The 70,783-nt window shown below is 31.2% G+C and overlaps 9 protein-coding genes across 12 annotated transcripts; 2 read left to right on the forward strand and 7 right to left on the reverse strand.

The window, feature by feature from the left end:
* Nucleotides 1-51: 51 nt before the first annotated feature.
* Nucleotides 52-8,479, forward strand: LOC119605997 (dual specificity protein kinase splA). 3 transcript variants are annotated; one of them, XM_037959355.1, is made up of 8 exons: nt 52-201; nt 625-1,021; nt 1,170-1,327; nt 1,440-1,966; nt 2,632-3,958; nt 4,030-4,691; nt 7,445-8,110; nt 8,272-8,479. In XM_037959355.1, the coding sequence occupies exons 2-8, from the start codon at nt 708-710 to the stop codon at nt 8,449-8,451; spliced, it is 3,834 nt and encodes a 1,277-aa protein (XP_037815283.1). In that variant the 5' UTR covers nt 52-201; nt 625-707; the 3' UTR covers nt 8,452-8,479. The 3 variants fall into 3 exon arrangements, with proteins under 3 accessions (XP_037815283.1, XP_037815284.1, XP_037815285.1); XM_037959356.1 differs by lacking the exon at nt 52-201 and adding an exon at nt 359-508; XM_037959357.1 differs by lacking the exon at nt 52-201 and adding an exon at nt 525-543.
* Nucleotides 8,480-14,191: 5,712 nt separating this feature from the next.
* On the reverse strand, nt 14,192-15,312 carry LOC119605992 (chorion protein S38). The gene is made up of 2 exons (XM_037959351.1): nt 15,176-15,312; nt 14,192-15,100 (listed from the first exon to the last, which is right to left on the reverse strand). The coding sequence occupies exons 1-2, from the start codon at nt 15,212-15,214 to the stop codon at nt 14,192-14,194; spliced, it is 948 nt and encodes a 315-aa protein (XP_037815279.1). The 5' UTR covers nt 15,215-15,312.
* A 2,020-nt stretch (nt 15,313-17,332) lies between these two features.
* LOC119605993 (chorion protein S36) lies at nt 17,333-18,266 on the reverse strand. Its single transcript, XM_037959352.1, has 2 exons — nt 18,153-18,266; nt 17,333-18,094 (listed from the first exon to the last, which is right to left on the reverse strand). Exons 1-2 carry the CDS (start codon nt 18,195-18,197, stop codon nt 17,333-17,335), a joined length of 807 nt encoding a protein of 268 aa, XP_037815280.1. The 5' UTR covers nt 18,198-18,266.
* A 6,962-nt stretch (nt 18,267-25,228) lies between these two features.
* LOC119605995 lies at nt 25,229-27,129 on the reverse strand. The gene is made up of 3 exons (XM_037959353.1): nt 27,077-27,129; nt 26,729-27,011; nt 25,229-26,583 (listed from the first exon to the last, which is right to left on the reverse strand). The coding sequence occupies exons 1-3, from the start codon at nt 27,125-27,127 to the stop codon at nt 25,229-25,231; spliced, it is 1,689 nt and encodes a 562-aa protein (XP_037815281.1). The 5' UTR covers nt 27,128-27,129.
* A 3,649-nt stretch (nt 27,130-30,778) lies between these two features.
* On the reverse strand, nt 30,779-33,531 carry LOC119605991 (titin). 2 transcript variants are annotated; one of them, XM_037959350.1, is made up of 4 exons: nt 33,471-33,510; nt 33,262-33,401; nt 31,810-31,995; nt 30,779-31,607 (listed from the first exon to the last, which is right to left on the reverse strand). In XM_037959350.1, exons 2-4 carry the CDS (start codon nt 33,316-33,318, stop codon nt 31,032-31,034), a joined length of 819 nt encoding a protein of 272 aa, XP_037815278.1. In that variant the 5' UTR covers nt 33,319-33,401; nt 33,471-33,510; the 3' UTR covers nt 30,779-31,031. The 2 variants fall into 2 exon arrangements, with proteins under 2 accessions (XP_037815278.1, XP_037815277.1); XM_037959349.1 differs by having other exon boundaries at nt 33,262-33,531.
* A 3,995-nt stretch (nt 33,532-37,526) lies between these two features.
* LOC119605996 (sepiapterin reductase) lies at nt 37,527-38,775 on the reverse strand. Its single transcript, XM_037959354.1, has one exon. It carries the CDS (start codon nt 38,573-38,575, stop codon nt 37,757-37,759), a length of 819 nt encoding a protein of 272 aa, XP_037815282.1. The 5' UTR covers nt 38,576-38,775; the 3' UTR covers nt 37,527-37,756.
* Nucleotides 38,776-43,724: 4,949 nt separating this feature from the next.
* Nucleotides 43,725-44,852, forward strand: LOC119605985 (sepiapterin reductase). Its single transcript, XM_037959344.1, has one exon. The coding sequence runs from the start codon at nt 43,853-43,855 to the stop codon at nt 44,645-44,647; it is 795 nt and encodes a 264-aa protein (XP_037815272.1). The 5' UTR covers nt 43,725-43,852; the 3' UTR covers nt 44,648-44,852.
* Nucleotides 44,853-44,881: 29 nt separating this feature from the next.
* LOC119605984 (splicing factor ESS-2 homolog) lies at nt 44,882-46,799 on the reverse strand. The gene is made up of 2 exons (XM_037959343.1): nt 46,354-46,799; nt 44,882-46,299 (listed from the first exon to the last, which is right to left on the reverse strand). The coding sequence occupies exons 1-2, from the start codon at nt 46,676-46,678 to the stop codon at nt 45,098-45,100; spliced, it is 1,527 nt and encodes a 508-aa protein (XP_037815271.1). The 5' UTR covers nt 46,679-46,799; the 3' UTR covers nt 44,882-45,097.
* Nucleotides 46,800-54,779: 7,980 nt separating this feature from the next.
* LOC119606005 (T-box transcription factor TBX1) lies at nt 54,780-65,233 on the reverse strand. Its single transcript, XM_037959366.1, has 6 exons — nt 64,000-65,233; nt 58,766-59,234; nt 58,526-58,682; nt 58,249-58,410; nt 57,440-57,507; nt 54,780-55,869 (listed from the first exon to the last, which is right to left on the reverse strand). Exons 1-6 carry the CDS (start codon nt 64,193-64,195, stop codon nt 55,002-55,004), a joined length of 1,920 nt encoding a protein of 639 aa, XP_037815294.1. The 5' UTR covers nt 64,196-65,233; the 3' UTR covers nt 54,780-55,001.
* Between the last annotated feature and the right edge of the window lie 5,550 nt (nt 65,234-70,783).

Below are 70,783 nucleotides of genomic sequence, written 5' to 3' on the forward strand. Positions count from 1 at the left end.
GCAATATAAAGTTAACAACACTTACTCTAACGGTATTTTTTTCACAATTTGTCTTTTTCCTTTTTGATTTTTCTGTATAAATATCAATGTTAACGCAGAATGATATTCCTTCATTCAGTGCTAAAATTTTGTAATTTGAAGACGCGAACTTAAACAATTTATAATAAAGTGTATTTTTTAAGTGTTTTAATTTAATTTAATGTAAGTAAAGAAAATAAAGAAATACTATAATTTTAACTTAAAATTTTTAAGTAATTCAAAAAAAATAATTTTTGTTAAATTAGAAAATTTGCTGAAAAAAATGAACATTATTTACATTTTTTGCACTTCATTTTAAATAACGGCTATTTTTTGTGTTCTCTTTTACTATCGTGAGCTAATTGAAAAATCCATTAAAAAGAAAGAGAAAGCTGTATGTAAAAATTAAGACCTTGAAAAAAATGCAATTTTTTTGGTTAAGCTTCCAGTTTGGGATATTTTTTTCTGCTGTGATGAAATATAATAAAGTGTAAATATTTTGATGGCCAAAGTTTAGTTTTGAATGTACAGTTGTGTTTGTTTTTTTATTATATAAACTATAAAATATCTTAATTAAATGTATCTTTTAAATTGTTTTTTCTATAGATCTTATTGTTCTGTGTAACCTCCCTTTTAAAAACGGCCAAAGATTTGTGACAGACGAAAAAAAGTGTGTCTTCGCTTGAAAAATGCAACGTCAATTTACCTCGGGCAGCCGACAGGCACCTGATCCTTTCGATCAGTTTCTCGAAGAACATAATTTCTATCGTAAACATACGGCCAGAGATGCATCCTGTTTGTTTCGTGTCATTTCGGAACAAATGTATGACACGCAATTGCATCATTTGGCCATTCGGGAGAAATGTGTGACATACATGCGCAAACATCGTAAACACTTCGATTATCATGTAGACCGAGATTTCGATGAGTATTTGGATGACATGTCAAAACCGAAAACCTATGGAACATTATTAGAGCTGCAGGCAGCCAGTTATATGTTTGAGTAAGTGTACAATATGATTTTTTTGTAGATCTATAAATTAATTGCCCTCTCTATGACAGTTTATTGTCTATGCTATTGAAAATTCTATGGTCTTTTGATCAATTTTTGGACTCGTTTGTGTATTTAACTATTTTTTCTTCCTTTTCAGGCGAAATGTGTTTTTATTTCAACCTTTTAATTTGGGTAATTATTTTAATGAATATCGTTCGAATTTCGTCGAAGTATTTCGTGTTTTTTATACGCCTGAAAGACATTTTGATTCCGTATTTACATCAGATTATATACAAGAGGCTGCTATATGTCAATGTAAGTAATAAAAAAAACAGTGGAAACGTTTATTTAAAGATTAAATCAGGATTCTGATTCTGAAATAAGAATACTTATTCTAAAGAGTCTTATCTTTATCATTTTTCTTCAGCCATTTGTTATGAGATTCTTTATAAAGATCTCTTCAAACTGCCCGATGTTTCATTTGCCGTCGAACAAATGCTGCACGGTCCCACCTTTGAAAATATGGACTACCGTACCGAAACTAATGAAGAAGGCTACTCTACGCGTTTGCATTTAAGTGATGGTCGTTCCTTTGAATTGGATTTACCACACAATACTAATTGTATATTGGAAAATTATAAATTATGTCATTTTCATTATATCAATTTCCCACGCTATTCGGATGATCTTCAGCGTGAGCTTAAAAATGCCAATAATTGTGAGGAATATGATAAAAATTCGTTGATTATACAACGTACCGCCGAATCTTTTCTACCGAATAAGTATGTCTCCTGTGTTCGGCAACTGCTGCAAGAGGGCATAACACCATTTCCCTATAAAGTGGCTAAGGCTTTAGATCCAAATATGTACCGTAATATTGAGTTTGATTCATGGAATGAAATGCGCAAGGAGTTGAAACTACAGAATTGGTATAATGGTGATGCAAATTTTAAGGTAGGCAATAGTTTCAGTTATCTTTAACTTTTGTTTTTAAAGTGTAGTTAAAGTTAGTAAAAGTTAGGCATTATAAATTGACTAATATATTGACTAGACTTTTTTAGTCTATGGAACAGTCTATGGACTTGGCTACGGACTATACTACTGATTAATCTATTGACTAAACTATTGATTGACTATTGATTAGTCTATGGATTAGACTATTGACTGACTAATTTATTGACTAGTCTGTGTACTTTTCCCTTGACTTGTTTAAGGACATTTTTTCTAAGGGCTAGTCTATAATCTGGTCTTTTATCTAGTTTAGTTTATAGTCTTGTCTATAATCTAGACTTTAGTCTAGTTTCATTATCTGTAACGGAAACATAATCTTAAAAAGACAAAAAAAAAAACATTCAGTTTACTCGATCACGAATTCGTCATGTAATATTTTTTATATGTATGTATGTATATCCAATTAATATTATTCATTGCTTACATTTTTGCTATTTAATATAATGATTTGTTCAGTTACCTTTTGTTTAAACTTAACATTTGTTGAATGTGTTTGTTCTGTTTTAATGTATTTTTGTCCTTTCGTCATTTATGTCTGTGTGTGTGTTTTATGTCTCATTATTCAGTTAATACGTTATAGCACAAGACGAGTTCGCAAAATATTTCAGGTTGGCGCCAAGTGTCATGTAAAATTGCGCAAGTCAGAGCAGGATCTCTATACTTGTCATATACAGGAAATAGCCGTCGATAAGGGACAGTGTATTGTATTCGTTGAACAATTGGGTGAAAAACGTTTAGTGCCTTATGAGAATCTAACACCCCTACCACCGGATCAATTTAAACCCTGGACGGTGCCTTATCGTTTGCAACGTCATATGCAAAAATATAGTTCAGTACGTTTTACACGTCAATACAATTATCGTTTTAAATTCAATACAACTACTGAGCATCATCATCATCATGAGTTTGCATGTGGTTCGGCTATGGATAATGATAGTTGTTCAAATGATTATATCGATGATGATCTCAAGAAGTCAGCACGTCAGCAACATAATCAACATTGTACTACAGCTGCCTCGTATTTCAAATTGAAGCAGTACACTCATTTGGAGGATTTTCGTACACATGTCGAGTATTGTACCATGCCCTTGACGGTGGCACATGCAAGTCGGGAAGTTGATGCAGCCAAGTCTGGTAATCAGCAAAGAGGAATTGGTGATTCTAATGAGAATTCTCGTACTCCCTCAAGATCTTCAACGACTGTGGGAACTCAACGTAATAACATGGAGGGTGTACAAAATAAAGCCCTACCAAATAGTGGCAATACTAATGTTGAGGATCATTTAGGAACACCGCAGGCATTTGTACCCCATTTAATGGAGGCTTATGATGTTGATCATTATAATCCTAATGCTGCTTTATACATGCCCGAAATGCAAAGTTTTTATCCCATGTATCCCTACTCAACTGCTGCCGGTATACCAGAAGATTATTATGGTTATTGTGGTTTTGATGGTGGTTTGCCACCCGGGGCAGCATTTATGCCTGCAGTAAATAATGGTTTTTATTATTTATGTAACAATACTTTAGCACCACCTGGTAATTATATCAACTCCACTAATCCATATTTTCCACCGCCACCACCACCTCAATCATTAGGTATTGGTCCTATGGTGGCATCAGCTAATACTCCGAATGCTTCGTATTATACACAAACACCCTTGACCAGTGCAGCTACTAACACACAATCTGCACAAAGTTTAGCTCCACCAAGCAATACACATCCGTCCAGTAATAATACACCTTCACGTTTACCTCACCGCAGTGTAACAAATACTCCCACAAATACTCCTTTAAGTGGACGCATAAACTATGATGCTAAAAAATCCTTAAAAGCCAATGGTGTCGATTTGCCCAATGATGTGGCCACTTTAAGGTTCTTTTACAATATGGGTTTGGATTATTATCATAAACAGAAAAATAATGAAAATGAGAGTAAGTAAAGAAACTGTTAAAAAAAAATACGTTTAAAAATAAAAATAATAAATTATTATCTTATACTTTAGCTCCTTCAAATGAAGATACTACAACAAATAAAATTTCAAATGATTTGCAAAATATTAAACTCGATGAAAATGCTAATCAGGTGTCAAGTACTAAATCGGATGCTAATAACAATGATCCGCTTAATGTTAACCAAAATGAAGCGGCAGCTAGCAATGAGACAAATTCGAACACAACTCAATCAAATAAGCACAGTAATACAGTTGTAAACTCTTCTACTGGTGGAGGTGGTGGTAATAAAGCCAACAACAATAACAATAATAACAATCAACGTCGTTATAGTTCTCGTTATTTTAGTGGCAAAGAACGTCAAATGTCACAACGTAATAATAATACAAATCAAAATACACAAAATTCTAACCATCATCAGCAGCAGCAACATCATAATCAAAATCATTCTTCACAGCGTAATCAGGGAAATTATAACAATAATGCTAATAAGTATTCACAAAATAATTATAATTCTTCTTCAAATACCACGAATACTGGTCGTAATACACAACAACATCATATGCAAACAATGCAGCAACATCAACAACAACAGCAGCAACATCTTAATCCACATCATTCTGCTGCCACAGAACAATCTCGACAAATTTCACCTACTTGTGGTTTTGATGAAGCTTCGATTCGTGTTAATTCGGTTGATTCTCGTAGTTGTCAGGTGAGTACAATGTTTTTTATTATTTGTTTATTGTTGTTTTTCTGTGACGGTAGTGAACAGTTTTAAATTGAAATACAATTTCATTGATTTCATAATGATAGAGGATGGATATATTTTTCAGTATCAAACTAGTTGGTAAATAATTTTAGGAAATTGAAAATTTATGCGATAAATCGATATACAAAATACATAGTTATAAAATGAACATTTTAAAATTAAAGAAACGAAAAATGTATGTTAAAAAAAAGAATATAATATCAAGAAGTCATAAAGAAACATTAAAAATTTATAAATAAAAGCGATCAACATTGAGATAGCGATGAGCCAATTCAATCAAATTCATATAGATTTGAAAGGAGACGATAATAATGCATCCTAGCAAACACTTCTCTTTCATTCATGTATGAAGTAACATTCTTTCATGTACTGAAGATCAAATATGATGGAAAATTAACGTGATCCCACATTTTTCACAGGAAAAAATACTATAATGATTATTTCTCTAAACATTTATTTTCATTCATAATATGTAAAGTTCATAAATAGATTTTGAAGGATGACGGTATTTTTAAGTTTTTTAATTATTTTCCTTAAAAATTTATAAAAATTGCATTTAATTTTTTTTACAATATTCACATATTAGCGAATTTTTTAAGATGTATACCTCAATATTTGAATTTTAAGAAACAAGCTATTATTTTCATAATTTAAAAAATTTTTCAAAATTATAAAAGTATAATTCAAATTTGAAATTAGAGTAAGTTTGAAAAACAAAATATGAAACATTTCATACTATTAAAGAAAATACTCTTAGATCAATGTAAACAGTTATTAGTATTTATGTTAAAACGTTTTTATGCGTTCCTTGTTTTAAGAAATTGAAGTGGAAACTATTTGTTTTTGGTACATTTACCAGACCAGTCAAATATTGCGATGTTATTATTTTGATTGATTTTGTTTTAGCCTATTAAGATTTCCATTAACTGCCCGTTCCTCTAGCTGCCCGTTCCTCTAATCAAATAGCATTTGCAAAAGAAATTTTCTTTAAAATTTTTATGTTGAAAGCAAAAATTTCGAAATTTTCCTAAATAACTACATATATGTATATTTAACATAAAGTGGTCAAAGCCAATCGAGATAACTTTGTAAAGAACTGGAAAAGAGGGGAATGGTAAAAAAATGATAAATACATGAACTAATGTATTTGGATATAACAAGATCAGCGCTGAAAGTTCAGAATCTTTTTTGAATGTTGACAGCTGATCAGGCTTGTATTTCTTCTGTAAAACAAAAACCTAAAAAAATATTAAAAAATAATGATAGCAATATATTTTTTGTTGGGCGTAGACAACAAATGCAAATGTCGAAGCAAATCTTTAGATACTGAATTGAGATACCATCCATAACAAATCTCTCAAAATGTCCGAAATAAAATAGACAGTTTTGAGGTACATATTTTAAACAAAATTTTGAATCAAATCCCTAGAACGAGTGGGCTTAAACATGGTTGGTATTCATTAAATTGAATTCGAAATCATGTTCGTAAAGAATTAAAGCTCTAAAACATGGAAATCTTAACAAAATTTGAACTCTTTTAGATTTAAAAATGTAAATTTAGTTTTATTTATGGCCAGTTTCTTAGAATTTTTAAGTATGAACTTACATATTTTCAAGATTAGAAATCAAATAGTTGACATTTAAAAAAAACCGGTTGATATTTTTCAAATTCAGAAAAAACGGTTAACCGGTTTTTCATTATAAATAAAAAAATATATTTTAATTTGAAAAACTTAATGTTTATGTTTAAATTTGATTCATAAAACATGGCCCGAAATGATTTTTAACAGTTTAAAAGATTATAACTTTAGATCTAGTCGTCTGATTTACATTATTTCTTTAATATAAAAAATTAGGAAAAAAGTGGGACACTTCTGTTAAACATAAGGTTCTATGTAATCCTAGCTTATTTTAAAAGCCCGGTTTAGGAAATTTGCATAGGCATTCCAACACTTCCATAAAATTTCAGCAGTAAATTAATTATTGTAATTGGAATATAATCTTAAGATTGATAAAATTTTATCAAACAGTTATCAATTTTACAAATAATTTTTTTTAATTAGTTAGGAAAATCAAAAAGTTTTAACCAAAGGACGGGCTGTATTATTATTTCCTTAAAATTTTCATTTAAATAATCTTTGAATACAAAGCAAATAAAAGTATTCGAAACCGGTTTTTAAAAAGTGAAAAACCGGGTTGTTCGATATTCGAAAAATCAACATTAAGAAAAAACCGACACTGGTAAAGCAGAAAAAACCGGTTGAAAAATCGAGTCGATCACCCTAATATGTACATATATGTTCGAAACTATTAAAATAATCTCTAAATTATGAGGATAAATAAAAAATGAAATTATAGTTTTATTTGAGGATAATTTCTTAAATGTTTCTATTTAAACTGAAAGATTTTGAAAACACATAATTTTAAAGTTTTTAATGTAATAAACGCTTTTTTAAAAATAAGTTACTTATAGAATTTTTGTAATGTTTTTTAAAGTTTTATTTCGGTTTAAGTCGTTTTCGTAGTGGTGATAAAACATATAAAAAATATCAAATTTATATTGAGAAAATAAAGTTGTGTTGTACGTAGTAATTTAGAGTGTGAAATGTTATTTTGTGTAAATGAAAATAGTGATGAATATAGTTCGAAATTAATTTTATTTTTGAAAACTTACAACTCTACTCCCAAATTCACAGACTCCAACGACAAATAATTCAAATACAAATACTATGATAACATATGCTAATAGCGAACAAATGCATGAAGGCTTAACGGCTGGTGGAGTAGGAAATGCAGGTCAAATGTCTATTGCTATGCAATCTACAGCAGGTGGTGTTTATATACCTATACCAATGACGGGAGGACCTCCTCCACCACCGCCCTATGGAATCTTTGCTCCACATCCAACAGCTACTGCTGGCGCTCACCCTGCTACCGGTGTGGGAATGCATCCTAATTATATGGCTGGACCACCGCCTCAAATAATAACACACTGTGGTTTACCACCACCTCCGGGTGCACAACAACATGCCGCCTTAACTGGTGGAATAAATTCTGCCAATGGAACGGATAATATGGAAAATGTTTGTAATAACGAAATGGCAACTAATAATGCAGGTCTTATTGGAATGCCACCACCAGGCATGCAAATTCAATGTCCCAATTATCCACCACCCATGCCGTTTTATTATTCAGCAAATAGTGTCAATTCTATGGGAGGTAATGGCGCTGCTGGAGGACCCTTGCCTAATGCAGCAAATGGTGTACATTTAGTATCTCCCTTCTCCCATCAAGTACCACCTTCAACACCTTCTAATCAAACAGCATTTGCTTCACCACATCCTTCTATGGCTACTGGACAGGTAACAATAAATGTGTTCCTTTAGTAAATGTCCGCTTTTTAAAGATCTTTTTAAGAAAAAGAAAATTGTTTAAAATAATTGTTTAATAGTTACTGCTACTTCATTAAATTTCTGTCAGTTTTATTCATTCAAATTATTTTATCTTTCTCTATCTCACAAAGGGTTACTATTGTTTACAACCACCGCCAACACTACCTCCTCAGCAGCAAGTAACACCCCAATTGATGCAGCCACAGCCATCACCAATGTCCGCTAACACTAGGACACCAAATTCCAACTCCTTATCACACGATATCAATAACGGTCCACGTAACGATTTAATACAACAAAATAATGATTAAAAATTAATTGATTTTTTTACAATTTTAATTCTATTGATTTTCATTTAATGATTGATGCTCATTCTCTACATTCTACTTTCAAATTATAATGTATTTTTCATACATTTCAAAACACAATTTTACCAGTTCTTGTTTTAAGCCATAAAAGCACATTCTTCTTTTATATTTATTTTAATATAAACTAAAAGTCTTTTTTCTAGTTTTCTTCACTCACAACATTAAAATTTTACTAGTAGATTTTAAATTATTACGTTTTGCTTAAAAAAAAAGTTTCCAAGACTCTTTTTTTAATATCTTAATATTAAAAAAAAAAACAATATTTATAACAATAAAGAGTTTTCTTTGTAGACAAAGAAATCTTTTAAAACCATTATCTATTAACTTAGTTTTTAAAGTGTGTTTATAAAATGTTTGAAAATTTTTGGCAGATTTAGATATATCGAGTAAAAATTTTATTTAAAATTTTGCAAGAAAAATTTCTTACAAGATTTTAAATATATTTTTGTTCTTATTACTAAATCTGCTGTTTTAACTTTTTCTAAAATTTTCATAGTTTAAACAAAAACATAAAACTTTTTAAATGTTGATTAGTATATTTTTTAAAATTAGCTTTTCTTCTACTTTATAGCTTCTTCTTTTCTATAAATTTTTTTGTTATTTGCCATAGTTATATTTATTTCAAATTTTTTGCTAAAAAACTTTCCTCCTAAAAATAGTGTAAAAAAATATTCGTTGATAAAATTGCCTACAATTCGATTTTAAACTAAATATTGTAAAAATCACCTTCGTTTAACAATTTCTTTTATTTGTTGATAGAAAATTTTAAATTTTCATTATACATTTTTTTAAAATTTAAATAAAATGTTGCCTTAACGAAATAATTAACAACAATACACTATTTGCTAATTTTTATTCAATTTAATTCGTAAATCTGTTTAAACATTTCGTTCTCTTATTTTATATAAATTTCATTATTATTTATTTTAAATAAACTTCATATTTTTCGTTATTTGTTAAAAAAATATCTGTATAAAATACTTGTAACTATGGCCTTATTTATTTCAAAGCAAATTTCTTTTCCCCTTCGATTAATCTTCAGTTTAATTTATATAATTAAATAAACTATTATTCCACAAATAAGTCTTACATATAATCTTGTAAAACTTTGTTTTTCAAGTCGTTTTATTATACTTTTTATAACATTTTCAAATTACTATTTATGATTCCTTTATAAAAATAAACAGTTTATCATATCTCTATCATCACACACATCTACTTTGTATATAAATTATATAAATATTGTTAAGTAAGTTATACTCTTTTATAAATTATCCTTAAAAAATATAAAAAAAAAAATTAAAAAAAAATTGTAAAACTAAAAAAAACACAAAAAAAAAGTTAAATAAAATAGCAAGTAAGCTTAAACTAAAAACAATTACAGTATGGTTTTATTTATTATAAATTAAGGGGGGTTAGACATGTCTTCGATTTGGATTGTAATCAATTTTGAGAAACTGTTGAAGTAGATAGTTTTCTCCTGTTGGTTTCAAGAAGTTGTTTGGGAATTTAAATGCATGAGCATTTTTACGAATTTTATTTAAAATTTTCGAAAATAGTTAATAATTTTTTGAAAACAACTTCGAATTCTCGAAAGATAAAGAGTGTATTAATATCGAACACCTGCCGTGTTGGCCTATTTTTCGGTGGTCTTTTTCAACCCCTGGGTGAGCTTTTGTAACGAACTAACACCGCCCCATTATGCTTCTTACATGCAGGTAGCAAATTAGGTCAATGGAATTTCAATTTGCTCAAGTACTTCCGTTTATAACCACGCAGATAGGATAGCCTCTAATGAGTCGGCAACAGCACCTAGAAACGCAGCCGGTAGGTCGAAATACGAATTCATCAAATAAGCCGACACTTTGTTCTTACTCACAGTGACACACTGTGGTAAATATGGTATGAACAGAGTTTACTCTAAACATACTTGGACAAGGGAGGGAAATTAAATATTTACACTTGTATAAGATACCTTTCATCCATCACCATTCAACCCTGCACACTTCTCATTTATCCGACACACTTATAAGAAAACAACATACGACAGACTCAATCTAGCTATACGGACGGATGAGTTCCGTATATCCCTACATTCATCCTTTATCATATACAATTAATACCAACTCATTTCCATCGCTTAGTCCCACAGTCACTCCTCTGTGGGGTATCTGTTGTCAATCGGCAACAGCACCGAACTTATCCCGAAATACAGATTTCACCGTGTATCAGTCCTTTAACCGCAACTTAGTCTTTCCACTAATTTGGGTTTAAACCACAGCCACTACGTGGTTCAACCAACAGACCAGCCAGGACAAGTCCTGCGGACCATCCGTAGTACCAGATTATGTGGTTCTCTGGTTTGACCCCATGCCAAATCATTTCAAGAACTAGCCGAGGAGTGAAATGACATCACCAGTTTATAGTCCCTGCAGAGTAGAGGTACTGGTAGCACCTTTTTAACCCCGGGATTGCAATACACCAAGATGAGGGTCTTTCATCTAGGAAACATGCCCCGGGGGGAGTAAATAAAGAGGGTTTGTCAGATGTTAAGCATTTATACTTGGCGCTGTTATAAAAGGGCCAAAAATGCTGTTTTTTAAATTTCAGGACACAATATATCAAATCCCATATTGTGATAGAGAAAACGCTTGACGATTATTTTACCAGCTTTAAATATTTTTGTACATTATTTCTATATTTATTTAGAACTTACGAAAATTGTTCATAAATATTTTTTAACACAACTTCGTATTCAAAATGGTATTTTTGAAGTTATCTTAAATTATATTGTAAAACTTCATAAAAATAACTTTAAAATTCATGAAAATTTTATAATTATTTTTTTTTTATATTTTAAAGTTCGAAATTTGAAATTGTTAAGAAATTGGCCTCAAATAAAACTAAAACTCTATTTTACTGATTTCTCGTGATTTACAGTTTATTTTAGTTTACAATTTTTTTTTGAAAATAACTTCGAATTGTTGGTTTTACAACTTTACAGCATATAACTACGAATTCTTTTTCGAAAATTATTTCAAAATTGTAGAATTTTCTAAAACTATATTGAATTGGAGATTGAAAAAAAATTTGGCTCAAAACCCAATGATTTGAAATTAATTAACATCGAATTTAATTTCGAAACCATTTTATATATCTTTGAACATAACATTTTTTAATTAAAACAACATAATTTTTTGTTTTTTAAAGAAATTTTTTTTAAATAAAAGTAATAAATAAACGATTTTGATTTTATTTTATTATTAAATAATATTTATTCAGCCATTTCTTCTTAACTAGTTTTGTTCTTATTCTATTGGCTTATTAAGTTGGGTGTGCCAATTTTTCGTTTACCAAACTGCAATGTATCGACAATACCCAAAATTAGTTCTAGAAATGTTTGTGATTTGGCCGCAACCTGTTGCGGTAGTTGCACTTCTCTTTGCAAATGTTTTATTAAAATAAAGTTGTTTTCAGTACGAGACCATAAGGGATTTTCATTTGTAATTATACTAGCCGCATTCAAAAAGAAAATCTTAAATAAACAAAATTTAAAATAACACAAAATTATTACAATTATTACTTAATTTTTCATTATTGTCTTAATTTACTTTTTCATTTGCCCATAGTAACAAAAAACACCAGCATAAACATTTTAAAACTGCTTCACTAAACATTGTTAAGTTAAAATTTTGTAGTTTTTCTTTAATCTTATTATTAAGCAAAATTTTAGTTTTGCCGTTTTAGCAGAAAATTTATTTACTTCAATTACATGGGCTTCGATTAATAACTTTAAACTGTTTAGATTTTCGTTAAATCATAAACTTTTATTGATATATTTTGAATCACTTGTATTAATAATAAAATTAGTTTTTATTTTAAATTGCATATTTTTTAATTTAACGTATATTGTTCGCCATTAACCTTTACGTTTGGGAGAACAATATTGAGCAGTAGACTCACGTGAAGCCTTTACATGTTATGACAATTAGTTTTGTGTAGAACAAAATGATTGTGATTTTTTATGTTTTAATATGGCTACACACAAATACATATATAATTTTAGCATTTTACTGAATAATTATATTCAAAAATCGAAAAATACCAAAATATTTTAAAGAAGTCTTAATATATGAAAGTACTCGGCTATAATTTTTCGACAGATTAACGAATTGACATCGCTAAGTTCTTTTTCGCTTTTATTTTTTTGTATTATTAGTTTAGAAGTGTTATTCACTACAACCCCATTTGAAGACCATCATAATAAGGTTCCATTGTGATATAATCTCTAAATCGTTTGGATTTGAATTCAATTTCCCATTTCGGAATTAATTATAGAATTCCAATTTGGCTATAAATGTTTTTCTTGAAGAATTTTTAAAACAAGAAGATTTTTAAACAATTTTCGGTAAATTCGAAGTTATGTTCGAAAAAATTTAAAGCTGTTAAAGTAGTCGCTAAACTACTAACAAACTTATTTAATATTTGGAAAACTTGGAGCAAGTGACGTCGCCATAATATGGTAAAAAGCGAGGTCTTTTCGAACAGATCAATCCTTTGCTATACTTTTCTTGGCCTGTATTAGCAATTTCAAATAAAAATGAGAAAAAAAACTCTTGCTTAAAAAACTGGTTTCATAGAACGTCTCTAGACTCTATAACACTTACACAGAACCAGTTCTGATGGCGACTATTTGATGATAAATTTAATAGAAGAAAATAGTGGCGAAATTGCTGAAAAATTAAGTGCCAAAACAGTCTTCTAAAGCTTCTTTAGAACTGGCTGTATGTAAATAGTACGAAGAAAAATCACTGATTAAATAATTGTATTTAGAAGCTTTCCCAAGAACAAGTGTCGACTCCATAACGCTTCCACATAACATGTTCCGAAGATGTACATTTCAGAAGAATAAATGTCATGAGAGTTTTCTAAATTGAGAAAATAGGAATTCTTTAACTGTTTCTCAAAATTGGTCCCAGTCTTCACAACTTCAAACAAAAATAGCTGAACAAATAGTTGCAGAACTGTTTTAAGACGTTCTTTCCTAGAACTTGTTCCGAAGATGACAATTTAAAAATAAAAGCTTTGATTCCATACAACGAGTGTTGAATTTATAACGTTTTCACACAAGCTGTACGTTAGAAGACAATTTCGAATAAATCAATCGTTAATCTTAACGCTAAAAATTAACGAATTGGGCTATAATCATACTAACTAATCACCCCTATTATGCATTTCAATTCGATTCAAAATTTTCTCCGTTTGGCAACTTTGGTATTCTACATTTCGATTTAAAGCTCCGCCACTAAAATAACAACTTACAAAAACGCAGTTACAATCGTAATACAGAATACACACAATCGTAAAGCATTGAAATAATATCGAATTGCTCCTTATTTTTCTTACGATTCCGTTTTTTGTTGGAATACCAATTTTTCGATCGTAGTGTAACTGAATGCGGAAACTTAATCGAAATGCAGAAGGGGTGAATATCATTTTGGAACTAATAAAATTTTTTTTGAACCACCACTAATAATTATCTCATTATTTTCTTAAAAATTGTATAAAAACGTTTTATTAAAAACTACAACATACATGGTACAAATATAAAAAAATCTTTTCTAACAAGTACTACACGCATTGCTAGGAAGCAACTCCCCACATTCTTAGAGAATGTTAATATTTAATATGATGGGGGATTGTAAGCGGGTTGGCTGTATGAAGGAGCAGCAGCTCCGTAGCCACCCGAACCAGAAAGATTAGCCAAAGCGGCTAAACCTTGATTGTTTTGTAACAATTGGTAACCAGCATTGGCCGCACTATCAACACCAGCGCCAGGCACGGCACCAGCAAAACCAGCCGCACCACCTCCAGATAGAGCTGAGGCACCAGCACCAGCACCACCAGAACCGGCACCAAAACCATTACCACCGAGGCCGCTGATGGCACCAATTGGTGCAAAACCTGCATTTACATTGACGGGGGCAAAACCAGCTTGAGGAGCGAAAGCAGCTTGTTGTTTCTCATTGACAAAGTATTTCTCTGCTGGAGGCTTAACAACATTGACATACACAGGCTCAACCTTGACAGGACGTGGGTGATGTTTGACGAACACCTTGCGTACAACAACTGCTGGGGGTTTGTGTAAAACAACTGGGGCGGGTTTGACGACTAGTGGAGGATGATTGACTACGACCTTAGTGGGAGGGCGTTTGACAATAATGGCTGCGGGACGGTGTATAAGAATTTCACCTTTGTTGTTGGGATAAGAAATGGAGGAGGAGACACTGTTGCCTCTAGTGTTGGCGGGTTGATAGGGAATATTTTGATTACTGCCAAAAGCAGAAGGTGCAGCACTGGCAAAACCAGCAGCAGCATCACCAGCATTAGCTGAAGCACCAGCACTGGCCGAACTAGCACCATCACCAGCGAGCCCTGCTCCAAGACCACCACCTAGTCCAGCACCATGAGCGGCACCTTGCAATTGGAATTCACCAGCACCACCATCACCACCCATTGCTTGGTGTTGGTATCCGCCTCCGGAAGAGTAACCACCACCGGAAGAGTAACCACCATAGACTTGAGCAGATGCCTAAATTTATTAAAATGTTAAATTAATAAAATAACCGGAAGTTACAATGTAAAATTTATACAAAAAAATACATACAATTACTGCAACGCTAAGTGCAATGAAGAAATGATTCATTTTCTGTTGCTTGTCTTCTTTATTCCCAAATCACAATTTGGTTTTATGGAGCTGCTCTTCTTTTTCTTTTGTACTTGAGTCTCAAGGCAACAACTAATTGTTGACTGATGCTTCGGTTAACCAGCATCATGTATTTAAATATGATTTCACAGACATTCGAATAAAACTTTTTCAATACCGTCTACAATAAATTCACTTCCAAATACGTGACATTTAGGCCGTTGCTAATGTTTGGCATCAGTTGTAAAGTTCTCTCCAATCTTTTTAGCTGTATTTACTAGTGATACATGATTATAAGTTAGATTGCAAATTCAATGAAATTTAATACATATTTTTTATTCTTTTACTCATTTCAAATATTTGCTAATAATAGCTGGTAGTTTATTTAGCATTTTCTTTTATGAAAATTAGATAGTTTATCTTTTAAATATGTGAAGTGTTATTTTAAATAGATTTCTATAAAATTGTTTAGTGAAAGGGTTTTGTTAGCGATACAAATGTAGACCCGAGCAAGCAAAAATTTTTATTTTATGACGATTACATTTACATTTTGCAAACTATTTCTGAAAGTCTGAAAAGTGGAATTTTCTTCAGATATATATCTTCAGATATATATGTATAACTATATTTTATTAATAGTTTTATAAAGATGTTTTTATTTTTGTAATGAAAAAGTTTTTATGGTGTAATAAGTAAGACTGTCAGTTTGGCGATCGTGTTCGATTCCCAACAGCGACTTTAGTCCGTTAATGAAAATGATAACTAACTAACTAACTAACTAACTAACTAACTAACTAACTAACTAACTAACTAACTAACTAACTAACTAACTAACTAACTAACTAACTAACTAACTAACTAACTAACTAACTAACTAACTAACTAACTAACTAACTAACTAACTAACTAACTAACTAACTAACTAACTAACTAACTAACTAACTAACTAACTAACTAACTAACTAACTACTAACTAACTAACTAACTAACTAACTAACTAACTAACTAACTAACTAACTAACTAACTAACTAACTAACTAACTAACTAACTAACTAACTAACTAACTAACTAACTAACTAACTAACTAACTAACTAACTAACTAACTAACTAACTAACTAACTAACTAACTAACTAACTAACTACTAACTAACTAACTAACTAACTAACTAACTAACTAACTAACTAACTAACTAACTAACTAACTAACTAACTAACTAACTAACTAACTAACTAACTAACTAACTAATTGTGCTGCTGGAAGCACAATTTCGGTCAATTTCCATTATTATTCATTACTAGCTATACCCAGTGTGCTTTGCTACCCTAAATTGGAATATGTATAAATATAAATCCCACTTAACAATTTTGAAGATTCTAACTACAACAGTTTTCCAGATTTATAATATGTTACATATGAGAGGTGTCAAGCAAATTATTGCAAGTTCGCCAGTTTCCATCTATCGCCAATTTCTATCTATCTATGGGGGGCTTCAAGCTGTCCACATGAAAGTCCAAAATGTTCAGAGGTCCAAATGTTCAGAGGTTTTAACATTTTATAGAAAAATTTATTTTTACGTAATTTTCTAGAGGGACCTTAAATGGAGGTAGGGTTAATTATGGACTAATCATCATAAATGTTGGTTAAGAGATTTCGGTTTATATAAAACTTATTTATGGCGAATTTTATCGCTATACTGGTATTTTTAAACAGTTATGTATGTTTAAACTGTATACCGGAGGTCCACTTGTATGAGTGTTAGTAGAAAACAACGACCGATATTGCCCATTTTCAATATCAAACAAATTGCATCAATAGAGAATATTGCAAATATTAGCTTTCCGTTGCAAATTTCAAGAATCTGCAGTAATTCTGTTTGCTCTCGATCGAAAATCTTTTATTTAGTATACATTCTAAAATTTTTCCTTCTTAACTCTTTTAATCTTTGGTTTATTTATGAAAAAATCTTTAAAAATAATACACACATTATTTAAAATTTATATATAAAAAATAACATTTTTTATTGAGTACAAAATGTTCACGTAACCTAATTATATTACGAATAAAATTCGAGTCAACGTGTAAATAATTTAAAATTTAAACTACACTCGGGCCAAATCAATATGCTGGCTGAGCTCCATAGGCAGGTTGAGGAGCTACATACTGAGCTGCACCAGCGTATTGAGCACCACCAAATGAAACTTCACCAACTCCAGCAGAGGCACCAGCTGATGAACTACCACCAAAAGAACTGGCAGCTTGACCATAAGCAGGGGCGGAAACGGGAGCATCAACTTGCTTGCCGGGTTTGTACACTTTAACATATACTGGGTTGAGGCTAAGTGGTGTGGGTACTTTGTTTATAACTTCTTGTTGATAGATGATGGAAGGTTTCAATTTATATACAACGGGAGCAGCTCTAACAACAGCCGGGGGACCACTGCTAATTTGAGCGGGGGGTGAACCAGGTTGGTTGACAATAATGGGTTGTAGAGGTTGTGTGGCAATAACTTGATGATTGTTTAAACCTTGAGGAACCAAGAGGGAACGGAATGCGGTTTGTCCCACAACATTGGGAGCCACCACATTGATGTTGCCTTGACGTATATTCGAAGCCAAAGTGTTTTCAGCCAAAGTCTCAGCAATAGTATCTGAATTTTTGAGATTTTGATAGGAGGGATTGGCATTCAAAGCTTGGAGCTGGGCATTGGCTTGAGCTAAACCAGCTTGAGCGGCGGGTGAGGCACTAACATCGGCGGTGGCGGTAAGTGAAGCAGCAGCTTGTTGGTTGGCAGTAGCAGCATTAATAAGTTCTTCAACACCATTGCCAGCATAGCCGCCTTGACCATACGGAGCGTGACCATAGCCAGCAGCTGCAAACTATGTAAAAATGTTATTTAGATTTCGATTAAATTTTAATTTATTTATATAAACCTACCGGTAAAGCAATGGCAACAAATGCTAAAATTAAATGAGGATTCATGATTACTAAAATTTTACGTTTGTTTGAGGGGTTAGGCTCTCTCTTAAAAACCCACAACTTTTACTGCTTATTGATTTTGTTAAACTTCTGGCTTTTATATATTTAAATATTGAAAGTATAAGCTTGGTACGTGAGTTTTTGTTGAAAAAATAATTTTAATTCAAATTTTATTTATTTATTTTTTTTTATATTTTATCTTCTGCGATACTTTAACATGATGATGATTATATGTTAAATTTAAGGTCAGATAAATGTTGGAAATTTTAAACAATTTGTTTAAAAAATTGGTCTTCCGTTAAGATTGTGTAGAGAAATCTTGTGTCATTATGGTTTAAGAGGTGAGTGTAATAATTAACTAAAAATTAAGAAATTATCAATTTAAAATGCGGCTGGATCAAGTACTCTTCCTAAGGAAATGTTTCAATTCAGTTCGAACCGAAAAGATTTGAAACGGACTGGAATTGATTTTTCATTTTCTTACGATTCAGTTTTTTATTGGAACTGAATGCTGAAATGCCAAACAAAAATCCAGTTCAAGGGATATAGAAAAATGTTATGTTTAAACCAATTGAACATTTCAGCTATATTCATTCAGTTCGAAATTGACGCTATCTTAAATAAATCTGTAAAAGCGTTATAAAGACTACATTAGATTCTGCAAAAAGTTCATTAATCGATAATTTTTGTATCACCTTCCGTACTTGTTCTAGGGACAAAGGAATATATTATAACTTTCAATACTTTTGCTATATTCTTTCAGATCGAAATTGACACTTTCGGAACTGTCAAACTTTTAAATCTTCACTATTTTATAAGATGTATACCGAGTATTTTCTGCATTGTAGATTAAAAATCCAAAGGGAAGATATATAAATATCGTGCTCATATACTATCGACTAAATTGGCATCAATTGTCCAGATAAATAACGGTCATATTCCTAATCAGTTAAGTCTAGTATGTCGGATGTGTGGTGGAAGGGAATTCAGCATCAGAGTCTGATGGTTGGGTAACTCGGCAGATGTCATGATGACAGAAACTGTCTAATCGATCGAAATCTCAATAGAATTTAAATATATATTTCTATCGATATCATATGGCGTAATTCGGGCCCTGCTCTCCTCGTCTAGGTGATCCATGATTTGTCATTAATATACGTCCAGTTGTGACTCAGAGTACATTGTCAATTCAGTTCTAATTCAGTTCTAGCTCAGTTCTAGTTCAGTTCTAGTTCAGTTCTAGTTCAGTTCTAGTTCAGTTCTAGTTCAGTTCTAGTTCAGTTCTAGTTCAGTTCTAGTTCAGTTCTAGTTCAGTTCTAGTTCAGTTCTAGTTCAGTTCTAGTTCAGTTCTAGTTCAGTTCTAGTTCAGTTCTAGTTCAGTTCTAGTTCAGTTCTAGTTCAGTTCTAGTTCAGTTCTAGTTCAGTTCTAGTTCAGTTCTAGTTCAGTTCTAGTTCAGTTCTAGTTCAGTTCTAGTTCAGTTCTAGTTCAGTTCTAGTTCAGTTCTAGTTCAGTTCTAGTTCAGTTCTAGTTCAGTTCTAGTTCAGTTCTAGTTCAGTTCTAGTTCAGTTCTAGTTCAGTTCTAGTTCAGTTCTAGTTCAGTTCTAGTTCAGTTCTAGTTCAGTTCTAGTTCAGTTCTAGTTCAGTTCAGTTCTAGTTCAGTTCTAGTTCAGTTCTAGTTCAGTTCTAGTTCAGTTCTAGTTCAGTTCTAGTTCAGTTCTAGTTCAGTTCTAGTTCAGTTCTAGTTCAGTTCTAGTTCAGTTCTAGTTCAGTTCTAGTTCAGTTCTAGTTCAGTTCTAGTTCAGTTCTAGTTCAGTTCTAGTTCAGTTCTAGTTCAGTTCTAGTTCAGTTCTAGTTCAGTTCTAGTTCAGTTCTAGTTCAGTTCTAGTTCAGTTCTAGTTCAGTTCTAGTTCAGTTCTAGTTCAGTTCTAGTTCAGTTCTAGTTCAGTTCTAGTTCAGTTCTAGTTCAGTTCTAGTTCAGTTCTAGTTCAGTTCTAGTTCAGTTCTAGTTCAGTTCTAGTTCAGTTCTAGTTCAGTTCTAGTTCAGTTCTAGTTCAGTTCTAGTTCAGTTCTAGTTCAGTTCTAGTTCAGTTCTAGTTCAGTTCTAGTTCAGTTCTAGTCAGTTCTAGTTCAGTTCTAGTTCAGTTCTAGTTCAGTTCTAGTTCAGTTCTAGTTCAGTTCTAGTTCAGTTCTAGTTCTAGTTCAGTTCTAGTTCAGTTCTAGTTCAGTTCTAGTTCAGTTCTAGTTCAGTTCTAGTTCAGTTCTAGTTCAGTTCTAGTTCAGTTCTAGTTCAGTTCTAGTTCAGTTCTAGTTCAGTTCTAGTTCAGTTCTAGTTCAGTTCTAGTTCAGTTCTAGTTCAGTTCTAGCACAGTTCTAGTTCAGTTCTAGCTCAGTTCTAGTTCAGTTCTAGCTCAGTTCTAGTTCAGTTCTAGTTCAGTTCTAGTTCAGTTCTAGTTCAGTTCTAGTTCAGTTCTAGCTCAGTTGTAGTTCAGTTTTTTTGTATTAACATTTTATGTTTTGGGGATCCGCGCATAATGATATGGCTCAATTGACAAGCCACATAAAAACCAAGATTCGTAATCTTTCAAAAAATCGAAAATTAGATTTCTTTTACATCGTATTTCGATTCGAAAAGGCTTTCGAAACACAATGTATTAAACATACAAATTCGAAAATTTTATTTGCTAATGGAGATTAATACGACACGAGTGTTAAAGTGATATTCTATAGAAATCCAGTCATGGGAGATAGTGTTAATTATAAACCTAACTTTTAAGGATTTAATAGAACAATTCGTTTTTTACAACTTATTCCAAAATTTGTATATACGATTCTTCTAAACAAATTCAAAGAATCCTAAATTATCAGATTGATAGCCAATGCTTTTTTAAAACAACAATTTAAATTTATTTAATAAATAATTTTATAATAAATAATCTTAAAACTAAATCAGTTGAATGGAGTTCACCTAGAAGATGATGGAGCAAATGAATCAACCGGAAGTTGAGTCAAAGACATGAGGGCAATAGGCAGTGTTTGATAGGAATAGGGTTGTTGTATTTGACTGAGTGTAGCGGCGGTATAGTCTGTTTGGGAAATGTGTTGGTGTTCTTGTTGTGTCTCATGAACATTTCTTGAGTGTACTTGAGAATGTGTAGGTGTAGTGTAAGTGTGTGTGTGGTGTTGGTCTTGGTGGTTTAGTGATAAATTTGGAATTTGCTCGTAATACAAATTGGCATTTTGATCATTTAATGAGGGTAATTTTTGTTCATTCAGTGGATTGGGATTTTGGTTACTCGATGGTAAATTGGGTATTTTTCCCGTATATAAATCAGCTTTTTGATGATAAATAACCGGAGGCATTTGCACAACTAATGGTTCGTGTTCGCCATTGATTTGATGTTCTGATTCCTCAATTTCGGGTAAATTTACTACTATAGGTTCATGTATGGCTTTCAGCGGACTCGGGGGTTTAACTTTGATTATTTTCTGTTTGTATTTATTGTGTATGATTACTTTCTTTTTGTTATTCTTTAATGTTTTCTTGTTATTAATCTGATGGTGTGAGTATTTATCTTTGTTGTTGTGTTCTGAGGTAGTAGGATTTGTATTAAATATTTCTGGTTTCTCTGTAGGATATATTTTATCATCTAGTTTATATAAAGATTCCACTGGTATTTGTTTGTTATCTTCCGTTGGTTGTCGTACAAATCTTGTACGTTTCTCCACTTTATTTTCTACGTTATAGGATTTATGGTGTTGCAACTCCTGCGGATGTTTGTTGTCTATTTGTACTACATTATTATCACTATCCACTTGCAAATGTACAGCATGACGAAAATCTTCTCCTAGATATTTCAACCAAAATGTTTCATCCAAATCATCGCCTGTGGTAAAAATACGTGTAGTTTGACCTTTACTACGTCCCGAGGCTGTCTCTTTGGCTACATCTATATAGTCATATTTGGGATGTTGCAAGTTTACAATTTCCGTTGTTGCTAACTAATATTATGTAAAAGAAATTTTTTTGTTTAAATTTCACTTTAAACATTTATAAATATTAAATTTTCTAAACTTACATTGATTTTTGTTGTTATTAGAGCAATTAAATTTATAATTATATTTATTTTTAAATGTTTACCATATTTCGGCATTGTTGATGTTTTAATCTTTGACTCGTCATTCTAACTGATGCTATTGACTACTCTTAAATCTCTTAAATATCTCTGCAATTGTTGGTCTATAGAATTATGTGCTGATTTAGCTGATTCTTGAGCAAAATACGTGATAAATTTTCTTAAATGTTGAATGAATTTTTTTGAATTTAATTTCAGTTATGTTGTTTATATTTGTATGAAAATACACTATTTAAATGAGATTTTTTTGTAAAATTAACATTCCATTTAAAAGTAAATAACCTTCTTGCGTTTGTTTCATTACTCCAAAGCATGTCGGTTTGACTATTATTGGAATATGACCTTTTAGACCTATTTCCTATGTTTTGTAAACATAATTATTATATACAAACATTTTTGTAAATAATTCATTAATTCATTAATAAACATTTTGAATTGTAATGGACTTTAACTTTCAATTACAAAGAGTCATTGCATCAGAAAAAGATAGTGATTTCCACTTACATCTAACCACCTAGTTGGCTCTAATTCGACTTTCGTTACGGATGTACTCTTTGCAAAAGAGGGTGGTCATTATAAGCGAGAGAGTGGAAACTTAAAAAACAAACTTAAGCTTTTTGTCTGTCTCTTCGTAATCTATATGTGACGATTGACTTCCTCGTAGGAAAAGCACATGTTAAAATAGCTAGTCACCTGGGCAGTCGGTGGTTAGGGGTTATCCTAAGTGGTAGTTCGAACTGGACTGTCCGTTCTTAGTTTTTTTAAGTCGTGCATTCGAGTTTCCAAAACATAGTAAATTTCAGCAGCACACTAGTCTAACCTTCGAGTCATGTCGTTTACTCAATATTCTATTAAAAATTTCTTCTGTTTCGAGTTTTTTCTATAAGGCTGGATTCGTTAAAGCTTTCTAACGAGCTGTGAAGAACATTAAGTTAAAATTCATACAAAACCTCGGTGAATAGATTTAAAAATATGATAAAATCGAATTGTTCAGTTTAGAATGTTTTAAAGTTCGTAGTTCTTAGTTTTTTGAAGTCGTGCATTCGAGTTTCCAAAACATAGTAAATTCCAGCAGCACACTAGTCGAACCTTCGAGTCATGTCGTTTACGCAATATTCTATTAAAAATTCCTTCTGTTTCGAGTTTTTTCTATAAGGCTGGATTCGTTACAAAACCTCGGTGAATAGATTTAAAAGTATGATAGAATCGTCATAGCGGCGTTAACGGATCGTCAAAGTCTTGTCGGTTATACAAATGTCTCTACTGTTTCCAGTGTTTTACTTGGCTGAAGTCGTTACTACTTCGGCATAACATCGTTGAGCGATCTACAAAGTCTTATCGGTTGTGCAAAATTCGTACGTTTTTTAGATGACTAAAGTTGTTAAAGTATTTTAACGTGGTGTGAAAAACCTCGATGAATAGATTTAACAATATTTAGCAGCGTCGTAAACTGATTCTCAATGTTTTGTCGGTTATACAAAATTATTCCGTTCCAAATTTTTTAGTTGGCTGGAAGTGCAGAAAGTTTATCCTTATTTCGATTCGAAATAAAAGCTTCTTATAAAAACTTAGTTTCTGGAATGACTCTGCCTTTGCCAATATATAACTTGAAATAGGCTTAAATCTATCGATAATCTCTTCTGTTCCCAGTTTTATATAAAAATTTATGTCAGCTGGTCAATAATTGGACCTAAGACTCGTAGAAGTTTTATTGGCAATATATTCTTTTAAGAATATGCCTAAATACGTTATTAATGGTTTTACACTGTTTAAAAATCGAGTCTGAATGTGCAACATAATGGTGTCCATTGCTGCAATTCTTTCCAACATATATCGTTTATCGTAATGGATCGTGGACTAAGTACAAAGTAGTCATCCCTATAGGAAAAAGATTTTGTTTATGAAACCGTATTATAAATCTAGAGGTAAATAAACTTTCATCAAAGATCGGTGATTACACCTTGCCTATTTTACAATTATGAAATCTGTAGAAATCACTGCTCAGATGGTTTAGTTGCCTTCTTAGACACTAATCCCACTCTGATTATTTACATCTTCACTTCTGTTGAAAGATTCTTGCTCCGCAGAATGTGAGTAATTATCACCTCAAATGTATGGCTCAAGAAGATGGAGTACTATTTACAATATCAGTTTTGAAAACCTTTGAAGTAAGCTGCATTCATCAAAAATCGGTTCTCATGACATTGATAAATCTATTACATCGATCTTTACAATAAAAAGATTCTTGTCCCGCGGAATCATTATCTCATCAATGAGTTCAAACATTATCACAAGAATGGCAAAATGGGGACCCATATTTTGTGGGGAATAACACTCCAAGTGGAGTGTTATTCTTTCGTAGAAGGACACTTATAACTAAAATGGTAAATCGCGGCAACTTACACTTTCTCACCTATAAAGAGTCTTGCTGTGAACTTTATGAAAAATGAAATTTGAACTAAAATCTTTACATTGAAGCTTAAATAAGATGAAATATTAGGTCAAGTTTTTTCCCACCAGTTAGTTACTTAACTCAATAATCTCGCAAAACAATAATAAAATGCGTTTTGAAATATTTAATTTAGACAAAAATAATTTTATTTTTAAATTAACAATTTTTAAAAATATATAAAAAAAACTAGTAGTAAAAATTAATGCCGACACATTCGCATGTCAAAAGGTCTTCCAAAATGCTCAATTGCAATTAAATAAACGCAATTTATTGTTTAGGCTGGTGAGTTAGTAACTGCAAAAATATGAAAAGAAAAAAACATCAAATTATTTAGAGAACTAAAAAGATGTTTTTTTTTATTAAAAACTAAATTCTTATTAACATGAACTTAATAACTAAAAATGGACTTAAGACTATAAAAGAAGAAAATAAAATAAATAATTAAATTTTATTGATAATAGGGAGGAGAAGGAGGACTATGAACATGAGCCGCAACTGGAGCATGATAATGAGTTTGATGATGTGTTTGCACTGGATGTTGCGATTGATGCGACTGATCATCACCCAACCAACCATTCCAGTTACCACTCATAAGATTTTTGAAAAATGCTTTAGCTTGCTGCTCTTGTTCCCCCAATGGATCCACATAAGCACCACCACGATGTGAACTGGCCTCAATAAAGTCGGAATGTTTATTTACAATTTCGGCTATAATTTGATCTAGTTGGGCATTTGAGACAGGCTGAACATTAGGGGTGGGATATTGTGCACCAACTAAGGGAGCAGCATCTAATAAAGCTGGAGCATAAGGATTGTGAGGAGCTCCTACATATTGTTGAGGCACTGGATCAAAACCGTAAGGATCATTGGCATTGGCAAAAGGTCTAGGAATGTGTTCAAAACTAGTGAGAGGTTCTAATGTATAGCCAGGATTAGGAGTAGGATTATGGCCGTTAAAAACCAAAGGACAACCACCACCATAATCCGCTGCATTACGTTTGGTATGCGTGGATGTTATAGAATTATCCACATCTTTTTCTTGCTCCTCTTCTTCTTCCCCTTCCGCCTCAACTGCTGGATTATTGGGCTCAGTAACACTTAAAGTATCTTGGTTATTATCATGACTTTCGGTGGAAGTCATTGTAGTGGTTTCACTAGTCGATGTGGTGCTGCTGGTGGTCATTGTTGTGGTAGTGGTAGACTCTGTAAGATCAGGAAGTTTACAACCAAAATGACATTGATTTCTTTTGAAATTTGGATCTAAAGTTTCGGGCATATATTGTATGATTTCTGGTAAAGTTAAATCCATTTCTTCACGTTCTTTTTCAATTAAATCATATTCACCTTTTATATCACGTCGATTTCTAAAGCGTGGCAGCGTTAGAAAACTTGTCAATTGCTGCAAGGGACGACGATTTCTGGCTGGTGCCGCCGCTGCTATTGATCTCGGTCTGATGGGTTTTCTAGTTTCAGCATAAAATGCCTTATTACTAACGGGCTCCTTTAAACGTTTGTTATACTGTTTGACCACACGATCCGAACGTTTTTCATTCTTACGCGGTCTCATAAATATGCGTGATATATCACGCTTGTTGCGTGATTTCGAAGCACCCGATTCGCTTTCATTTAATGGTTCCAAAAATATGGCCATAATTTGTGAGGTTGCTGGCTTAATGTTGTCTATACTGTTGGGGTGTTGAAAGTTACGCGCATAACGTGTTGCACGATTTTCGGGCGATACGTACCTTTTGGCGCATCGATTGCAACCGCAAGTGTTGGGTACTTCTTTGGCCGCCAAGCAATCTGAAATATAAATAGGAGAATTTTTAATTTGTTGGATCAAAAAATTGAAAATCATTACACATTTTTTAAATATTAAAGATCTAAAAGTAAAATTATTTTAGTTGAACCAACTCTAAGATCTTATATAAACATATTACAAACTCACCTTTTTTATGAGCCGTAATACGATCGATTTTTGCAAATATTTCCAATTTATCCTCTGGTGGGGGTGGTGGTGCTTTCGGTTCTTCTACCGTAAAATCAAAACTATAGGTTACTTTAGCCTTAGCCTGTATAGGCACATCTAATTTGTAACCATATTCCGCCGGTTTATATTCTTTGGGTGGAGGTGGTGGTGGTACATTCACTAAATAATTTAAATTTTTCGGACAAGCACAACTATCACCCGTATAAATCACTTCAATTGGAACAGCCTTTATACACGTTATCTACGATAAGTTAATTTCTCATATGAAAATAAATTTTAAACTTTATGTCAGTTTTTACTTCTTACCACTCCTAAAACTCCTATCATGGAGCCTATTAATAAAATCTTTAATTTCATAATTAAACCGTTGTAGTCGCAGTTGTCAATTTTAACGATTATACTAATCAGATTTTATCTTAAACTAGCATTTTATATAAATTTTCTCATCTTGTGAAATTCTTATAATTCTTATATTTTTGTTATAAATTTTTGTGATATTCTTTTTATTTTCTTTAACGAACGTGGCTTTGAACTTGAATATTTTCATGTAGTTTAATGTAGTTTCTTCAGCTTGAGTTTATTCGAAATTTAAGTTTTTTGTGTGTTTTTCCAAAAAGTTTTTTCAACCCAGCAAATTTTGAGGGGCAAAATGATTATTTCCGTATTTTATTTACTGTGATTTACTTGAATAATATAGCGGAATGATTGAATTTCGAAATTACACAAAAAGAAAAATGTTTTTCTAAATTTAAGTTTATTTAACTTACATGTGCTTTCACTTTTTAACTATATAATTCTCATTTGGTTAAGAATATTTTCCTAATAAAGAGGATTTTGTCACGATATCAAATCTAAAACATAATTCTTGAAATCAACAAATTTTGGAATTAAACCATATTAAGTTTATTTCATATGAAATATGCATTCGAACTTAAATTGAACCGAAAATTTTTAGGAAGGATTCTCCCTAAAGGATAAAATTATTCTTAAGTTTTAAAAATTTTGAAACATTACTGGACATTTCCCCGATATAAATGCATGTAACATACGAGACTGCACTCACAGAGGAACGGCCGATTAGGATAATTGAATACGCCAGCAATGTATGTATACCGGAAACAAGAATTGCCGGGACCTAATCCTATCGTGTTCAAGTAGAATATTAAACCAAACCCCTGTGGGAATAATAAAGTTAAACCGAAGAAGTTAATGGACTTTAAGAGAGCCGTAATCGAATACTCTTCCAATGGTAAACACAGCATCATATGGATATCATTCTATTCAGGGATAATTGGTAATGAAAGAGCAAATGTGATTGCTATAATGACAAGAAAGTCTGAGGAGGAATGGGCGAGATAATCACTCCTAAAGTTAGTCACAAATATACACAATTCTACGAACGGATTCAGTCAAAAATGAAGCATGCAATGAGCACAGTGAAGCGCTTCTCCTGTGCATTATCAGATATTCGTCGAAATTGGATTTAAATATTTTCGGTTCAATGGTCGGTTCAGAAATACTGGCTTAAAAATTATAAGGAACTACATCCAGGAAATTAAGTTTCTGAACATGGACGTTAATTCCAATAAAAGATCTATATACATATAATTATTACACCAATATTTTTCAATAAAAGGAGCAAACAACTGACCCGTTAGCGGAAATTGAAAGAAGTCGAAAAGCTAACTTTTCAACTAAGGAATCCAAATAGAAAAGGGATGTCAGGAAATATGTTTCCTTTTTTCTTTTATTCGCTCATAACTTCTTTTTTGTGAAAAAATTCCATCTGTCATGAATTTTTGTTCTGAAATTTGTAAATTTCAAGTAACTATTACGAACAAAATCAACTATTGTGAATGAAAAGTTCACGGAACATTCATGATACCATAATATCAACCAATTTACATATTTTTCATATCATAATGTCTTTGAGTGGAACTCAAACTATTAAAAATAACTTATTGTGCATGAATTTTTGTATACGAGAAAAAGAGGGGTGGGAAAATATGTTCGTCATTATTCTTAAGTGTGTCTCGTAATTTTTAAAATATAGCGGATCCAAAAAAAATTTTAATTTTCTTAATAAATTTTGATATATTTTTACTATTTTAGATCACTTTTAGTAGATCAAAAGTGTATGATCATTTACGGTTATGTGGTGGTATATTTAGGAATTAGCCTATTAATCGAATTCGAATAAAAATGTCTTCTCAGCATAATTTAATTATTAAAATCTATCTTATAAACCCATTTATTATTTTTCTTTGATTTCCATTTTAAAATTATACTAGATTATTCTAAACTTTTTTTTTTTTTTTGTTTATTTTTACTGATTGTATTATATTATTGTTCTAAAATATTCAAAATGGTTTTATTAAATTTTAGCTGATAATACAAAATAACGTTAAAAATATTGCAACGAAAATAAAAAAGAAACAGACTTAAGTATACAATTGGCACAATCTGTATATAGGTTAATGTACGCTTAACGTAAAACTATGTCTCTCTCTGTGTTTTTAAACCGGAAGAGAAATTTTTGAGTTCTTTAAAAAAAAGAAGATCCAATTTCATTCAGCGAAATGCTATGATAGTTTATAATATCAAATAATGTTAACTACTGCATAACATGGTGATATATGTATAATTAACTATAGCTGATAGTAATTATCTTAAAAGATTCAATTTTACTATTTCTACTACATATAAGTAATCTTTAAAAACGTTTATGCAATTTTCTTTATATTAGTAAATATAATGAAATGTTGCAATATTTGTAATGATTATGTTCATATTTATTTTTCAAATGAGGACTTTGTATTATGAGAGTGCAATGAATGTTTCTATATCATTGTGGACTTATTCGTATAAACATAACAACAAAGAAGTCGTTTGAGAACAAAGTTCTTCAGTACTATATTAAATAATTTAATCACGAATAACTGGTGAATATTTTATTGATATCGCGAATATTCCGAGAACTGTACATTCACAATTGTCATATATTTTTACAAAATTCAAACCATACAATTTATAATACAGAGAATTTTCAAATTAAGAAAAAATGGGGTGAATTTCTCAAACTATTATTGATACAATTTGTATACCCTATAAGCAAAATGTTAACTGAGTAACTTCAAATAAAGGGTTGGTCCCGGTAGGCTGGTTGGTAGTGTGGTAGCCTATTAGTCCTGAGGTTGTGGGTTCGATTCCCACCAGAGTCCCTAATCTGACTAACTACATCGAGCAAATGACCGGTAAATTAGGTTAGAATATAATTTGTAATTGTATTGAGAAAACAAATAACGTCAAATATGTCGAATTTAACTTCAAACTGTTTCTCGTAAAGTGAATCTATCGGGAATTTTTACAGTAGAACTGTGTAAATAGATATTTACGAACACAACCATCTGAATGAACATTCATGATTCAAGAATTTTTGCTGAACTTAAACAATTTGAGGGAAATATTGAGCATACATGATAATATTGATCTTTTATTTCGTAACATTTGCACAATATAGATTTATTCTTAAGTATTGGGTTTTACCTTTTCCGAACTTTCTGGAAACAAAAGAACTGATCATCTTTTGATACCAAGAACGAGTCAATTTCGAAAACCCTGTTCTGAAGTGAAGCGTATCACAGTGAGAGCATTCTGCATCGATCGAAACAAATAGTAGTCGGGTGGGGCAAGGTCTGGACTATAAATCGGGTGAGACAAAACTTCCTAAACACTTTTTTGTAAATAGTTTTTAACAGAGTTGGCAAGATGGACTATTACGCTTTCATGTCTAGGTACATATTCTACATCTGACCCGGTCCTATATAATATATAGGACCCTGTTAGTAATCACCAAAAAACGGAGCATTACCTTTGCGCCATGGATATTTGGCATTGGTGTCTATTCGTTCAGTTTCAGTTTTTCGTAATAGATTCATTTATGGATGCATAGTTGTCAAAATTCGATTAATTTTGTTTAAAACCTTTTTAGATTTTTTAGTTTATAAATTAGTTTATAATTCTTTACTTGAAAATGTAGCTCGAAGTATATAATAAAAAAATTCGTATTTTAAATAATTCAGTATAAAAATCGTATTACTATTAATACAAAACTTATCTTAAACTCATCTTAAATACTAAAAATTTTTAAATAATTTTAAAATTCGAAAAGTTTTTCTTGTAACAACAAATCGCAGAAAAAAATACATAATAAAATGTATAAAACTACATTTAGTAAGTTAAAAAATTATTCTTTAAATAACTACAAACAATATTTCGCTATACGTCCTGGCCTAAAACCACAATCCACTGCAATTTTCCCCGGTATGGCAGCGGGAGCACCGGGTGGTGGAAATGGCATAGCGGAGGGAACTTCTTGAAATTCAGGATTTTTAAATTGTTCCGCCTCATAACCCAGTTGCTTATAAGTCAACGTGGGTGGTTCATATTCTTCTGGGGCTGGCTCTTCCTCTTCCGGTTCTGGATAATCATCTTCTAAGGGTTTCATTTTTGGTGCTAAAGGTTTTTTCAATGTTATTACATCACTTTTCAAGGCGTAAAGATTTTCCTCTTTAATAGAGGAAATAAACAGTTTAGGTAAACCATCAATGGGTTTCTGAACAAAACCATAAGCCAATTTGGCTTCGGGAACTTCAATGGCTTTGCCAGCCTGTATGGCTAAACTTATGCTAATAGGATCGGCAGGTGGAGAATCATCCTTAACTAAAGAGGGCACATATTGAGGTACCATGTAAGAAGTGGGAGCCGCAAATATAGATGGTAAGGCTTTATAGGGTTTGGCGGCTGGACAGCCACAGGGTGGTGGAGGTTTTTTGTACTTTAAAGGAAGAATAAATAAAATATTATTATATAATAGTTAATTTTTTTGTTAATACAATTTTATTTTCTTAATATCTCGCTATTTCAATGTTAAAGTTATATTTACAGTTTTCATATACAATTAGTTTAGAAGTCAATATATCTTTACGAAACATAGCTGATCTTCCGGATGAGTTATTAACGCTAAGAATATTACTTACTTTGGGACAGGGTTTTGGCAATGAAGCCGGCTGTATCATCATTTTACTGCACCAACAGTTATCTCCAATGGGTGGTAATCCTAAATCTGATTTGGGAGGTTTTGGTTTAGGTCTTACAACCTGTATCTCAGAACATGCCGCACAGGCATCTGTACCTTTTTCATTGCAAACACAAGCTGTTTGAATCTGCAATTATTGAAAGATTTGATATTAATAAGTTTTTTAAGTAATAAATTGAAACAATGTTTATGAACTGATTCCCACGAAAATCTTTGCTCCGGAACGTTCCAATTCCCAATCGGTCAAAGTTTATGAACTCAAACGGAAGTTATTTTTACGAAATATTCTAATACTAACTAACTACTAACTAACTAACTAACTAACTAACGAACGAAACTAACGAACGAATAACGAAACGAACTAACGACTAACTAACTAACTAACTAACTAACTAACTAACTAACTAACTAACTAACTAACTAACTAACTAACTAACTAACTAACTAACTAACTACTAACTAACTAACTAACTAACTAACTAACTAACTAACTAACTAACTAACTAACTAACTAACTAACTAACTAACTAACTAACTAACTAACTAACTAACTAACTAACTAACTAACTAACTACTAACTAACTAACTAACTAACTAACTAACTAACTAACTAACTAACTACTAACTAACTAACTAACTAACTAACTAACTAACTAACTAACTAACTAACTAACTAACTAACTAACTAACTAACTAACTACTAACTAACTAACTAACTACTAACTAACTAACTAACTAACTAACTAACTAACTAACTACTAACTAACTAACTAACTAACTAACTAACTAACTAACTAACTAACTAACTAACTAACTAACTAACTAACTAACTAACTAACTAACTAACTAACTAACTAACTAACTAACTAACTAACTAACTAACTAACTAACTAACTAACTAACTAACTAACTAACTAACTAACTAACTAACTAACTGACTGACTAACTCAATCGGAAATTTTTTCCCAAAATCCAATTACTGCAGAACTCTAATGGCGATACTAAATTTTACTAAAATTCGTTCCCGTTTGTCATTATTTGACTCGAAAATTATATGAATAGTCCACTAGCATCGAATAATCTTTTGTATCGAACATACGCTCGGTGTCGACTATGGGTTGGCTCCCCATCATAGACTCTGATAAAAGGGGTCACAACAGGCCCGGCCTAGGCGTAGGTCTAACTATGTCGCACAGTTTCTATAAACTATTCCATCACTGCCAACACTCGTCATCATAGACATTGGATACCATGGAACTGTCTGCAACATAGCTCCTGATTTCGACACATTACATAACTTCACCTAATAGATTTGATTTCGGTGCAGAAATTAAAGGTTGAACTTCAAGACCGAGCAGCGATCTATATCAATATAATTTTAACAAAAATATACCTCTTGTGCTACAGCCACTATTACAGCTAAAATCAAGAACCACTTTTTAGTAGTCATTATCCCGAAAACACGTTAACTCTTGCCACTAATAAATTTGATTTTTCTTCTCTTCACTTTATAATGTTACTTTGATCAATACACTTTTATTATTGAACCTGCAAAATTTAAAGACTTTACCACTTTGTCGAAAAACATTATGAAAAACACACTTTTTTTATAAATTCTAAGAATATAGAAATTTATCTATAACGAATTCGTTCGTGCCGGACGTCATTTATTCAGTGATTGTTGCAGTTGATATTTTTCAATTCTGTTGCTGAGGTGCGCACCACACTCTGGAGTTTGTAAAATCGAAATGATTTCATAATAATAATATTTGTTAATAAAACGTAATTTTAGTGGTGAGAAGTTTTTAAAAAAAATATTTGAAATATTTCTTTAAATAATATAAAATATTTGTAATGATTAGAAATGTTTACAGAATTGAAAATTATGGTAGTTGTTTTTAAAATAAAAATAATTGACAATCTTAAAAGATTTATAAGTGGGTATTCAATAAGTTTAGTTAAAAGCTTGTAATGATCTGTTGACACATAATTTTGAAGGGAATTTGTTAAATATATTCCAGATTTTAGAATGTCTAACATGGTTTTAGAAAAACTATAAAATGTACTTTAACAAAGAGATTATTTTAATAATAGATTAAGAATATTTAATATAAATTTTTTAAGTTTTAATATTTGTTTTTTTTATAATAATTATTTTTTATAATAAATATTACTTGCCTTTTAGCTTCTTTGTTATTTGCAAAATATAGACATCAGGAAATGTTTTCGAAATTTCCCTCCGTTGCCACTTTCTCAATCAAATTGTTTTTAAAAACTGAAAAATTTCACTACAAATTACACTAGCAATCAAAATTTAATTCGTGTAACTAAAAAAAAAATAAAAATTGACACAATTTCTTTTATTTTTGTTTTTTCTTAGAGGTTGCATTTTTTATACAGAAATTATTAATACTATCAGCAAAATTCAATTTAGAACGTCATTTTAAATAATTAACCCATTAGTGTAATGTTTAATAGACAGTCTTAAATTTTTAATAAAAACTTAATCAAACAGATGGTGAATTAAGCCTGAAATAGGTTTTTCCTTTTGTCTCGTGAACCAATTTCTTCTGCTCTTTAAAATAGTGAATGAATAGTTCTAGTGAAATTCATGGTATAAAATTTTTGTTTGCTATATATAGAAAATGATAGGCCCAATAGTGGCCTAGGTGTATTTTTTCGGATTTGATGTACTATACATCCTCCTATAGAACCTATAGAAAATGATAGTTCGCCATTTATTCGCGACAGAATTTAAACAATTCCAAAAGGAATATTTAAGCGGTTTGTTATTATCATATTGTTATAGGAACATTTTTCCTAATGTTCTCTCTATTTATCGCCTCTTAAAAGGTTAATTTAATAATAAGTCTTTGTTTAAACCAATTTAGGTCGTTAAATCCTCATTTTCGTACTTTACTACTTGGAGACAAAATTTTGTTAATTATGTGAAAAAATTGCATTAGTTAATTAACTACTACAACCACATAACAGTTTTATTGTGAATATCAATGTTATCAAATTTAGGTTTCTGTGTAATTTAAGAAATGTATGTTACAAAATTTTTTAAACCAGGTCATGATAAATAATCTAGAACACATAAATATTTGCTAAACAATATGGAGAATAAACGAAAATGTTTATCATTAAAATAGACCATGACACAAATATGATTTTTAACTTGTAAGGACTCAAAAACAAAACTCAATTTCCAACATAATAAGTAAATTTATGTTTTATTCTCAAATTATTGGAAAATTATATTGTTGAATCCCAGGAAAAATTGTATTAGTTTCACAACTGGTTCTAGAAGGCATGATTATAGCCTGTACTCGTTTTATTTTGGCTTTGAGACCAATGATTTTTGTTTGAAATTGTCGACACTTTGTTATGCAGTCGACATTCGTTCTATGGAATACTTCTGGAACCAGTTCTTTCATTCAATTATTTTTGTTCGAATTTGTCACCCTCGAAACTAGTTCTAGGGAAGCTTTTAGAGAACGTATATGTTATACTTTGAAATAGTTTCTTGTTTCTGCGTTTTTTTGTTCGAAAATATTAAGGTTAGGACCAGAATTGAAACTGTTAAGGAATTATTTATTCTTATAGCCATTTTATTTAGAAAACTACTACACCAATCTACCTAATTTTAAAATTCATTATCATTATATTGCCTCCTGTATTCTGTTAATATATTTTTTGTTAGAGGATTACACAGGTCTAGGTCTATAGTCTAGTCTATAGATCTAGTCTATAGTCTAAGTCTATAGTCTAGTCTATAGTCTAGTCTATAGTCTAGTCTATAGTCTGTCTATAGTAGGTCTATAGTCTAGTCTTATAGTCTAGTCTATAGTCTAGTCTATAGTCTAGTCTATAGTCTAGTCTATTAGTCAGTCTATAGTCTAGTCTATAGTCTAGGTCTATAGTCTATTCTATAGTCTAGCTATAGTCTAGTCTATAGTCTAGTCTATAGGTTCTAGGTCTAGTCTATAGTCTAGTCTATAGTCTAGTCTATAGTCTAGTCTATAGTCTAGTCTATAGTCTAGTCTATAGTCTAGTCTATAGTCTAGTCTATAGTCTAGTCTATAGTCTAGTCTATAGTCTAGTCTATAGTCTAGTCTATAGTCTAGTCTATAGTCTAGTCTATAGTCTAGTCTATAGTCTAGTCTATAGTCTAGTCTATAGTCTAGTCTATAGTCTAGTCTATAGTCTAGTCTATAGTCTAGTCTATAGTCTAGTCTATAGTCTAGTCTATAGTCTAGTCTATAGTCTAGTCTATAGTCTAGTCTATAGTCTAGTCTATAGTCTAGTCTATAGTCTAGTCTATAGTCTAGTCTATAGTCTAGTCTATAGTCTAGTCTATATTCTAGTCTATAGTCTAGTCTATAATCTAGTCTATAGTCTAGTCTAAAGGCTAGACTAGACTAGTCTATAGTCCTGTCTATAGTCTAGTCTATAGTCCAGCCTATAGTTTAGTCTATAGTCTAGTCTATAGTCTAGTCTATAGTCTAGTCTATAGTCTAGTCTATAGTCTAGTGTATAGTCTAGTCTATATTCTAGTCTATAGTCTAGTCTATAGTCTAGTCTATAGTCTAGTCTATAGTCTAGTCTATATTCTAGTCTATAGTCTAGACTATAGTCTAGTCTATAGACTATAGTCTAGTCTATAGTCTAGTCTATATTCTAGTCTATAGTCTTGACTATAGTCTAGTCTTTAGTCTAGACTATAGTCTAGTCTATAGACTATAGTCTAGTCTATAGTCTAGTCTATATTCTAGTCTATAGTCTTGACTATAGTCTAGTCTTTAGTCTAGTCTATAATCTAGTCTATAGTCTATTCTTATCTATATTCTAGCCTATAGTCTAGTCTATGTTCTGAATATATACAAATCATTTTGTGAAACGGTCCATAATTAATATCACCCAAACAAGTTCAACTTCTAACAATTACTTAATCTTTAAAAAATTATCTATTAATGATATTCGAATGAAATTCGACACGAATTGCCATTTATTTTAAACTTTTTTTACAACTAGATTTTCGTCCAAATCTTGATATTTCACTAAAATGTCGATTTTATACGAAAATCTATATTTTTTCACAAGAAACTTGATTTCTCGCAAAAAAAAAGAAAAAATGTATTAAGAAAATTGGTTTTCCTTAAAAATTCGATTTTCTTACTAAAAATTGGAATTGTATTAAAAACTTTGTTTTTTACTATAATTTTGAATTTCGCTAAAAATTAGTTTCTTATTAAAATGTGACTTTCTTAGAAAAAAATCTAAAAACTTTAAAAGTGCTATTTCTTGAATTGATTTTTGACGAAAACCTCTGTTAAAGATTGTAGGGAAATTGTAATTATGTGAAAGCAAACAATAACAACATAAACTAACTTTGTAGTTCCGGGGTCAAAAGTTAACAAAAAATATTTGAACTTAATCAGAGGATTATTACAGAATATGAATTCATTGAAACTATTTTAAACTTTCGAACTATTTTTAGTAATCATAAAAACAAATCGTTAATTAAATTTGTTTTTCAAACTGAAAATTTTGAATTTGCCTAATTTTATAAACCTAAACTATTGTTCTAATAAAATTGTCTAGTTTGTAAAAAGAACAAAATTTCTAAATGAAATAAATGAAAACACAAACAACTTTTTAGTTTTTTCATTATCTTCCTGCTCCACACTTGCCAGAGCAATTAAAATCGTAATCAGCAAATTTTTTATTAAATTTTTAAATTCAACATTATCAACATCCTCATTCAAATCGTGATTTCTTGAGTCGTCATCCATAATAAAGCCGTAGTCCAAAAATTCTTGCAATTGTTTCATATAAATATTGCCAGTTGCCAAGTGCTTCCGACAATATTTATACAGTACGACTCATAAGTTGTAAGTGTCGTAGTAGTCGACATCGTGACCGGAAATGAAAGAGGTTTCCTCCAAAATGTTAATAAGCTTGAGTGTGGTCTGCAATGGTTCCACACGGGGTAACTTGAGAATTTTATTATCGCCCACCAGATCTTCGATATCGATGATATTGTTGTTGCAATCATAGACTGGCTTGTGCGAGTCGAAAATGCCAGGTCCATAGTTCATTGCAATAACACCATTGGCAGCCTCTTCGGCGGCCACCGAACGGAAGTACATATCACGTGCCTTTCTGCTGGAACAAAGCAACGAGTTGAAGATCATGGGTTGAATCCATAGACTGGAATTAATGTTGATCATCAGTTTTGGTAAGCCATGCAGTTGTTGGCATTTAATAAATTCCTGATTGAGAGCAATGGGGGCGTAGAGATTTTGTTGCACATACGATTTCCATGATTCGATATTTTCGGGTTCCATCAGCATATGGGTGGCGGCATTGCCCTCATTGTGTACGATAAATGCAAGCTCGAACTGCTTAGAGCCATTAACTTCATGGCTGAGTACAGTGGAAAGTATATTGTGGAATAAATTGTAGTCTGCTTGTTGCCAGTCGTTCAAGTTACAGCAAACGACTTGGATATTACGTTCAAGAGCTTCGATTTCTTTCCGAATTTCTTGTAGATTTTGTTCATCACCATCGATGAGCATGGCGACAGATCCTGCTTTAAAGCGACGACACATTTCAACTGCCAACTCTTTACCCAAGGGATTGGAGACACCGCTTAGGACAAAGAAGCACATTTTATTTAAGTCCATTCTTTTAGAAGACATTTTGTTTTTGTGTGTGTTTTTTTGTTTAATTACTTTATATTAAAATTACTTAAATACTTTTTTAAAAATTTAAATTTTTTGTTTTTTGATTTTTAAAATTTAAATTTATTTCTTTATATTTTTATTATATTCTTAATAAGATGTGTTATTCCACTAACGACTGCACTACTGTACTGATTTCCCATAAGCTGTTTCGGTTTGCAAGTAAACTTTTTGAATCAATGATTTGGCTTTATAAAGCAATTTTCAACTGAAATCCGTTGTCAGGGGGAATACATTTGATTGGTTGTTTGTGTGTAGCCTAGAATACAGATTCACAATTTCATAGAGATAAGATTTAAGTCTTAGTCGTATGCGGATCAAATTGGTTGACTCTGCTTGATTTTGAGAACAGTGTGAAGTAGCGGGTTTAATAGGCACAGAGTAGTTTTATAAAATCGTATATAAAAATTACAAATTTTACTTTTTCATAATGAATACAACTTTAATTTAAACTCGATTTTTCACTATAAATATGTCTTCTTACAAAGAACTCTATTTATTTCCACTTTTTTCTATAAATTTGAATTTTTACTAAAAACTATTTTTTTATTAGAAGTTCGATCTTTCACTAAAACTCAGTTTTTCACTCGATTTTAATACAGAAAACCAAATTTCCATTTCCGGGACTTCTCACTAAATTTTCGTTGGTTTTCTAAAAACTCGATTTTTTACTAAAACCTCATTCTTTCAATAACTTTTTTAAAAATCGTAAAAGATAAAACTCGATCTTTCATTAAAAAGCGATCTTTCACCAAAAACTCCATTTTCCACTAGAAATCTGATTTTTCACCAATAAACCATATTGTAATTAAATTGAGCTGAGCTTTTCTCTATAAATTTGACTTTTCAATAAAAAGTGATATTTTACAAAAAAAAAAAAAATTTCCATAAAAATCCGATTTTCACAAATTTTCTTACTAAAAATTCGATTTATTACTAAAAACTTGATTTTTACAAAAATTCTTACTAAAAACTCGATTTATCACTAAAAACTTGATTTTTTTTCTATAAACTAGAATTTTTACTAGTTAGTTAGTTAGTTAGTTAGTTTGAAAGGAGGATGTATATACATCAAATCCGAAGAAATACACCTAGGCCTCTATCGGGCCTGTTGTGCGCTCCTTAACCAGTGCCTCAGGTGGGAATCGAACCCACTACCTCCGGTCTACCAGTCTAGAACACTAACCACTAACCTACCGGAGGCCACCTAACCTACCGGAGGCCACAGAATTTTTACTAAAAACTCGGTCTTTTACTAAAAACGATCATTTTGAAAACTCAGTTTTTCACTAAAACTATGTTCTACAAATACGATTATAAAAGCTTGATATTTCTCTATAAACTCAATCTTTTACTGAAACCCGATCTGTTTCTAAAAACTAAAATTTTCATTAAAAACATATTTTTTCAATAAAAGCTGACTTTTAACTATAAATTAATTAAAACCGCCATCTCTTAAAATAACAGGGAAAAGAAGTTATTTATGAGGAACCATTCTTTTCGAATCCAAAACTTTCTCTTCAAAATAAGTTTTCTTCTAGTCGATTTGATTATCATCGAGTAGGATCTAGTTCCGTCATTCGGTTCGAAATCAAAAGAAAAATTCCAGTTTGTTATGAAAACTATTTTAACAGGATTTCGATTATGAAGAAATGTCCTTTCAATTTGGATCAAAATTTAAATGGAATTCGATTTTGATCAAAATAGAATATACCAGGTTTCTTTCTAATTTATAAATTTTAATCACAAATCCGCTTTACTGTAAAAAAAACTCAAGACATGTGTAAGAAATAGTTCATTGAATTTGAAATTAAGTTGAATCGTAATCGAGTTACTATGTACATCAAATGTAATTAATAATTTACACATTCATAGACTTTTTTGAAAAACAACTGTCTGTTGTGTAATATAATTTTAAAATAATATTCAAACTGATAACAAGTCGTGTGTGTATGGCAAAAAATAAAAAAAAATAACTCGACAATAGGATGTACAAAATTTTCTATTTACTCAGACAAATAATAAATGGTGGGATTTTTTATTACCATTTATATTTCTACTGAAAGTACAGTGTGTTGATTATTTTCAAATAGAAACAATGACGTATGACAATTAAAAGTATAGAAAGTTATGTGGGATGTTTTTTAGCCTTAGAAATAGCTGTTGTCTAGATCAGTGCCAAATTCATCACTTCACGATTTCAAAAAAGATGTAGAATTAAAAGAAGAGGTTTTTATATAGTTTCTCCTACTTACGATAATTACTTCTCTGGCTTGATGTTTAAAAGTCTATGTTTTTATACATTTTGAGATTTTTCAATTCTAATCCAACTGTGGTTTATTAGCAAAGAACCAATAATGATATTGGTTGAAAACATTCCCATTCTTTTAACTATAGTCTTGAATTATACATACAACATAAAAGTACTTTAGTCTAAAATATATTAAGATCAAAGCTATTTAAATATGTAAACTGCGGATTGATTTTGAAAATTTCTATTAAGAAATATTAAATATTTTAGAATCACTTTTTTAGGGTTTTAGATTCTTCATATATATATACATATATTCACTATATGCTTTTGTGCTGATGTTTGTAACACCCAAAAATATTATCCTTACATCCACATAAAGGATACCAATCGGCTCAGAATCACTTTGTGGGTCCATGTAAACAAGTAGCAATTTCAAGATCAAGATATTTTATGAAATTTGGTACATATTCTCTTATTCCAAAGACGAAGCTTATTGAAAGTGGTTGAAATAGGTCCACAGTTTCCTCTAGCCCCCATACAAACGTATCCTCCAAATAGGGCTTTTGGGTTCATAATTATGTTAAATATTCTAGTATCTCTATAAAAAATCGGTACAACTTTGTTTTATGTAAATTTAATTGATAATCCATACAAAGTCCAATTCAGAAAATAACTTAAGGCCAGTAATTAAAAACTAACTTTGTTCTTAATAAAACATACGCTCTGAATATTCTTATATACTATCATTCTATCTATCTATCTATCTATCTATCTATCTATCTATCTATCTATCTATCTATCTATCTATCTATCTATCTATCTATCTATCTATCTATCTATCTATCTATCTATCTATCTATCTATCTATCTATCTATCTATCTATCTATCTATCTATCTATCTATCTATCTATCTATCTATCTATCTATCTATCTATCTATCTATCTATCTATCTATCTATCTATCTATCTATCTATCTATCTACTATCTATCTATCTATCTATCTATCTATCTATCTATCTATCTATCTATCTATCTATCTATCTATCTATCTATCTATCTATCTATCTATCTATCTATCTATCTATCTATCTATCTATCTATCTATCTATCTATCTATCTATCTATCTATCTATCTATCTATCTATCTATCGATCGATCTATCTATCTATCTATCTATCTATCTATCTAGGACACTTTTAACTTAAAGTTGACTTGTAATAACGAAAAACACATTATCTGTACGATAACTTCCTAACTTTAGTTATTGGCAAGTTATAAGAATGGTCCTAAATATGCTAGTAGGGTGTTATTTGGAACCCCGGTAGCAAGTAATATTTTTAGTACTTATTCGTTCTCTAACTGGTACTTTTTGAGTTTTCTATGATATTAAAATCGAAACATGAAGATAATAATAAAGAGACTTTTAGGTACTTTTTCGTTCTTCACTGGTACTTTTTTGAGTTCTCTTTAAAATTAAACCTAGAAACATGAAATTAAGCATGTAGGGCCCGGAGTAAATGAGAACTTATAAAATGCGATTTTTTGTAATGTTTCGTTCTTCAACTGGTATTTATACCCTACACCACTTTAGTGGGGAGGGTATATGGGGTTTGTGCTGATGTTTGTAACGCACAATAATATTGGTCCTATACCCACCTTAAAGTATACTAATCGGCTTAGCATCATTTTGTGAGTCGATTTAGCTATGTCCGTCCGTCTATGTAAACCTTGTAATCAAACTACAGGTCGCAATTTTTAACATAATTCAATGAAATTTGGTACATGATCATCTTCTATTGTCCCAGGGACGAAGCCTATTGAATATGGTTAAGATCGATCCATTATTTCACCTAGCCCCCATTACAACTGAACCCCTGAATAGGGCTTTCAAGTTTATAATTATGCTTAATATAATCGTATCCGACAAAAAGCTGCAAAACCAAGTTCTAGCCATTAAGGCTCTCATGAATTTTATAATTACATATAGGGTCTCATTTGTATACCGTAACCGCTATACGAAGCCCCCTTCAAAATTTAACTTAAATGTCCACAATTTTATTCAACAATAAATGGCTTAAGTATATCTGAGACAAGGTACAATTCAACTTAAATGCTTTATTATGAAAACTAAATCATATTTTATTTTTGTATCAGGTGTAGGGTATTATATGGTCGGCCTCGCCCGACTATAATTTCTTAATTGTTTTAAGTTTTCTATTATAATGAACCTATAAACGTGAAGCTAAACAATCAAGGACTTGAGTAAATAAAAATTTAAAATGGAGTATTTTCTAGTACTTTTTCCTTATTTAACTGATAGTTTTTAAAATTTCTATAATATTAAACTTAGGAACATGAAATTAAATAAAAGATGTCTTTTGGTACTTTTTCGTACTTCAACTGGAACTTTATGAGTTTTCTAAAATATTGAATATATAAACATTAAATTAAATAAGCAGTATCCTGATTGAACAGGTCTTTGCGGACCCTCTAGGATTTTTGCTACGGACCACTAGGGGTCCGCGGACTCCCATTTGGGAACCGTTGCTTGTGTCTGCAAAATAATGCTAACGGGTCTGCTGGCTGCCATGTTATTTTTAAAATTTTTTTTCCATCCTGCCTTATTTCTCACACAACTTTAGTGCTTGCTCTGTTTTGTTTTTATATACAATATATTTGCTTCCAAAATCCCACATTTATATTTCGGATTCCGTTTTTATTTAAAATCGTAGAAAGTTTAAAATTAAACGTATTTGAGAACATATCCGGCTTATAGTCGATTTTAAGCCGACGCCGATATTTTTAGTATCAGCCGCCGCCGCCGCCGCCGTTAATATTTGTCGGCGCAGTGCTCTCTGTGCGTGTGTGCGAAAAAAATCAAAACAAGTCTCAATCCAATTCGTGGTAAACAGTGAAAGGGAATTTTTTCCTCTTAGATTCAACAAGTGATTAGAACGAAAAATCTATTAATCATCAAATATGGTGCTTGACCTCAACAAAAAAACCTATTTTCTTATCACTGGTGCTTCCCGTGGCATTGGCAAGACCATGGCCATAGAAGTATCGAAATTATTGAAAGCAGATTCTGTGATTGTCTTAATAGCCCGCAATGAAGATGGTTTGAAAAAAACTAAAGGATCTATTGAAGCGGAACGTTCGGATCTTAAAGTTGTTATATATTCTCTTGATTTGTCTGTCGCCAAGGCAGAGGATTTTCAAAAGTTATTAACTGATTCTTTACTAAAGACCAAGGAAAAGATTAATAATTTCGAAAGAGCTTTTATTATACACAATGCTGGTACTGTGGGTGATGTTTCCAAGAAGGCCATAGATGTATCGGATACCAAAGTTTGGACTCAATACTTTCACACCAATGTTTTCTCAACTATTTCTTTAAATGTTGAGTTCTTTAAAATGTTTGCTTTTGTGCCCAAATTGGTGGTTAATATCAGTTCAAAATGTGGCATTGAACCCTTTGCCTCCATGAGTTTCTATTGTTCGGGCAAATCAGCACGTGATATGTATTTTGGTGTACTGGCTGCCGAAGAAAAGGATAACGATACAATTGTATTAAATTATGCTCCCGGTGCTATTGATACCGATATGACTGTTTATGTACAAGATGCTACTATTAGTAAGGAATTGCATGATGTCTTCAAAAGCCAACGCGATACTAAGACCATGTTGACCACCGAGAAGACCACAGCTAAATTTTTGAGTATTTTGAAAGAACAAAAATTCAAATCGGGTGCTCATGTTGATTATTGGGATTAAGTTTGTTTATTTCCGGATTGGTGCTTTACATTAATGTGCTCAAAGGATTACGCTCAAAATGAATTATCATTCCTTAAAAATCTATGTGTTATAAACTTTAATATAATTTGCGGTGCTCTATTTGTTATGTAATCTCATGCAGCTGTTACAATTTTGTATATACTCATAACTTTAATAAATTTTGGTGGAAACATAAAAAGAATAATGAAGGAGTAATCAATCGAAAGTGATTAATTACAGTGGAGTATATAAGGTAATTTTTATTTGTTCTCAATAGTACAATTTGTAATTTATTTGGACTGTTTCAGTTCAAATCTGAAATCAATCAGAAATTCTACAAAATTATGGAATTAGTAAATAGTTAGGGTTTGTATTTGATTCAGATTTAACATAAAAATATGTACTCTTTAACATTTATTAACATTTATGCAACTAAAAAATCAATTTAACCTAAAAGAAATCCGATGCACGCAAACGTTTTGTAGGAATTTGCAAGAGATCATCCGTTAAAGTACCCGATTTTGCATTATTCATTAGATTAGGAGTTTTAGGTTTAACAGCAGGTGATGTAGCTGGTATAAGCTTTTTAGTGGTTGAGGTCGGTCTAGTGGGAAGTGCTTTCGTTTTGCCCTTAATTAAGTTGGGAGTGCGTATAGGTGAGGGTGTCATTAGGGAGGGTGTGGTACGTAAACCCAATCTAGAGGTGGCTAATTGTCTAGCAGCTGGTGACATAGAAGCCAATCTTTCCATATTTGTACGTATAAAAGGTGATGAAATATTACGGCGAGCTGTATCCATGGCTTTTTGTTTTTGGGCTCGTATTTTCTCACCCACTTTCTCAGCTAAGGATAAGGCAATGGTTTCTCTGCGTGAAGATTCATTTATTTTAAATGAAGGTCCTGTATTAGAGCGTACTGGTGTATCTGAGCCATCCAAACGAAAAGGTGTACCTTCAATTTCACCCCAGGTCATAAGGGGTGAAAATGCCTCACCTGGACGAGGAGAGGGGGTCTTAACCAAATCAAAACGTTTTAATTGAGAGGCTAAATTAGTTTGACTTAAACTGGTGCCATCGGCATCCACTCGGTCGCCCAGCGTGGCTATGGCAGCAGCATTTTGTTCGCCTGTCTTTTGTCTTTGTACTCCCTCAAAGGGATTCACATGCAAGCGAGTGGCATTATGTTGTATCACCTGTTTCCTATTGGCCATATCGATTTTTTCTGTCTCTGTTAATTCTACACCTTGTGGTGTATACATTATGGAGTTTTTATTTTGATAAGTCCATGTTTCGATTTTTCGCATAGGATCGGGTTCTTCAAATTGTTGCTCTATAGAGGGTAAGGTTAAGGCTCTTTGTAATTTTTCCGCGGATAAAGCTTCTTCATTATAGAGAACAGCAAACTTTTGTCTTAATTTTTCATCGGCCGTATCTATGATCTTTTGGAAACTATCATTATCTTCACTGGTATAGGACTGGAGAAATGAATCTAGAGAATGTTTGTCACTAACAGATTTTGTATTACTTTTCGTTGAATTGCTGGAGGAGGCCACCGATTGGGCTCCCGAAGAACGGCAAGTTTCGGAAGGTTCGTTGTTACGGGGTGTTCTTTCACCAAAACTCGAAGGTGTTTCAAAAGTGTCGGGGGTCATGCCTAAAAGGAAAATTTGGTTTTGAATAATGTATTTTATTATAAAAGTAAACTTACTTCTATTTCTTTCGGTGGGTTTTCTGCCACTGTATTTTGCTCTTATCGATTCCATGCGTGCATAATCCTTTTGATCCATGGCATCTAAATAATCATTCTGTGCTTTCAATTTCTCCAAGTCAGGAAAGAAATCGCGTTGTATAATTTTGGAGATCTCTTCTATGTACTTTTCTTCTGTTAAAATTTTTGGTTTCGCTTTCTTTTTTACTATTCCCAGAGAACTGGGCTTCTTAAAAGTTTCCATAGCATGATTGCGAGTTTTAAAATTTACCAATGCTCCTGAACCAGGTGTGGAGGGTGTTGGTGTTTCACTGGTTTCGGACATATTTGTTGGGAAATTTTTCTTATTACTTTAGTTTTAATAAAATATTTTTGTACAAAAATTATAATTGTGAAAATAAAACTTTATACGTTTGTTGAAAACAAAACAATGTCGCCATATGTTTGTGACAGTTTGTTTTGTTGTTTTGATAGCAAAAAGTGCTGCCAAGTTGAAATTAAAATGAATGGCAATACTGTGGATAGTGAAGGTATTTAAATGATAACATCATTTAGAGAAAAATAATATTCTAACGGTTTTATGAAGTTTTACATTGGAAAATGTAATATAATTAATTAGTATTAATTTGACTTAAGTAAAATTTTGTACTTCAATTATTATATTTCCCAACTATAATGATAAATAGAAAAATATTAGTTTATAGTAAAGTATAGTACAGCATTAGGTTAAGATATCTTGAAGTTGAAAGAAGATATAACATATATTAAACCTTTATTTTAAAGTAGACAGATTGAAGTTTCGAATAACTTAACAAATTTATAAATAAAGATGTACTCGCGGTAATGTGGCCAAAGACAAGGGTTTTTTAAAAACTCGGGACACGACATACCGAAAAACTGATGTGATGCATAAATTCTGAGTTAATCCTTCTTTATCATAATAAATGTGTTTTAATGAAGTAAAAAGTGATTTAAGATGGGTCTTTAAAGGAAAATATGAGAGATCACAATAATGATCAAATTTGTAAAAAATATTCTGTTTTTCACAAACATATGAAATTGTTTTTTTTTTTTTTTTTAAGAAAAATTCTAAGTAATTTTCATTATATTTCAGTTTTTTTTTTCCTAACACACATCTTCAATTAACACTTTCTAGTCATTAAAAACTTAAACAATACTTTATTCCCAACATAATGTGACGAAGAAGAACACAACCATTCAATGAACCATTCTTTCAGATCAAAACAACAACACATCGTGTTATATATAAAGAAAAAAAATTAAATAAGAAAACTTACAACCAGACAATCTTGATTCATTGGAAATTATACGCATAATTACATTTTTTCGAATACGAAAGTAATTTTTCTTTTAAAATAATAAAAATAAAATGAAAATAAAACAAATAACAGCAATAATTTCTTACTATATGATCAGACATGCAGTAGGAAGAAGAAGTAAAATTTTGTGGTATATTATTAAGTTTATAAAATTTTACAGTGGGTTTAAAAAGTGAAATCACTTTTTTGGATATTAATTTTCTTTAAATATTATTGAAAATCTAAAATCACGTTTAAATTGAAAAAGAGCTTATTTAGTACAAAATATACTTTTTATGTCAAAAATCTAAGATCGCTTGGAACTTCTTTCAAACTTGTTTAAATTGAAAAAATGGAGCTTATTTTGTGGTTTTGAAATTTTTGGTTAAAAACAACCTATTTTCTATAAATATAAAGAGAAATCTTAAAATCAAGGCGGAAGTAATAAATAACTTTTTATTTAAAGGAATTTTATATAAGTTTTGATATCTTTTTTATTAAAAATTGTTTCCCAGTTTGTAAATTCATTCTAGTTGAAAATTTAAAATTACTTTTATTACTCACTGTTCACATTTGCTTTAGCACTTTTGATGTGATGAAATGTATTGTGTGTGTATTTATGAATATTAATGTTAGTGTTGACAAGGTTGCTGCTGCATACTCATTGCATTCCCAAAACATTAGCTATCAAGAGATTCCTCATAAATGCACAATATGCTGCCCCTACTTATGCACCCAAAAATACTACTTTTACTTTTTGGGGAGTAGGTTTTATGTCCCCAACAATTTTTATTTTATTTTTTTGTTTTTGTTATTTTATATTTATTTTGACATTTATTTATTTTCACAACCTATAAAAATAATTTGTTTAGTAATTCGTTTATTTTTTTTTTAGTTTTATGAGTTTAATGCTTTGGTTGAATTGAAAACATTTGCGAACTTTAAAAAAGAGGACTTTTTTAAAAACACAAATATAAATTAATAACAATTGTGTCAAAATTCTATAACTTCATAATCTACTAGGTCAGTCCTAAGAAGAAATTATAGTTTTCAGCAGATCTTGATTAGAGTTCACGCCCTATTTCCTTTAAAAACCGAGCCTTTTTAAATAAATGAAATGAAATCGGCTATAGATTCAATCGATCACGAAATAAGAATCTGTGATCGTTTAAATTTTCTATAGCTGCTTTATAATCATCCCTTTTTAAATAACTTTGTTTACTAAAAATAAGAAACTAAATGATAACAAAGTTTATACAAAATGTTCCAAAACTGATATAGAAAAAGTAAAACTAAATATATTTTGACGGCATTTCTTGAGGTCCTTTAAATTTGAAATATAAACCTAAATACTTTCTATCTTAAATATCATTTCCTTAAATTCTGATAAATTGATATTTAGTATAAACATTTTGTATTTGTTTATTTAACATAAATCATTTGACATGCTGAAATAATATTCCACGCATATCGAATCCTGAATCTTGATACACCTAATCATATTCATATAAGGAGAAAATGTCGCTCTTCTAAACACACCCAAACTCAAACACAAAATAAAACTCAAGTGGTAGGACGTCCCGTTGAGTAAATGCCAAAATATTAAATTAGTTCGCAGCCACTGTCAGGATATGAATGAATGACTTTTTATGTATAGAAAAGAAAGAAGGTGGTACCATAATCTGTTACAAGTATGCAACAGTGCGGTAGGTATAACTTGCAACATTACACTCTTTTTTCACTCTCTCCCTCGTTTTTAATTTTTTGTATACATAATCGAAATATGTATTGCATCTAAACAAAAAACCGAAAAGTGTCACATTTCAAGGCAACAAACAAGACAAGAATGAAAATCCAAACCAAATATTGCATTGGCGTTTAAATTACACAAAAACTAGAAAAAAGCACTTGAAAATTTTCATTTTCTTATATTTGTTATTAATAAATATCTATGATGTATGTAACACTAACAAATAGGCAGTTCTTAGGAAGAATGCAAACATAGAATTTGAAGATAGTTCCTTCTTTTTATATATTTTATACCCTACACCACTATAGTGGTTAGGGTATTATGCTTTTGTGCTGATGTTTGTAACACCCAAAAATATTGATGGTGCCACCTTGAAGTATACCAATCGGATCACTCGGATCGGATCACTTTCTGAGTCGATTTCTACAGGTCGAAATTTTCAAGATAATTAGATGAAATTTGGAAAATCGGTCCATTATTTCGTATAGCCCCCATACAACCGTTGGTCTTTTGAGCTCAAATATACGTAAAATGTTTTTGTATCACTCCAAAAATCGTCAAAACTTATTTTTATAAATGTCTTAATGATACTGCTGATTTTCGTAATCATAGGGTCTCGATTAACCCTACCCCTTTAGAAAAATGACTTGATGGTAAAAATTAAGTTATAAACACTAACTAACTAACTAACTAACTAACTAACTAACTAACTAACTAACTAACTAACTAACTAACTAACTAACTAACTAACTAACTAACTAACTAACTATCTAACTAACTACCTAACTAACTAACTAACTAACTAACTAACCAACTAACTAACTAACTAATTAACTAATTAATTAACTATCTAACTAACTAACTAACTATCTACCTGACTAACGAACTGACTGACTAACTAAATAATTCCTTAATCCAAAAATTTGCTCGACCATTTATCATTTCGATTCACCCCTATTCTTCATTTCGATTATGATTCCGCATTCAGGTACGCTACGATCGAAAATTGGTATAAAAACGGAATCGTAAGAAAAAGAAAACCAAATTCCATTTCATTGCTTTACGATGGTGTGTATTCTGCATTACGATCGTAATTACGTTTGTCTAAGTTGTTATTTTAGTGACTGAGCTTCAAATCGAAATTCAGAATACCAAAGTTGCCAAACGGAGAAAATATCGATTCGAATTGAAATGAAGAATAGGGGTGATTCTTAAACAGATGTCGATTGGTGCGTCGTAAAGGTGGACCGTGTTCTACATAATTTTATGGAGCTATACATATCCTAAAACTAATTATTTTTGTTGAATTTTATCTTAATTCCATAATTTTTAAACGATTTATAGAAAATTGATTTTTTCTAGTTGAGGTATTTTAATAGGGGGCATAGGAACAACTATGGATTGCTTATCATATTGTTTCTTATAAAACTTGTTTAACTTCATCTCTATATTAGTATTTTAATTCTTGCTTTGAATGTTAAAGAAATTTTTCGAAAGGGTCCTAATATGGAAGCTAATTATGGACCTATCGTCATTAAATCCATTTAGAATATTACGGCCTATGAGGAGGGCAACTTTTATGGTGACTAAGTAAAATCGTTGAGCTACTTTTCAGTACCAAACAAAACATAACATCTATGGAGAATATTTATGGAAAATGTTAGCCCTTCTGGTACTCCCTTTCTTACACTATCTTGATTTCGACAGACACCTTATAACCTAATACGCGTCCATAACATGACCTCCTGAGGATCAACGATCAATCGGAATCAAGGTCAAAGGGTGTTTATAAAATAAACATCAATATAAAAATAGATCTTTAGAAAGCATTCCATAACCTTAAATTTCTTACCATAGTTTATTTTAATTTTATGAAAGAATTCTTTCAAGTTCTTCTATAATATTATTTGTACATCTTTGTAATACTCTGCTACAATTGTATCTTTTGCTTAGGCCTGTGAAAGTAATCACTTTAAAATATTCTTTCTTATGTTTTTTTTGTTTGGCATTTCAGAAATTGAGAAACCTTATTTGTATAAACAATTAGGTACAATTCAACTTGATGCCCCTAAATAACCAACCATCTGATATTGTTGCAAGTTGCAACATATTAGGGATTGTGTTCGTATCTGAAACACATTCTTGACACTTACACTTAACTGTATGTTAAATTTATGTGCTGCATATAACGACGGACACATCGGATACGTAGTCTGTGATATGTTTGTTGCTGGTGTTGTTTAAACAACTACAACACATTTATTGTTTTTGTTTCATATTCAAGTGGTTGAGCGATCTTTGATGTTAGCAAGTCAAGCATACACCCCTTCTATAGTATATATTGAGACGAGTTGTTTTTTCTCTTCCCTGTTTAGTACAATATTTATATGATTTTTTTTTTGTTGGTTTATATTTAAATCCACAATTATTTCGTGTTATTTGTACTCGACATACCTTGTCATCTAATTGTAATTGTGGTATGTTTCTGTTCACTTTTATTTTAACGAGTTGTGTGTGTGTGTTTTTTTTTAATTTTTTTGTCCCGCCCCCTGTTTAATACTTTGTATTTGGTTTCACTCGATTTTGAGGTATACAAAACTGGCACGTGATATAAATTTGTTATGGTTAAGAGTTTTTTGTAAATTTGTTTGAGGGTCCTAAAAATCTTTACTTATAAAAACTTTTAATACTTCGAAACCTGTCGAGTTGTGCCAAAAATTTTACAAAATATTGAAATTGTAAATAGTTTTTGGACACTCAAGCTCCTCAAAAAAATATATTTGAACACAAGCACTTTTAAATTACTTTAAATTCATTAAGTTTTCTTCTATTCTAAAAAAATCTCAATTTTACCTAAATAGTTCTAAAATATTTAGTCGTAACTGTAACTAATGACTTTAGCATCTGATTATCCCATAAAACATGTGTAGCTAATGATTTTCTCTTATTTTTTAGTTTGTCATATTTGACATTTCTGTGTGTCACTTTCGCTTTCTGTGTCAATGTGTCAGAAAAGTATCATTTGATCTGTTATTCGACTTAAGAACAATCAATATTGAAAAAATTTCACTGAATCTTTTGTTTGACAGTTTGTATTGAATTTATGAAATCAAGGTCAAAGGGTGTTTCTTGAAGTAATTTAGTAATTTTTGTTAAACAAATATTACTATATAAAAATAGATTTTTGTAAGAGAATATAATTAATCTTTAAATGTTCAAAAAATAGTTTTAGTTAATTGCTAAGTTCAAGAGAAAACGTTTCAGGATGAAATCGCACCGAAACTTTTTTAAAGTTGGAATTTTTTTACAATTCGAACAAAATAATTAAAAATTACACAGGCCGACTAAATTTGAAAAAAGTCGAAACTCTGAGACCAAGTTTTAAAGGATTGAGCGGCGCTGAATTTGAATATGATTTTCTCACCTGGGATTTGAGATATCATGTCTTGAAGTTTGAAGAAAACTTCATTTTTTGCCCTTTTTGAGATGTTATAACAACGCCAGACGTTACGACATCTGTCAGCTTTAAAATGAAGGCTTAACATCAGACATATCTTCTTTGATATGTTTGATATTAATTTCAGAATCAATCGGAATTATAAACATTATAAGTAATATTGGCATAAACAAAAATATTGTCCAGAAAAATATCACAACTTCTTCTCTGAACCTTTTTTATATATTTTTCGATACATACGTATTACCTATTCAGTTACGCAACGATTGGAATGAGGTATCCCAACAAAAAACCGGAATCGTAAGAAAAAGAAGAAGCGATTCCATTGTGTTTCAATGATTTACGATTGTGTATTCAGCATTACGATCGTATTAACGTTTTTGTAAGTTGTTATTTTAGACAGAAAGAAGAGAAAGTAGAATAACATGGCTAGATGTATTCAAAACCAATCGCTGTGCCTGATAAAGGCGTTAATATTTTCCTATCTTAAACTGGTTAATTCTGTCAAGTCATCAAAAATTCGTCTTCCAAATATTTCGAAGCGAGTGCCTGCTAAAGCGGGGCAATGACAGAGAAAATATTCTACGGATTCTAACTCTTCTTCATCCTGCCTGCTTCTGCAGAAGTCGTTTTGGGTATGCCAAGTTGTTGTTGTTGTTGTAACAGCTAAAACTATACAATAATCTAGTTGGGGGTTTCTACATCAATGTCCAGGCCTAAAAATTGGGCTACTTCAACTGGATGCGTCCATAAATCCATTGGACAGAGTGAAGTAGGGTTGGCTGAGCAGTTAAATATGTGGTGGGTATCATGAGGACCCTGACCACATGCAGGACATTCGTTGGGGACGGCACGGTCTATACGTGACCAGTAGGCATTGGGCCTGTTGCTCCATCCCGATCTTAGTTGTGCCAGAACTACTCTTATTTTCTGCGGCAGATTTTCTTCCGTGTCTGCTATGGGCGTTGGGCGACCTCCAAGTACGACATTCATGCGGTATCCTGCGACCGCGGAATTTATGGCGTCTCTATGAATGTCCTTCAAAGCTGCCGAATACGAGGACTGATCCAGTGGATCCCGCACATATCTGCATATGTTTTTCTCGTATATACGAAGATCCTTCCCGACATGCCTCGGGGGAGTATCCAATTGTGTGATGTTAAAATTGGGATGACTTCTCCGATGACATCCCAGGAACTGTTTAGTCAACATGACATTGTGTTCCTTGACTGGGAGGACCTTCGTTTCCTCGTTCAGGTGATGTTCCGATGTAATTTGTAGGCAGCCCGTTACAGTCCTTAGGGCGGCCAAGTCTTCTTGCATGGTATGCCAAGTCTTCTTGCATGGTTTCCAAATAAACAGTGTTCTGTGATGACAGCAACTAGATTGCTGTGACATAATTGAAAGAGATATGACGTGCGATTACTATCTAAATTTGGCATTATCTTCCTGGTGGTAGTGCAAGTTGGTTCGTTGCGCCATCTTGCCTGGGAAAGTTCATGGAATCTTTTATCAAGTTGTTGTTCGAAAGCTTTTAGCGGAATGCCTTAAAAGATGTCTATGTCCCTGTCAGACATTGAGGCGCCTATTTTGCTAAACAGTTGCCTATCAAACCCCCGTGTCCCCGTACCCATTTGAACACAACTGTTGAATGTCTCGCCATCCTATTTAAAAATGACCGGTATTCCTGACTAATTTAGAATAAATTCTAAAACTTTTCCTCTTTAACTTATCTTTTTTAAAAAGTTTTATCCAATTAGTTTTGCACAACAGTTTTTTTTTTTAAGTTAAAAATTTATTTAAATTTAAATTATTTACAGTATATTTTATTATTAATTAAGAATTGACTAAAAATATTACAAAAAAAATTAAAAAATATATATAAAAAAAGAATGAAAAATTGTTAAGGAAACACGTCGTATGTACGTTGAAATAATACTTGCAAAAGAAGATGATTTAACACTTTCAATACTTTCTTTAGATTCTTCTGTTTTTATCATGAAAATGTTTATATTTTATTATAAATTTCAAATATTTATTTATTATTTGTTTTAATACTAGACATAAAATAATCTTTGGTTTTGGCTTAATTGCACTTTATGTTTAGTTTTGTTATTAATATTTATCTGGGAACTAAATCTATGTAACCACCGGGACGCATCATTTGATGTGGAGAACCATAAAACGATTGATAGCTACTCATGCTGTAGGAATTGGGAGAGGGGGTTGTAACACTATTGCCACTGAGTGTGGTATTTGTAACGCCATGTGTTTGACGCATATGACCCGAAACTTTAAGTTTATCATAAGGCGTGGCATAAGAATGACCATGATAGTGGGCGGCATTGTGATGATGATGATATATAGGACCATAACTACTATTATCGGTGGTATAAGGCTGGCCAATGGATGAGTAAATATTGTTAGAACTTAACATTTGGCCATGTTGGTGATGAGCGGGAGGAGAGGTCTGTTGAGGCACTACTTGAGTATTGAGATTCAAATTGAGATGTGTGGTAGTATGATGCGAACCGGGCATAGATGTTAAACCCACTAAATTCGTAGTATGATGAGAGTGACCACCACCATAAGGTGAACTAGTGGAACTGTGATGAGAATGATCTGTTTTAGGTGATATACAGTTACCATTCATGTGTCCACCAGTTAAGGGATTTGCAGTAGTTGTTGTTAGCGACTGATAATTTAATAAATCTGGTGAAGTGCCTGTAGTGGAGGAGGGGGTAGAAGATGAAGTGTTCATGTGATTTGGTGATGTTGTTGTGGCCACATGTGTTAATAGGGAATTTTGATGATTTTCCATTTCAGCCACTGTATTAACATCTTTGATATGGGCCTTTAATTGTTGCTGCTGCTGTTGTTGGTGAAGCTGTTGATGGTGTTGTTGTTGTTGTTGCTGCTGCTGTTGGGCATTGTGGTGTTGTTTCATTCTGGCATGTGATTCATGGCTCATTTGATTCATGCCCGTTGTTCTGAAATGGCAAAAATAACAAAAAACAAAAACAATAAAAAATCAGACAGACAGAAAAACATATTTTTTTATTTTTATTTCTTTTGCATATTGATTTTTTTTTTTTTTTGGTTTAATTTTTCTATAAACAAATAGTTTGCCTTCGTACAACAAACACATGTGTGTTTTTTCTTATAAAAAAATGTTGTTTGTTATTTTTAATTATTTAAAGAAAATATAAGTTCTTAAATTATTAAAAAAAAAATATCAAAATCTGTTAAGTGTTTGTTACCAAAAGCCCTTTTCTTAAATATTTAAACAAATAATTGTTTATTTTTTAACCCAAAAAAAATCTTTAATTCTAATAACACAGATCTCTTACCAAGTGTCTGACAGTTGGAGGAGAAAGGACAGACGTATGGTTTAGCTTTTTCCATATACATATTTTAAAAGTTATAGCTTCGTCAAAGCACAAAGTGGGCGCACATATCGTTAACACGCGGTCATAATTCATATAAATTATTTTCCATATAATTTCATTTCATTCTTTTTTCTCATTTTATAAAGAATTTTGAATGTTGTTTAATGATTTGTTTAGTTTTAAATTTCCAAGTGATTTTTTTTTAGAATTTCATTAAAAATAACAAAATTTTAAATTTGTTTTTGGAGACGATACGATTATTTGTAAGTAGCAAGCATTTTAATGGTATTTTAAGCATGTTTCATTGTTTTGATAAAGAAGCTTTGAGAACTCAACAAAATATAAACCGAGGAGCTTGAAAATTATTTTTTTCCTATTCTAAGACTGATCGGATGCAATTTTAGTTTCAATTTCATTATTATGATAAAATTAATTGTTTGCATAAACAAATAAAACCGGTCAGATTTAATAATTAGAACTTCGAGATAAAAATTCCTGTACTCGTTCTACTTTGGCGTTGAGACCAATGATTTTTGTTCGAAATTGTCACCTTTGGAACTGGTTCTGTGGAACTGTCATGGAGTCGACACTCGTTCTACGGAACGCTTCTGAAACCAGTTCTTTCATCAGTGATTCATTCGGAATTAGTATGCGTTCCATTGAACTAGTGTAGTAGCAATGTATAACTAGTTTCAAAGAACTAGTTCCTTGAAAACTATTTAGAAGTATTTAAGAACCATAACAACTTTCCGAAGTACGGGTTCCAGAAGTAATGGTGACACCACTAGTTCCAAGGTTGTTGTTTAAGAATCTGAAGTAGTTCTGTTTGCACTCATTCTGCAAATAGTTGTTTTTAGAACATTTTCTAAAATTTTTCCTAAGATTTAATATTATACGGAATTAAAAAGGAAAATGTATTCTCAACGTTAATTTGGATTTTAATCTAAATTATGAATAGTTTCCTAGATATACGAATTTTTGTATATAATTTATATGAGAGTTACTAGGCTCCCCATTTCTAGTTTACTACTTTATTACCCAAATGCTCACATGGATGTAAATCCATGGGGGGTGTGTCATAGGAACTTCCACACCCTCTCTTGATAGTCCGCCCATTTTCAAATAAAATTACAGTTTTTGTTTACAATCGGTATATAATTAAAATACTTACGCATCACTAGTTCCATCATCCCGAAAACCTTTTGCAAAAGGATTGCTTACAATTTTTAACTGGGTGACCTGTAATGAAACAAACAAAAATTGCCAAAAAAAAATAAAAAATATAAATTTTAAATAAATTTATTATAAAAACTTTTCAGAACTCTCGCGAATAATCGCGAAAATTCTTTTGTTCCACCTGAAGAAATATTTTCTATTATGAATATTCCAAGAAATTTCACTAAAATTCATACAGTTTTGAAAAAGTAAAATCTTTCCAAATTTTATGGAGTTCTACGAAAAAATTACTCGAATTAAAAGGTTAAAAAAATGCATAGAGAGAATTGAGACGAAACTATTCTTGTTAATAGTTCAGTTTACATAAAATGGATCTGTCATCCACAAAGCAATGTTGGATTTCTTAATATCTTTAATATATTCTCCAAATTCCGAAGTTTTTGAGAAAACACATTAATTTCCACAAAGTAACATCTTACCAAATACTCATTCATTATTCGGCGAAAATAAAAAATTTTTAATTCGATCCATGACACCTACAAGCTTAAAGAGGGTTTACTGTAATGTTTATTTTTTTTTCTTTAAATTAAAGAAAAAATATATACGAAGTCCAATTTCATTAAAAATAATAAAAAATGACAATTATTCAAAATGATTTTTTCAACGTAAATACAAGTCATTTATCTCAATGTTATAAACATCATTAGTGTCTCTTTAGATGTCACTGCTCTTCGAGAGCAATCTCATATTTATGATAAATAGAAACATTTTCAAAATAAAACATAAAGAATTTCATACACTTACACGTTGATTTTGATAGGCTGTGACGGCTGTAAACGAAGTCTCCGGAAATATAAATGTACGAAAATCACCTGAGTGTTCATTTTCATCCAATGAAGTGTTTTTGGGTGGCAAATAGACAATATGGAAACGTGGCTGATAACGATGCATAGAATTTAAAATGATCTGTAAATAGTGTAGAGTGAAAAATAGATTTGTTGATAAATTAAAAAAATAAATTTTAAGAAAAATATTTTTTTTTTTTTTAATTTTAAGAAATTTTTTATAATTTGATACTTACATGACCATTTTCATCTAATTGATTGTTGGTCAATTTCAATTTATCAAACGATATAATCTGTTTCATCCAATTAGCTCCCGGAGCTGGTGAATCGGGATGGACATGAATACGTGGTGGTGATATAGGATCAGCTTTGCCAGCAACAACCCAACTGGAACTTTATAGAGAAAATTAAATTAATTCTCTTGTATAACTCCTTTTTGTTTAAAATTAAAAAAAGTGATTTTTAAACCAACTTACTTATGAAATGCATATCGATATCTTTTATCATCGACGGGAACAAAATCCATCATCATTATATAGGTGGCCTGAGGATCCAGACCGCCAATGCGGACTTGAAATGTGGGAAACATACGACGTCCCGACTTTGTTACAATCATTTCTGTACCCTGTTCATGAAATTTATCCCATAAAGATTTTGTTTCCAATACTACAACAGCCTGAGCCAATAGTGGATGTATGCTTTCTTCCGATTTATTGATTGTCGTTGATTCTTTAGTTTTATTTTTATTAGATTTTTTATTGCCGCTACTGTTGCTGTTGTTGTTATTGTTAGTGTCACTATTGCCTGAATAATTTGTTGAGGCGTTGACAGATTCTTCTTTTCCGCTGCACGTACTATTCGTATCTCCATCTGTAATTTTTGAGTCAATCGTGCGTTCAAGTGGTTTATAGGTGGTGCGATCTTTTCCGGCTGTTTGTATACAGGCTATAAAAAAACAGAGGATGTGGAAAAGGGAAAGTGAGAAAAACTTGTTAAAAACATGGGTTCACATTAGAGAAATGTCGTGGTATAAGAAAAATCTATTTTCTGTTATTCTGGATCAATTCCTTAATTAACCGTTATATAAAATTATGACTTTCAAACGTTGTAAATAAAGTCTTAAAATAGTCGTAGTTCACCAGAGCGAAACTAATTTAGATTCTATAATAAAGTTACTATTATTGAAAGATCGAGAACATGTTTTGGAAAACTTATTTCTGATAGAGTGAAGTATTTCCTTTGACATTATAAAAAAGTGGAGTCTTTTAAATTATTTTTATTCTATTAAAAATATCAGGTTGTTCGGTATTATTATTATTTTTAAAACGTTAATAGTTGTTGATTTCTTAAAGACTACAGACTAGTCTATAGTCAAGTCTACAGATCACTCTATAGTCAACACTGTAGTACAGATTATGTGCAGTCAACACTATAGATATTAGTCTATATTCATGACTACAGGTCAGTCTATAATGAAGATATATCAGTCTGTAGATCCGTCAATATTATTATCTATAATCTAGACAATAGATCAGACTATAGTCACGTCTATGGATCATAAAGATAGTCAAGAGTACAGATAAGTCTGTCTATAGTCAAGACAGTATACAAGTCTATAGAAAAGTCTACAGATCAGTCTATATATAGACAAGACTACAGATCAGTATGTAGTCGAGAGTATAAATTTTAATACTATAGATCAGTTTATAGTCAAGACTACATTGCAGATTTTAGACGCAACTATAGTTTTGACTATAAACTCTAGTGAAGACTATAGATCAGTCTATAGTCAATACTAGAGATACGTCTATAGTCAAAAATATATATCAAGCTATAGTTATGACGATAGATTAGTCTATAGTCAAGGCTATAAATAAGTCTTCAGACCAAACTATAGAGTCTATAGTTTACAGTCAATACTAAAAATCAGTACAGTCTATTGTCAAAACTAAAGATCGGACTATTGATCAGTCTGTAGTCAAGATTATTGAAATTATATATTTTTTTGGGAGGAATAAACACAATTCCAATTAAATATTTCCTAAATTTCCTATCTTTCAGCAACATTGTATTTTATCTTCCCTGGAGTATGTTTAAATCACATTCATTCTTAGTCTTCCCTAAAAAAAGTTTTCTTTTCGTTCAAACCAAAAAGTAAAGAACAATTTTCAGATCTATTTATTCCTATTACAACTAATTTGTTTGGGGATTCTCGTCAAGCTTGACAGAAAAACAATTATTTGTGCCAAATACTAATTGATTTTCGAATTCATTAAATGCAAGAACAATAAAAAAATGTGTACCATTTTTCTTTTAGTCTCTTTCGAAGTTCGGAATAAACGATCAGACGATTTCCCCAATTAAATTTATAAAGACTCTTTTGTTATAAATGTAGTTGTGAATGCAATAAATTTAGTTTCTCTCTTTTTTGGGTTTGACATTCACCACCAAATTGATGGGACAAAACATGTCATGGGTCATAAACAATGACATTGACACGCTAAAGTGATAATATCTGCATATATTAAACATTTTATTGGAGTTTTTCCCTTTTTTGGAATTTTCAAAAGAATTTCTGTTTTATAAGAAATTTATTTTAAAACAAGTGTTTATTATTAAAAATTAATAAAAAAATTTTTATCACTCTCACTTCTTTTGGTTGTGAATTTATGCCCTCTGTCATGTCATGCGTATGATATTATTTATTATTCGATTAATTATGCCGTAAAATTATTTCAATATTTTCATATTATACTTTTGTTATTGGGGGTAATCATTTAATTTTGGTGTTTTCGTAACTGGAATATAACTAAATATCAACTGATCTTTGAAATTTTAAGAAAATTGATTCCAAAAGCTTGAATGGAAACAAAACGATATGAACTTTTTAAAATTAGTATTGAACTGTCGTCAGTCTATATATCAGTCTGAAGTCAAAACTATAGATCGGTTTATAGATAAGACTATAGATCATTCCGTAGTTAATACTATACAATTGTTTGTAGTCAAGACTATAGATCTGTCTATAGTCAAGACTTTCGATCAGTATATAGTCAAGACTGTAGATCAGTCTATAGTAAAGGCTATAAATCAGTTTATAGTAAGTACTACAGATTAGTCTATAGTCAAGACCTTAGATCGTCCGGTATGTAATCAAGATTATAGATAAGTCTTTATCAAGGCATTATATCGTTCTATAGTCAAGACTCTCTATATCTATATAGTCAAGACTTCAGATCAGTCTATAGTCAAGACTATAAATCAGTAAATACTATAGGTCAGTTTATAATAAAAACTACAGATTAGTCTATATTCAAGACTTTAGATCGTCCTAAAGTCAAGACTATAGATCAGTATTGATTTAAATAAATGTCTCAGGACTTTAAGATCAAGACTTTATATTGTTCAATAGTTGAGACTATATATTTTGAAAAATAATACTCAGTAGCACCTAACTTTCATTTACCCCCCAATAAAAATTTCTTCAAATTTTAATGAGTTTTGTTCTTTTAGTCTACCCAAAATAAACTGATTAAATGATTTTCCTTTTTTATTCATTTCCATGTCTTACAGAAAATATTTATTTTTTCCCTTAACACACCATTCTTTATTATTATCTGCTGCACTTTTTCCATTTAATCAAGAGTAACCAAAATACAAAAAATGTGCTACAAATTGTGGCATTGCGCTACGGCTAAATTTAGCTGAAATACAACTTGTTATTTTCAACATCAGAAAATATATGTACATATTTTCAAAAGGAGGAGAATAAAACAAAAACAAGAACTTTATTTTACGTGTGGCGTCGGTAGAAAATTGTCACTCAACACTACAAATATTACTATAAATTGCTAATTAAGTGCTTCAAAATAATTTCAATTTTTCATGATGATATGTTTATGATATTTAACCATCTGAGGGGTGTGAAAATAGAAAACGAAGAAAATTTTTGTTTTATTACTTTTCTATATAAAATTATTGATCTGAAACCGTGTAAAGACTTTAGATGCTTTATTGCGTTTAAGAAACGTCATATTTAGTTCTAAAACTCGAATTATCGGAACTAATTCCGATTCTTTTATAACATCACAAAGCCGGGAAATTTTACTTGTCAATTTTTACAAAAGGGGGTTTATTTCAATAAAAGACAGCGTTGAAAGCACGTCCCTTAATTTTTGTAGGTTATATATAATTATATACTTCATCGGTCGATAATAGAAAAATCTGTTGATTCCAGCGGTCATCACACTTCTGTTCCCTTAATAAATGGAGAATTTGCGTATCAATTGTAAATTAAATCCTGCTTTAAACGTGTGCAAGAAACATTTTAACGGGGCTGATATCATTGATTAAACTTTTATCGAGTGCCTATTATTTCAAGGAAGAGTTATTCACTTTAAAAGTGATATTAAGACTAAATATCGGTAAATTGAAACCGCAAAAAATACATTGGTGTTATGAAATCTAATGTTATCGGGTTTTGTTTGATAAACAGTAGACTTCTTGATCAGACCTTAAACTGATAACAACCACACAAAATTATGATTTATTAAAGATTTAGGACTTTCCCGATTTAAACAGATATACTCTCCGAAACGTTTCCAGTACTTTGACTAGTCATTGTCAAATTACAGATAATTTAACAAAGCAGATTGTATTCCCCCCTGAAACTATTGTAATAGGAGCTAATAATTGAATAGTAAAACACACGTTCATTAAGAACTTATAGAAGGTCCAAAATGACAGCTTAGAAGCTAAGTTTCTAGAATTAGCAAATAACTGTATTTGAATCAATCAGAACTTCTAAATCAGGATTTTGAGATATTGTGTCCTTCAAAATTATAAATCTCCCTTTTTTACGATATTTGTGCCGTTATTGCAGCGCGAAGACTTTGTGCTTTTCTTTGTTGATAAAATCAGGGTTAAGTCAAGTGAAAGTCCAATCTATCGACTTAAAAATAAAAATATCTTCAGGCTTCCTCGAGATATCTTTTAATGCTTGAAACAAGCATAAAATGACAAAATCAAATTATTTAGCTCCACTTCGCCTTTGACAAACTTATGTCTCAAATTATTGAAGTACATATAAGTAATACCAAAACGACTCCCTAGTAAATATTATTGTAGTACATGATCCGTATGTAATGCAGGTAGGGATCATGTTTTAGTCCATAGCCTGTATTGTAATAGGACAATGTACTTCCATAATTTTAGGAAGGAAGTAGTTTTGGGATTTCTCTGATATAATGCATGCATGGATTATATGGTCCTTACCTAGTACATCACAATGTTATATGGAATAAGTTTTCCCATATATATGGAATAGTTTTGGACCAATCTTAGTCCTGTGAGGAATACTCTTTACACGTATGTGCTAAGTAGTGGCATTTTTGCAGGGATTTATAATTGTTTCAAGTTTTCGATATCTCGAAAAAGCTTGAATATATAGGTTAAACCTTTATTTTAAAGTCTACAAATTGGACTTTTAGATTTAAGGATTTTATAAGAACTCAAATATGGTCATAAACGGGATTTGCAGTTATTCTGAGGCCACATTCGGATATAGCGCAGTTAATGTAATAGCATATTTTTTCATATTATTCACGGGGGCCGAAATACTTATCTATATCGGGTTTAAACTAAAATCCACTAGATTTCTTTTTCAATAACGAATATTATATAATTAAAATCTAAGAAAAGAAGCAATTACCTTCAATTTGTTTCATTGGACTTAAACTACTCATATAGGGTGTGGACCATGGATCTGTGGTATAACAACCATAATCCGTTATATTGGCACCTAATCCGTTATTATCAATAAAAGACATGGATGACATAATTGCACTCGTACATTCCGTGGGACCCATGATATTCGATGAAGGTCTCATATAAACAGCTTGATGCATAACACAGTTCTTTTTTCTCTAATTCAAATTTACTTTTATTTTTCGCACACAAAATATTCGTTTTATTTATGTTTAAATTCTTTATTTTTTTCTCTATATTTATTTATTTACGTCTATTTGTTTTTAAACTAATTATATTTTATTTAAATTGTATTTTCTTCTTTGAAAAATCGTATGTAGTAGATATTTCAAATGTCTTTCATTTAGCTCATATTAGTGTCAAGATATTTGCACTTTAATTGTAATTAACACTAATTAAATTTGTTTAATTTGATTTTAATTTAATTAATTATTTGTAGAAAACTTTTTACTCTTCTTCTTGTATTTCTGTTTTTTTTTTTTTGCTTTGTAGTAATCAATCAATTCGACAACACCTGAAGTGTATTTAATTTTATTATTGTTTTGATTATTTTTAAAAATCTTTAAATTTAAATTTCACTTGTTAATTTGAAATATTCACACACAAAATCATCACTGTTATTCGATTTAGCAAATTTTTATTTTGACACTTTTCACACTCAAGCAAAAAATTTAAGCGAACGAACTGAATTGATCGAAATTAATTAAACTTTCAACAACTCATTCATGACCGATAGGCGCACACATTTGATATCATTTCATCACAATTGTTATGTCGAGCAACTCATCATTATCACCAACCAACAATTCTATATAGTCAGAGCGACGGTTGTTTTTTTTTTTTTTTTATATGTATTTAGTTGTGATTTGTTGTTGATCCGTTGTATTGACACTCTATTTGCATATTTTTGTTTCTTTAATTTAGAATTCTTTTCGTATTCCTTCTGTGTTTTTAGTATATTCCGTATTCGATTATTCTAGTTTGCTTGTTAAGTGTGAAATGATCCGTAAGCGTGGCATCGATCAATTGATATTATCGTCTTTAATGACAAACAACATGAAGGTATTGATCCTCTACTCTCTCACTCTTTTATGCTAATATAACCAACACTAATAATACATATATCGAGATCTGTTCTCCCCGGATACTGGCCGCGTATAGTTTATATTGTGTATGCAGTCCGTATAACGGGTTAGAGTAAAATAAACAGAAATCTTTATTCAAACAATATCATCTATTCAGTTTGTTGTGTTAAAATTTATAAAGTGCTATAAACACACACACACACAAGATTTGAGATAATTTTGGACCAATCGCATCACATTGTACAAATGCATTCAATTTGATTTTGTCTAAATTGTAGAGAGTTTATAATCCCTAAAAGAACACTTGAGTTTGTTTACATTTGGATTCTCTTTACCATATTTTTCTGAGTGACTAGAATCTATTTTTGGATATTGATTTTGATTGGTTACCAGTTCGGTACCGATATTATGAGTATGGTTAAGGATGCCAGATTTTTAATAGAAGAACAGTGTATTTTCATTATTTTAGCTCAATATTTGAATTAGTTCATGCTACTAAAATCTCAAAACTAGCAAACTAAAGATTAGTTAGAGGAATTACTGTACATATTTCTATTTTAAATTCCGTCGGGTTTCGTTGTAAACCGTAAACAATCTATCGGCAGTGGAAAATATTAAAAAATTTATGATTTTTATCGTTTTCTTTTCATTCGACATATTTCATTTTGGGTTGTCGATTTATTTAATTAAGCGAAGTCGATTTAAGGATGTCTATCTGACTGTATGTTTGTTGTATCCAGATGATATGTATTTGTAGTCGAAGGACCGAAATCTTGACTCATTCTAGTAATTCATCTATATATATAAAATTCTAACGTTACTGACTGACTGACTGACTGACTGACTGATTCACTGACTGATTCATCATCGCACAGCCTAAACGGTTGAAGCTAAAGAGCTGAAATTTGGACAGGAGGTTGGTCTCCCGCCAAATAGATCCACTAAGACGGGATTTTTGGAAATTCGAATGTTTAGGGGGAAATTCGAATGTTTAGGGGGTAAAAAAGGGTAAAAACGGGTAAATTCGGTAACCTTATATCTCCTAAACTAGAAAAGATACAAAAACAGTTTAAAGCTTATCGCCGTTCATTTAAAAAATAAACGGACAGGTGTCTGGTACTTTTTTAAAATTCGGCCCCTTTAGGGAATAAACGGGTAAAAACTGTATTTTGGTACTTTTTTCGCACCCCATGTATCTTTTAAACCAGTGCACATTCAAAAAATATTTTTGACTCCTTCATAACTTAACGAAAAAATAAAAATATGAATTTAGTACTTTTTGGATATTCGGACGTTTAAGGGGTTAAAATTTTACCTATTTTTGGTACTTTTTTCATAAAACATTGTTTTTGGTTTATTAACTTATACATATGAATACATAATAAGGGGCTCCCACTACGATGTTGCAACTTTTTGGAATAGAATTTTTATTTCGTTAATGGGGAGGAAAAAAGTACCAAAAGGGGTAAAAATGGGAAATTTGATTTTATTCAACCACAATGATCGAATTTAGATAAAATTTTTAAATTTAAAAACACTACATATCCTAATGGGGTGTTATTTGGAACCCCGGTACCAAGTGATATTTTTTGGTACTTTTCATTCTCCAACTGGTCCTTTTTGAGTTTTCTATGATATTGAAATAGAAACATGAAATTAATAATAAAGGGACTTTTCGCTACTTTTTCGTTCTACACAGGTACTTTTTTGAGTTTTCTTTAAAATTAAAGCTAGAAACATGAAATTAAGCATGTAGAGCTCGGAGTAAATGAGAATCTATAAAATGGGACTTTTTGGTACTTTTTCGTTCTTCAAAAGGTACTTTTTGAATTTTCTATAATATTGAACCTAGAAACATGTAATTAAACATGTAGAGACCGGAGTAAATGAGAATCTATAAAAGGGGACTTTTTGGTACTTTTTCGTCCTTCGACTGGTACTTTTTGAGTTTTCTATAAAATTTAACCTAGAAACATGAAATTAAGCATGTAGAGCCCGGAGTAAATGAGAATCTATAAAAGGGGACTATTTGGTACTTTTTCGTCCTTCGACTGGTACTTTTTGAGTTTTCTATAAAATTTAACCTAGAAACATGAAATTAAGCATGCGGAGGCCTTAGTTAATGAGAATCTATAAAAGGGGAATTTTTGGTACTTTTTCGTCCTTCCACTGGTACTTTTTGAGTTTTCTATAAAATTTAACCTAGAAACATAAAATTAAGCATGTAGAGCCCTAAGTAAATGAGAATCTATAAAAGGGGACTATTTGGTACTTTTTCGTCTTTCGACTGGTACTTTTTGAGTTTTCTATAAAATTTAACCTAGAAACATGAAATTAAGCATGTAGAGCCCTTAGTAAATGAGAATCTATAAAAGGGGACTTTTTGGTACTTTTTCGTCCTTCGACTGGTACTTTTTGAGTTTTCTATAAAATTTAACCTAGAAACATGAAATTAAGCATGTAGAGCACTTAGTAAATGAGAATCTATAAAAGGGGACTTTTTGGTACTTTTTCGTCCTTCGACTGGTACTTTTTGAGTTTTCTATAAAATTTAACCTAGAAACATGAAATTAAGCATGTAGAGCCCTTAGTAAATGAGAATCTATAAAAGGGGACTTTTTGGTACTTTTTCGTCTTTCGACTGATACTTTTTGAGTTTTCTATAAAATTTAACCTAGAAACATGAAATTAAGCATGTAGAGCCCGGAGTAAATGAGAATCTATAAAAGGGGACTTTTTGGAACTTTTTCGCCTTTCGACTGGTACTTTTTGAGTTTTCTATAAAATTTAACCTAGAAACATGAATTTAAGCATGTAGAGCCCAGAGTAAATGAGAATCTATAATAGGGGACTTTTTGGTACTTTTTCGTCCTTCGACTGGTACTTTTTGAGTTTTCTATAAAATTTAACCTAGAAACATGAAATTAAGCATGTAGAGCCCTTAGTAAATGAGAATCTATAAAAGGGGACCTTTTTGGTACTTTTTCGTCTTTCGACTGATACTTTTTGAGTTTTCTATAAAATTTAACCTAGAAACATGAAATTAAGCATGTAGCCCGGAGTAAATGAGAATCTATAAAAGGGGACTTTTTGGAACATTTTCGTCTTTCGACTGGTACTTTTTGAGTTTTCTATAAAATTTAACCTAGAAACATGAATTTAAGCATGTAGAGTCCAGAGTAAATGAGAATCTATAATAAGGGACTTTTTGGTACTTTTTCGTCCTTCGACTGGTACTTTTTGAGTTTTCTATAAAATTTAATCTACAAACATGAAATTAAGCATGTAGAGCCCAGAGTAAATGAGAATCTATAATAGGGGACTTTTTGGTACTTTTTCGTCCTTCGACTGGTACTTTTTGAGTTTTCTATAAAATTTAACCTAGAAACATGAAATTAAGCATGTAGAGCCCAGAGTAAATGAGAATCTATAAAAGGGGACTTTTTGGTACTTTTTCGTCTTTCGACTGGTACTTTTTGAGTTTTCTATAAAATTTAACCTAGAAACATAAAATTAAGCATGTAGAGCCCGGAGTAAATGAGAATCTATAAAAGGGGACTTTTTGGAACTTTTTCGTCTTTCGACTGGTACTTTTTGAGTTTTCTATAAAATTTAACCTAGAAACATGAATTTAAGCATGTAGAGCCCAGAGTAAATGAGAATCTATAATAGGGGACTTTTTGGTACTTTTTCGTCCTTCGACTTGTACTTTTTTGAGTTTTCTATAAAATTTAACCTAGAAACATGAAATTAAGCATGTAGAGCCCAGAGTAAATGAGAATCTATAATAGGGGACTTTTTGGTACTTTTTCGTCCTTCGACTGGTACTTTTTGAGTTTTCTATAAAATTTAACCTAAAAACATGAAATTAAGCATGTAGAGCGCGGAGTAAATGAGAATCTATAAAAGGGACTTTTTGGTACTTTTTCGTCCTTCGACTGGTACTTTTTGAGTTTTCTATAAAATTTAACCTAGAAACATGAAATTAAGCATGCGGAGGCCTTAGTTAATGAGAATCTATAAAAGGGGACTTTTTGGTACTTTTTCGTCCTTCGACTGGTACTTTTTGAGTTTTCTATAAAATTTAACCTAGAAACATAAAATTAAGCATGTAGAGCCCTTAGTAAATGAGAATCTATAAAAGGGGACTATTTGGTACTTTTTCGTCTTTCTTCTGGTACTTTTTGAGTTTTCTATAAAATTTAACCTAGAAACATGAAATTAAGCATGTAGAGCCCTTAGTAAATGAGAATCTATAAAAGGGGACTTTTTGGTACTTTTTCGTCTTTCGACTGATACTTTGTGAGTTTTCTATAAAATTTAACCTAGAAACATGAAATTAAGCATGTAGAGCCCGGAGTAAATGAGAATCTATAAAAGGGGACTTTTTGGAACTTTTTCGTCTTTCGACTGGTACTTTTTGAGTTTTCTATAAAATTTAACCTAGAAACATGAAATTAAGCATGTAGAGCCCTTAGTAAATGAGAATCTATAAAAGGGGACTTTTTGGTACTTTTTCATCCTTCGACTGGTACTTTTTGAGTTTTCTATAAAATTTAACCTAGAAATATGAAATTAAGCATGTAGAGCCCTTAGTAAATGAGAATCTATAAAAGGGGACTTTTTGGTACTTTTTCGTCTTTCGACCGATACTTTTTGAGTTTTCTATAAAATTTAACCTAGAAACATGAAATTAAGCATGTAGCCCGGAGTAAATGAGAATCTATAAAAGGGGACTTTTTGGAACATTTTCGTCTTTCGACTGGTACTTTTTGAGTTTTCTATAAAATTTAACCTAGAAACATGAATTTAAGCATGTAGAGCCCGGAGTAAATGAGTATCTATAATAGGGGACTTTTTGGTACTTTTTCGTCCTTCGACTGGTACTTTTTGAGTTTTCTATAAAATTTAACCTACAAACATGAAATTAAGCATGTAGAGCCCAGAGTAAATGAGAATCTATAATAGGGGACTTTTTTGTACTTTTTCGTCCTTCGACTGGTACTTTTTGAGTTTTCTATAAAATTTAACCTAGAAACATGAAATTAAGCATGTAGAGCCCTTAGTAAATGAGAATCTATAAAAGGGGACTTTTTCGTCTTTCGACTGGTACTTTTTGAGTTTTCTATAAAATTTAACCTAGAAACATAAAATTAAGCATGTAGAGCCCTTAGTAAATGAGAATCTATAAAAGGGGACTTTTTGATACTTTTTCGTCCTTCCACTGGTACTTTTTGAGTTTTCTATAAAATTTAACCTAGAAACATGAAATTAAGCATGTAGAGCCCTTAGTAAATGAGAATCTATAAAAGGGTACTTTTTGGTACTTTTTCATCCTTCAACTGGTACTTTTTGAGTTTTCTATAAAATTTAACCTAGAAACATGAAATTAAGCATGTAGAGCCCTTAGTAAATGAGAATCTATAAAAGGGGACTTTTTGGAACTTTTTCGTCTTTCGACTGGTACTTTTTGAGTTTTCTATAAAATTTAACCTAGAAACATGAATTTAAGCATGTAGAGCCCAGAGTGAATGAGAATCTATAATAGGGGACTTTTTGGTACTTTTTCGTCCTTCAATCTATAAAAGGGGACTTTTTGATACTTTTTCGTCCTTCCACTGGTACTTTTTGAGTTTTCTATAA

Source organism: Lucilia sericata, unplaced genomic scaffold (genome assembly GCF_015586225.1).
Source record: "Lucilia sericata isolate MDLA Ls3-8-SP2 unplaced genomic scaffold, ASM1558622v1 Contig000544F_arrow, whole genome shotgun sequence".
Taxonomy (NCBI): domain Eukaryota; kingdom Metazoa; phylum Arthropoda; class Insecta; order Diptera; family Calliphoridae; genus Lucilia; species Lucilia sericata.

What these genes read in the sequence shown, in the direction of transcription:
- LOC119605997 (XM_037959355.1), top strand. Translation starts at nt 708, where the DNA reads ATGCAACGTCAATTTACCTCGGGCAGCCGACAGGCACCTGATCCTTTC. An exon ending in GAAAAATAATGAAAATGAGA is followed by an intron (nt 3,959 to 4,029) that starts GTAAGTAAAGAA and finishes CTTATACTTTAG; the next exon opens with CTCCTTCAAATGAAGATACT. An exon ending in CTTCTATGGCTACTGGACAG is followed by an intron (nt 8,111 to 8,271) that starts GTAACAATAAAT and finishes TATCTCACAAAG; the next exon opens with GGTTACTATTGTTTACAACC.
- LOC119605992 (XM_037959351.1), bottom strand. Translation starts at nt 15,214, where the DNA reads ATGAATCATTTCTTCATTGCACTTAGCGTTGCAGTAATT. An exon ending in CACTTAGCGTTGCAGTAATT is followed by an intron (nt 15,101 to 15,175) that starts GTATGTATTTTT and finishes TAATAAATTTAG; the next exon opens with GCATCTGCTCAAGTCTATGG.
- LOC119605993 (XM_037959352.1), bottom strand. Translation starts at nt 18,197, where the DNA reads ATGAATCCTCATTTAATTTTAGCATTTGTTGCCATTGCTTTACCG. An exon ending in TTGTTGCCATTGCTTTACCG is followed by an intron (nt 18,095 to 18,152) that starts GTAGGTTTATAT and finishes ATTTTTACATAG; the next exon opens with TTTGCAGCTGCTGGCTATGG.
- LOC119605995 (XM_037959353.1), bottom strand. Translation starts at nt 27,127, where the DNA reads ATGAAATTAAAGATTTTATTAATAGGCTCCATGATAGGAGTTTTAGGA. An exon ending in TGATAGGAGTTTTAGGAGTG is followed by an intron (nt 27,012 to 27,076) that starts GTAAGAAGTAAA and finishes AACTTATCGTAG; the next exon opens with ATAACGTGTATAAAGGCTGT. An exon ending in TATTACGGCTCATAAAAAAG is followed by an intron (nt 26,584 to 26,728) that starts GTGAGTTTGTAA and finishes TTTATATTTCAG; the next exon opens with ATTGCTTGGCGGCCAAAGAA.
- LOC119605991 (XM_037959349.1), bottom strand. Translation starts at nt 33,318, where the DNA reads ATGACTACTAAAAAGTGGTTCTTGATTTTAGCTGTAATAGTGGCTGTA. An exon ending in TAGTGGCTGTAGCACAAGAG is followed by an intron (nt 31,996 to 33,261) that starts GTATATTTTTGT and finishes CAATAATTGCAG; the next exon opens with ATTCAAACAGCTTGTGTTTG. An exon ending in TGCCAAAACCCTGTCCCAAA is followed by an intron (nt 31,608 to 31,809) that starts GTAAGTAATATT and finishes CTTCCTTTAAAG; the next exon opens with TACAAAAAACCTCCACCACC.
- LOC119605996 (XM_037959354.1), bottom strand. Translation starts at nt 38,575, where the DNA reads ATGTCTTCTAAAAGAATGGACTTAAATAAAATGTGCTTCTTTGTCCTA.
- LOC119605985 (XM_037959344.1), top strand. Translation starts at nt 43,853, where the DNA reads ATGGTGCTTGACCTCAACAAAAAAACCTATTTTCTTATCACTGGTGCT.
- LOC119605984 (XM_037959343.1), bottom strand. Translation starts at nt 46,678, where the DNA reads ATGTCCGAAACCAGTGAAACACCAACACCCTCCACACCTGGTTCAGGA. An exon ending in ACCCACCGAAAGAAATAGAA is followed by an intron (nt 46,300 to 46,353) that starts GTAAGTTTACTT and finishes TTTTCCTTTTAG; the next exon opens with GCATGACCCCCGACACTTTT.
- LOC119606005 (XM_037959366.1), bottom strand. Translation starts at nt 64,195, where the DNA reads ATGCATCAAGCTGTTTATATGAGACCTTCATCGAATATCATGGGTCCC. An exon ending in TATCGATATGCATTTCATAA is followed by an intron (nt 58,683 to 58,765) that starts GTAAGTTGGTTT and finishes TTCTCTATAAAG; the next exon opens with TTCCAGTTGGGTTGTTGCTG. An exon ending in CAGCCTATCAAAATCAACGT is followed by an intron (nt 57,508 to 58,248) that starts GTAAGTGTATGA and finishes GTTTCATTACAG; the next exon opens with GTCACCCAGTTAAAAATTGT.